Genomic DNA, 71,695 nt, shown 5'->3' on the forward strand with positions numbered 1-71,695 from the left:
TACCTATCAAACTTTTATAATATACACAATACATAATTATGCAATTTTTATTGGTCAGAAAATTAATGTTATGTACACATGCATATATTCCCATAAGTGTGCATAAAACATATATAAAACATATACATATATATCAATTACATATGTATATACTTGTGTGTGTGTATATATATATATACACACATACATATCAATGACAAAATCCTAGTAAGCTTCAAACTAAACAAGAGAAAACTATAAAATGATAACTATTTAAAAATCAAGAAAAACATGGGTATTTAATACATGCTCAGCAATATTCTAAGTTCCTCAATGGCAAAGTACATGTTTTAAATGTAGAAAGTAGATACATTAAACCGTATTACAGTTTAGGAATTACGGCACATAGTGTTTACAGTGTTAGCCTCAATACATACCAAAAACTTAAAATTTTGAAGTAAAATAATATTTGGTTTTATTATATGCGGCAGAGGCTTAATGTTCTGATTAAATTATTGAGTATGAATTTCTGTAGGATCACATTTGAAACCTTCACAGGATATGAAATTATAAAGCAGAAAACACACGACATCTGGATGTGGTGTTTCTGGGATTTCTAAACCAAATCCCAATATCTCCACTACTCTCACACATTTTAGACAAGACTCAAAATGGAAATTAGAAAATGTTTAACATAGAGTTCCTTAAAAATCACAAACGACCCCATGTCCTCAAAAGCAATAAAACAGCAAGCAGCCAGGTCCTCCAGTCCCTTGTAAGCCATGCAAAGGGCTTTGATTTTCTTTGTAACCTAGAAGAATGATCGTTGAAGGGGAAGTCCAGTCCTAGAAAATTGAAGAGCAAGGGGCAGAACATGTCTTGTCTTTCTCTAATGAAAGCAAGAGAAAGAAATCAGGGCTTCTCAGAAAAGATTTCCATTGGAGCATAGCTTCGCAAACCACACTTTAGGATCTGGCTTTCTCCTTGACCTTTGGTCATCTCATCTGTGTCATCTGCCTTATTCACTCCCACCTATTTGGATATTTGGCTACTATCTCCTGTCTCCTCACACTCTGGGGCTTTTTCTTTTACTCAATGTAGGTGATCAGGTTTAGCTTAGAGAACAGACAAGTACTCTGAATTAGAAAAAGTAATATGACTTATGCTGTGATTTTCCAATTACTACTTAGTACTGTACTCAGTGGAAAAAACCAGAACATTATAAAAGAGTCTAAAAATGTAATACCAAATACTATTTCCTCACAGAAACGTTACGATATTTAAAAACTTTTCTAAATTTGTGGGTCTTTAGCTCCACAACCCAGTGCTGCTGAATCAAAACTTCGTGGTGGTTGGCTGGGCATGGTGACTCACGCGGCTGATCACAGCACTTTGAGAGGCCAAGGTAGGCAAATAACTTAAGCACAGGAGTTTGAGGCCAGCCTGGGAAACATCGCGAGACCTAGTCTACGGGATGAGGGTGGGGAAGAGCGGGAAAGGTGGTGGTAATGGGAGGTGGTAATGCGATTATAAGGTGTGGGCAACCACATTTTGTGCCTCTAAATTTGTGGAGCTACCACTAATCTAAAATTAGGTATACAGATCAGCTGAAGAAAGAAAAAGATTTATGTCGAGATGAAACCTCCTCGTGGGGGTCTGCAGCTGCAATACCGCCAGGTGGCAGCATCCCACCTCTTTCGCCTGGCTGCAGCCCCACCAGGAGCCCGGCTCCAGCCGGGGCGCTGCAGCAGGTAGTAGACCTGGAAGGCGCAGGCGCGGGTTTCCTGCCCTCCGGGGTGTCTTCCTGCTCCCCGGACCCCAGGCAATTCAATTCGTTCATCAAGCGCCGCCGCAACCATCCAAGTTGGGGCAGCAGGTCCCACAGTTGCCAGCCAAGACCTTGGCTCCAGAACCCGTGGGCTGCTTTCCCCGGGGGAAGGACATTGTCTTCGCCAGCCACGAAGAAATCCGTCCCTGTGCACCCTGTTTCCCATTGCCACCAACTTCGTGTAAACTCTAGTCCCGAGGACACGAGAGAGACCCAGACCTGGCCCCGTGGACACGCTCGGTGCTATAGTTCCACCAGTTGGACGGGTGCACTCTACAAATCTCGGGGCCCACCGCATCAAGGAGACAGAAAGAAGCAAACAAAGGAAGGACCCTATGAAATGCACCTCCAAAGCAACCAACCAATCCAAGAAAAAAAGAAAAAAACACGTCTCAGGGCTCCGTTGGTTTTCCCGCGTGGGTGGCCCTGACCCCGTGTTCTAGCCTGGCCGAAGCACCCTCCACCTCACCCCAGCCTGCTCAAAGTGCCCTGTCTACCTGAGCAGAGCCTCCCTTTCCAAGGCTCTGTCTCTCTTGCTCTACAACTTCCTCACCCTCTCCCTTTCTCTACTTCCCCCTCCAACTCTCGCTCTTCTGTCACCTTCTGTCTCTCTCCCCCTCTACTTTTCTCTCTCTCCCCCCATTTCTATCTCTCCATCCCGGTCTCCCTAGCTCTCTTTCAAGCTGTGTCTGTGTCTTTGTCTGTATGTCCTTGTGTGTGTGTCCTTGTGTGTCCATGTGCGTGTGTCCATGTGTCCGTGTGTGTGTCTTTGTGTGTCCGTGTGTGTGTCTGTGTGTGTGTCCATGTGTGCCTGTGTGCATGCACCCGTGTGTACCTGTGTGTGTGTCGGGGTGGGTTTGCTCGTAGTAGTGTTGGGGTGTGTCTGGGTGTCCGTCAGCCCCTTTCCCGGGATCAGGTTGCCGAGGCTTTAGTGCCAGCGCGGGGCAAAGCAGGGCCTTCTTGTCCCATTGGCCGCGGGCGGGTCCTCGTCGGGACAAGCGACGATGGTGTGGGCACTGTGAGAAATAGGTCCTGCGGGGCTGGGCCGGCTGTTTGCCCCTGGGCAACCCTGACGTCTCTGGGTGTGTGGGCCAAGAGGGGGCCTTGCAGGAGGGGTGGCGAGGGATCCAAAACAATTTTTCCACGGCAAGGCGGAGGACCAGAGGGGATCCCAGGACTGTGGGCCCTGGGCCCTGACGCCTCCAAGAACACCCTTTCCTGAGCCGGCCCGATGTGTTGGAAACTCGGGAGCTCGCGAGATGGGGGAAGGCCTGGAGTGTCAGCAAAACGGAGGCCACCTGGTGGGCCTGTAGCCTGGGCAGGGGACTGAGGCATCACGGACTGATGAAGGATTCCTGTTTCCTGCAACATGGGGAGTCTCCAAAATGGCCTGTTTGGAAACGAAAGGAGAGCGAAGACGCGATGCTGCTTTTCCATGCTTCGCTGGAGGTTTCTGTGTCCCCACAGAGCTCGGGAAACAAACAGTCAACATGGTCACGCTTTTGGGGGCCAGAGACACGTGAGCAGCAGGACCCCTTGCAGAGGGCAAAGGAACGTGGAATCCGGAATCTTGGTTCACTCGGCTTGAGTGTGACTCCTGTGTGGATGGGAGTATCTGCCTTGCGCTGTGTTGCAGGCTCAGCGTGGGAATATGTCATCTGTGAACCATGTGGATGAAAAACGGACAACCATTCAAGTCTCGGCTCTGTTCTTTGGGGAATTCGCTCATTCCCTGGGAGGCGGAATTCCTCTGAATCGCTCCTGGATGAAGTAACCCAGGCTGGCGATCCAGAGGGCCGGTTAGCGCACCGCCGGCTGGCCGACGCGGCTGTGGGCTGAGCACTCAGCCTACACTGGGCACCCAACATTTTCCCGGAGTTCGAGGTCCTGCTGGTCCTGGAGGCAGAAGACCGCTTTTCTCTTTGCCTTCCTTTCTCTGTTTCTTGCTCCTTTTCTCCCTCTGCCCATCCTTCCCTCTGTTCTTCCTTCTCTCCCTCTCTCCCTCCCTGTCTCCCTCCCTCTGTTCTTCTCTCCTTACCTCTCTCCCTCCATCCATACCTCCTTTTCTCCCTCCTTCCCTCCCTCCCTTCCTCTCTTTTTCTTTCACTCCCTCCCTCTATCCCTTCCAAGGTCCTTCCTTTCATCCGTCCTTTCCTCCCTCTGTCCCTCTCTCTCACTTTGTCTCCGTTCCTTTCCCCATCTCTGCCTGGCTTCCCTCCCACCTAGAAAGGGCAGAACCACGGTTTGCACGAGATCTCTGGGTGTACATTTAGTTGCGGGGCACTCCACGTGATGCCAAGGAGGATGGCGGGGCACGGGTGGGCGAGGGAGGGTGGAGCGGGGAAATAGTTGAGTTGAGCTGCGGAAAGGAGAGCAGGCCTGGCCGCTGCCCGGGTCGGTATTTCCCAGGGTGGAGAGCTCCGCCTACACCACTGAAGAACGCGGGGGCGGGGGGGCTGTACTGTTTGGGGGGGCGGGGGAAGGGATGAGAGCCCTGCCTGGGCTCGTCCCAAACCCTAGCCGGCTGCCCACGGACCCGCGAATGCGCAGTAGACGGCCCATCTCTGAGTACCTGGGCTGGCTCTGAAATCCTTGGGATGCTCAGGAAAGAATGACAGCCCTCCTTTCTGTGGAGTCCCTCGCTGGACCTGGACTCAGGGATCCTAGACAGGTCAGCTGGAAGGGATGCCACAGGTCTCCATACCGAGCCAGAGGTTCACCGCGAAAGAGGAGCCACCGCCCTGCACCCACCACCCGGTCCCAACCCCGCGTCCTAAAGCTCCTCCAGCTGAGCCCAGTGTTGTTCCTGGCTGAGGATTTGTTCCAGAAAAGTGGGCTCTTCCAAGTCCTTCAACTCCCCCAGCAGCTCCGTTGCTAGGGAAGGTTGTGCCTTTTGCTGAAATTCTGGGGTAGACAGGAGCTCATATAACAGGGTGGATGCGAGTACAGATGAAGACTCCAGCTCCTAGAGCAGTTGGGAGGGTGCATTCATCGCTTACATCTGCTTCTGACATGCAGAGGCCTCCATGGGCGCGAGCTGCGGAGGTAGATGTGCCTCGGCTTCGCGTTCCCATGAGCCCTGGCGACCTGTGGACCCTGGCCCCAGCCCCAATATGTACTCATGTGGGACGTGTGCGGCGCAAGCACACCCTGCCCCTGTGACTCAGCCTAAGTGGCTCAAGTTGTCCCACTGAGCACGCACCCAGAAGGCCGCCGTGCTGTGGGTCCTGGTCTCCCTGCTATCTGTTTGACTCAGCCTGAGCGGCCCAAGCTGTCCCATTGAGCACGGACCCAGAAAGCCACCGTACTACAGGTCCTGGTCCTCCTGACATGTGTTCGGATGCGGAGGTCACCCAGGTGTCTGAGTGTGGGACAGAGCCACTTCTGAAGGAGCCAGGGCAGCAAATCCAAAATCCCCGTGTGCTGCGGCTGGTTGGGAGATTCCTTCTGCCTGAGAAGCCTGGCTGGGCTGCAGCAGAGGGGCGACCCTTGCTGTCTGGCTCACGAAAGCCCCCTGTTCCCCACGCCCTGGTGTGGGTGAAGGAGACCAAGGAGGGAGGGTGACACCCGCTGTGGGCCACGTTGCACAGGCCGCCTGCGTGCGGGGGTTCCCTGCCACCCTGACCTGGATGCCTGGACCTTCGATTCTGACACGAAATCTGAATCCTGGACTCCAAAAGGCAGGTCTCTCTGGCCAGTTCGGGTATGGTTTCCGCTCAAAGCCTGCTGGCAGGGTATCTTTTTCATTAAGGTTACAAAGGAGTCTCCCTCGCCATCCTCGTCCTCGGGCTTCTGCAGGGAAGGGGCTGTCAGAAAATGTCGGGAGAGACATCACGAGGGCACCTGGCTGGAATTTCACGGGCAGACACGGGCAGAGAGAGGCCAGCAGTTCCCGTGCGCCTCATTGGCCTCTGTGCTGCACGCAGGTCCAGGCAGGAGTCCGATCCCGCCAGTGGCCCTTATAAAGACCCACCAGCTTCACCCCTTCATGAATATGCATGAGCACCCAAGAGCCCTGAGTAACCCGCCCTCCAAAAGGCCCAGAAACCACAGACACAGGGCCTTGTGTGTAGGTGAAGGTGGGGCCAGATCGGCAGGGAAAGGTGGGCTTCTGGGGCTGGCTCTCTGAGTTCTCCACAATTCTACAGAAACTGGAAGTTTCTCTCTGGGCTCACACACGATTTCAGGAAGAAACCACCCTGGAAGGGTGGTGTGTGGAACTGAACCTCCATGATAGTCTTGAGTTTTCCAGGCCCTCTCCGTGAAGGCGGCAATGCCTGTGGGTGTCGCCGTTGCCGTGATAGTCTCACACACGCAGGTGTCTGGATCTCATTCATTTTTTTATTTTCATTTTTTATTTCTACCTCTTAAAGTCAATGATAAAGTCACAAGTGTAAAATGAATGCATTTAAAAACATAAAAGATACATTTCAATGACAAGAAATATGCAATGATCATGAAAATCTACTGTACACTTTGCCAAGGTCAAAGAATGAAAGACAATATGGAAAAGCCAATCTTCAAATATATCCTTAACAAAAACTCTCTCCTACATAGTAAAAGCATCATCTAAACAGCAGCTCCAACCGAGAAAACAAAAAAACAAAAAAACAAAAAAAACAGCAGGATAGATGGGACAGATAACTTTCCCCAGGTTTTCCAGATAAAAACATGTGGTCACCAGGAATTCAAGGTAACTTCAAAAGCCACATTTAATTCAAAATAAAATGAACACTTCTGACAGATGACAGCAGTATGACACTGACTTTTTTCTTTCCTAGATACAAATGATATGGGGCATTTCTTAACAGTTTAGTAATTGTCTAAGAATACCTGTAGAAATAACCCCAATTCCACCATCCCAGCCACTGGTATAAAACAAATAACCTTCCATTGATACTGTCTTTCACATAACTAAAATATCCTCACTTACTTGGAACAATTTCATGCTTACACATGATCACAAACACTTGTTTTTAGATGTTGTGGAATTATTGGAGCTGAGATTTTTTAAACAATATCTGAATCTTAGCAGAGAGCAAATAATCCTTTCACTATACATTGATTGGGCTTCCTTAACCAAATCTGAGCAACTACTATAATAATAATGCTGATGGTAATCCATGCTACTCTCAAATTTTTCCCTTTAAGAAATATATAATCCATGTAACTCTAGCAAATACATTACACTGCACACTTTCTTAACAAGGAATGGCTGTTTTCAGGCCTTATTAGTAAAACAAAGAAACAAACAATGGCAGTTACTATCTGTTTTTTATCAGTGATAAGCTACAACAAAGCTCAAATATGACAGTTTAATTGTGTGATATTAAGTATAAAATGAAAGCCATTATAGTTTTACCAAAAGAAACATAAAAAATATGGGAAGAAGTCAAATGAGCATGGCATAAGTCCCAAAGATTACACTATGATTCAGAACAGGATTTTCCAAACAAACGGTATCTACATACAATTTCTGTGAATATTTCTTGTACTAGAACGATCCAAAGCAAATGTAGGCTCAGCCCTACCTTGTCAAAGGTAAATATTCAGATAAACTAGAAGTTCCATCTGCTAAAGTGCATTGGCTGACCAGGTCTACCATGGCCCTGCTACTTACAGCCATCTAAGAAAGTGGCCTCACTCATGCTCATTCACTCGTTCTGTGGCCTATCAAGAGTCACACATAACAATGGTTTTGCTTTTTTAAAAAAACCAAATACTTCATACAGTGAACTACAGAAAAAACAATTCTAAATATACTTTTAAAATTCTAGAGAGTTAAGGTAACCTCATTTTTTACAATACTGAAAATGTAAAGGGTCCATATAAAGAGTTGTATTAAGTACATACTTCCTATTTTAATAATTCACTAGCTGTGCTCTTAAAATCTCTCTGAGAGAAGCAGATATTTTACTCATGTCTTTTGGCAAGAGATTGAAAAGCAAAAGTAGCAGGGCTGTAAAATTTCATAAAATTTGTGGGATTTTAAAAAGCTAAATTATTCAATATTTTGTATTGTTATTGCACTCATATATTGCCCAGAATATATATACAGCAACCCAGCAACAGTGATTGCAACAAAAGTAACGTAAATAGGTCTACAAAGCATTTGATTTCCTTATTAGATAAATGAAGTTTTCATAGAGGAAGTGCAAATTCAGATCAGGTTACATAAGCTTAACAATTACTCAAACGCTATATAAAACTAAATCTAACCCTCACCACTACAAATCTGTAAGGAATCACTGTCAGGAATCTACAGGACTTGGCTCATATTTACATTCGACGCACACTTAGAAATTTCATAAATGATGAGATGCAGGCCAAGGGGATTCCTCAAAGGGTTCCACCCAAAAGGAAAAGAAAGAGAGTTAAACAGAGAATTATCACTTACGTATTTGTGGGTAATCAGCTTATTCCTCAGCCTCTAGACAGTGAGGAGGATGAAAAAATGGAAGAAAATAATAAAGAAGAGGAAGAAAAAGATCACAGTGAAGTGATGAAGCCAGAGAAGCCACCTCAAAATTTACTAAGAGAAAAAAATCATGAAGCTGCCCCTCCTTGAATCTTTAAAAGCTTACTTGACATATTTTAGAGACAAATAACTTAGATCAAGAAGAAAGAATGCCTACTGATAATTCCTTTAGTCTTGAAAATGTAGCATTTGTTAGGAATTAAAAGAATTATTTATTTCATCAGAGCAAATTACAGTGGAAAAAATATCACTTGTTACTGTCAGTAACATAAATGATGTATTGAGTGAATAAAAGAATCCCTTTTATAAAATCTATTTTTCTTTAAATCTTGGAAAATTGTTGTTTCACCTCAGAGTGATTTCAAAGTGGAATGTAACAGTAGTCAAGACTTGTGTGCTATAAATCCTTTTCTGATTCCTTACGGATCTCCTTCATTTTCATGTAGAAAACGAGAGCGAAACTACAGAGAAAAGAAAGGCCCGGTGCATCACAGCCTGACGATGGATTCCTGTTTCCTGCAACATGGGGAGTCTCCACTATGGCCTGTTTCCAAACAGGAAACTGGAAAGGAGAGCGAAGACACGATGCTGCTTTTCCACGCTTCTATGGAGGTTTCTGTGTCCCCAGAGAGCTCGGGAAACGTCAACATGGTCACGCTTTCAGGGGCCAGAGACGCATGAGCAACAGGCCCCCTTGCAGAAGGCAAAGGAACGTGGAACCCGAAACCACGCTTCAGTCAGCCTGAGTGTGACTCCTGTGTGGACGGGAATATCCACCTCGCGCTCCGTTGCAGGCTTAACGTGGGGCTATCTCATCTGTGAACCATGTGGATGGAAAATGGACAATCACCCGAGTCTCGGCTCACTGCTCTCTGGGCAATTCCCTCATTCCTTGGGAGAGGAAATTCGTCTGAATCGCTCCCGGATGAAGTAACCCAGGCTGGCGATCCAGAGGGGAGGTGAGAGCCCCACAGGCCGACGCGGCTGTGGGCCGAGCACTTAGCCTGCACTCGGCACCCAACATTTTCCCGGAGTGCGAGATCCTGCTGGTCCTGGAGGCAGAAGACTGCTTTTCTCTCTGCCTTCCTCTCTCTGTTTCTTGCTCCCTCCCTCCCTCTTTCCCTCCGTCCCTCCCGCAGTTCCTCCCTCCCTCCCTCCTTCCCTCTCTCCTTCCTTCTATCCCTCCATCCTTTCCAAGCTCCCTCGGTCCATCCGTTCTTTCTTCCCTTCATCGCTCCCTCCCTCTCTGTCTCCGTTCCTCTCCCCATCTCTGCCTGAGTTCCCTCCCGCGTAGAAAGGGCAGCACCCCGGTTTGCGCGGGGTCTCGGGTCTGCATTTACCTGTCAGGCGCTCCATGGTGATGCCGAGGAAGCTGGTGGGGCAAGGGTAGGCGAGTGACAGTGTGGCGGGGAGGCAGAGTTGGCAAGACGCGGAAAGAAGAGCAGACCTGGAGCCTGCCCTGGACAGTGTTTCCCGGGTTGGAGGTCTCCGCCCACCCCACTGAAGAAAGCAGTGGGGGGCAAGAGGGAAGGGATGAGAACTCTACCTAGGCTAGTTAGAAAACCTAGGCCACTGCCTGCTAGCCCGCGCATGAGCAGTAGACAGTCCGCCTCCCGGTACCTGGACGGGCCCTGGGATCCCCGGGATGCTCAGAAACGAATGACAGCCCTCCTCTGAGTGGAGTCTCTCACGGGACCTGGAACTCAGGGATCCTAGGCAGGTCAGCTGAAAGGGAAGACAAGCCTCTCCATACCGAGTCAGAGGTTCACCGCGAAAGAGAGGCCGCTGCCCTGCCCCTACCCCGCCCCAAACCCGCGTCCTAAAGCTCTTCCAGCAGAGCCCGGTGTTCTTCCTGGCTGAGGAGTGGTTCCAGCAGAGGGAGCTCTTCCACGTCCTTCAGCTCCCCCAGTGGCGCCGGATCTAGGAAAGGTTGTGCCTTTTGCTGAAACTCTGGGGTTGACAGGAGCTCATCTAACTGGCTGGGGGTGAGTGTAGACGAGCGCCCCGGCTCCTGGAGGGGTTGGGAGGCGCCTGGATGGCTTGCATATGTGCTTGACGTGGAGGCCTCTGGGGTCGCGAGCTTCGGATGTGGAGGTGCCCTGTCTTCGGTTTCCCACGCCGCCCTGGCGACTTGGGGCTCCAGTCCCACTGCGGACTCCTGTGGGACGTGGGTGGTGCAAACACACTTTGCCCCTGTGACTCAGCTTGAGGGTACCCAAGCTGTCCCACTGAGCATCCACCCAGCAGGCTGCCGTGCTGCGGGTACTGGTCCTCCTGGCATTTGTTGGGGTGCGGAGGCCACCGAGGAGTCTGAGGGTGGGACAGTCCTACTTCTAGAGGAGCCAGGGCAGCAAACAAAATCCCCGCGTGCCGGGGCAGGTTGAGAGATTCCTTCTGCCTGAGCAGCCTGGCTGGGCTGGAGCGGGGGAATGGCCCTTGCTCCCTGGCTCATGATAGCCCCCTGTGGGAGAGCCCCAGGCGTGCAGGGCGTGTGGGGTGCGGCAAGCCCCGTTCCCCATGCCTTGGTGTGGGTGAACTCGATTGAGGAGGGAGGAGGATGACACCCGCCGGGGGTGTTAATTAGTAAGCACAGTGGCCTCAAAGAGCTCAAATGAAAGGAAGAATTGCATGTCTATCACTTGAAGTCCAGAGCTAGAAATGATTAAGCTTAGTGAAGATGTAAAATTTTCATCGCTAGAGAGACGTCCACACTTGGCTTCAAAACTTCAAAGGATGGGCTGACTGTCTTTGAGGACAACTGCAGTAGGTGACTTTAAGTTACAGCTAGTGCTCATTGACCACTCTGAAAATCTCAGGGCCTTTAGGAATTATGCAAAATCTACTCTTTCTGTGCTCTAGAAATGGAACATCACAGTCTGAGTGACAACACATCTGTTAACAGCATGGTTTACTGAATACTTTAATCCCACTATTGAGACCTACTGCTCAGAAACAACAACAACAACAACAACAACAACAACAACAAAAAGATTTCTTTAAAGGGATTGTTGCTTGGCCAGGCACAATGGCTCACACCTGTAATCCCTGCACTTTGGGAGGCGGAGGTAGGTGGATCACCTGAGGTCAGGAGTTCAAGACCAGCCTGGCGAAAACGATGAAACCTCGTCTCTAATAAAAATACAAAAAAAATTAACCAGGCATGGTGGTGGTACCTAATTTCAGCTACTTGGGAGGCTGCTGCAGAAGAACGGCTTGAACCCTGGAAGCAGAGGTTGCAGTGAGCCGAGACCATGTCACTGCCCTCCAGCCAGGACAACAACAGGGAAACTACATAAAGGCCAAAAAAAAAAAAAACAAGGAAAGAAAAGAAAAAAGGAAAAATATTGCTGCTTATTGATAATTCACCTAGCTACCCAAAGCTTAGATGGAGATGTACTTGGAAATTAATGTTATTTTCATGGCTGCTAATACAATATCTATCCTTCAGCCTGTGGATCAAGGAGTGGTTCTGACTTTCAAGTGTTTTTATTAAATAATAACTGAATTTTGTAAAGATATAGCTGTCATAGATAGTAATTTCTTTGATGAATCTGGATAAACTGAATTGAAAACCTTTTGGAAAGGTTTCGCCATTAATCCCTTCATGATATTTCAACCTCTTCCCGTGAATCACAAATATCCTTAATAGCAAATGCCATTAAGGACATTTGTGATTGATGGGAGGAGGTTGAAATATCAACATTAACTGGAGTTTGGAAGAAGTTGATTCCAGCCCTCATGGATGACTTTGAGGGCTCAGGATGTCAGTGGAGGAAGTCCTGACAGATGTGGTAGAAATCGCAAGACAACCAGAATTAGAATTAGGGCCTTTAGATGAGATTAAATTGCTGTAAACCCATGATGAAACTTGAGCAACTGGGGAGTTGCTTCTTATGGATGAGCAAAGAAAATATTTTCTTGAGATGGAATCTACTCCAGGTGGAGATGTTAAGAACATTGTTGAAATAACAACAAAGGATTTAGAATATTCCATAAACCTAGTTGATAAAGCAGCAGCAGGGTTTGAGAGGGTTTACTTAAATTTTGAAGGAAGTTCTACTGTGGATAAAATGCTATCAAACAGCATCACATGCTACAGGGAAATCTTTTGTGAAAGGAACAAACTTCATTGTTTGAAGAAATTGACACAGGCACCCAACCTTCAGCAGCCCCCACATTGATCAGTCAGCAGCCATCAACATAGAGGGAAGACCCTCACTGTAAGAGAAAAGAAAGAGAGATCAGACTGTTACGTGTCTATATAGAAAGGAAAGATGTAAGAGACTCCACTTGGAAAAAGACTTGTACTTTAAACAATTGCTTTGCTGATATGCTAATTTGTAGCTTTGCCCCAGCCACTTTGTCCCAGCCACTTTGACCCAACCTGGAGCTCACAAAAACATGTGTTTTATGAAATCAAGGTTTAAGGGATCTAGGGCTGTGCAGGATGTGCCTTGTTAACAAAATGTTTACAAGCAGTATACTTGGTAAAAGTCATCGCCATTCTCTAGTCTCAATAAACGAGGGGCACAATGCACTGCAGAAAGCCGCAGGGACCTCTGCTCTTGAAAGCGGGGTATTGTCCAAGGTTTCTCCCCATGTGATAGTCTGAAATATGGCATCATGGGATGAGAAAGACCTGACTTTCCCCAGCCTTACACCCATTAAGGGTCTGTGCTGAGGTGGATTAATAAAATATTAAAGCCTCTTGCAGTTGAGATAGAGGAAGGCCACTGTCTCCTGGCTGCCCCTGGGAACTGAATGTCTCAGTATAAAACCTGATTGTACATTTGTTCAATTCTAAGATAGGAGAAAAACCACCCTATGGTGGGAGGCAAGACATGTTTGCAGTAATGCTGCTTAGTTATTCTTTACTCCACTGAGATGTTTGGGTGGAGAGAAACATAAATCTGGCTTACGTGCACGTCCACTCATAGTACCTTCCCTTGAACTTAATTGTGACATAGATTTTTTTGCTCACATGTTTTTTGCTGACCTTCTCCTTATTATCACCCTGCTCTCCTACCACATTTCTTTTTGCTGAGATAATGAAAATAATAACCAATAAAAACTGAGGGAACTCAGAGGCCGGTGCCGGTGCAGGTCCTTGGTATGCTGAGCGCCAGTCACCTGGGCCTACTGTTGTTTCTCTACACTTTGTCTCTGTGTCTTACTTCTTTTCTCAGTCTCTCGTCCCACCTGACTAGAAAAACCCACAAGTGTGGAGGGTAGGCCACCCCTTCACTCACCAGCAAAAAGATTATGACTTGGTAAGGCTCAGATATTCATTAGTATTTTTCAGCAATGAGGTATTTTAAGTTAAGGTATGTACATAGTTTTTAGACATAATGCGATTACTAATTAAATAATTAATTAATAATTAATTATTAAATACTCATTAGACTACAACATAGTTTAGGCATAACTTTTATAAGCACTGGGAAACAAAATGTTTATGCGACTAACTTGATTGTAACATTTGCCTTATTGTGGTTGTCTAGAACCAAACCCACACTATCTCTGAGTATGCTTGTAGGTTTTTGGTTGTTCTTTGTTTTGAGATGGGGTTTCGCTCTGTCACCCAGGCCAGAGTGCAGTGGTATGATCATAGCTCACTGCAGCCTCAAACTACTGGGTCAAGTGATTGTTCTACCACAGCCTTCTGAGTAGCTGAGACTACAGGCATGCAGCACTATGTCTGGCTTTTTTTTTTTTTTTTTTTTGAGACGGAGTCTCGCTCTTTCACCCAGGCCAGAGTGCAGTGGTGCTATCTCGGCTCACTGCAAGCTCTGCCTCCCGGGTTCACGCCATCCTCCTGCCTCAGCCTCCCGAGTAGCTGGGACTACAGGCGCCCAAACCAGGCCTGGCTAATTTTTTGTATTTTTAGTAGAGACGGGGTTTCACCGTGTTAGCCAGTATGGTCTCAATCTCCTGACCTCGTGATCCACCCGCCTTGGCCTCCTAAAGTGCTGGGATGACAGGCGTGAGCCACCTCGCTCGGCCTGCCTTTTCTTTCTAATGGCACAAGCCCCATGAAGTGTGGTGCGTCTGATCTCCGATGCTTTTGAACAGTGTAGAAAGTATTGCTCTCTGAATTTAATTTTTTACTACATGTATGGTCTCGATCGATCACAAGAAGATCAATAACCCCTTCTCCTTATTCTACTTCCCTTTTTAGCAATGGAGAGCTTTGATTGGATTTTTCCTGCTTACAGACAGGAATGAGTCTGCTGTTTTCTTTTTTAAACCCGAGGGGACTGAGCCTGAGGGCCTCGAGCGCGGCCATCCTCCCCCAACCCCCAACTGGTGATTGTGGTGGTGGTGGTGGTGATTTTGTGTTCCAGCTTCTGTTCTGTTGTTGTTGTTGCTGCTGCTGCTGGTGCTGTCGTCATTGTTTTGGTATTTTACAGACTCAGAGGATGTATGTGCTTGTTTGTTAGAACGGCATACTACTGCCTCCAGTTGTAGAAGTGGACCTCCAGTGTATCCGATACCCATGTGGTGAACATTGTCTCCGACGGGCGATTTATTCATCCTTCGTCCCCCTCTTACCCTCTTCCTCCCTTTTGGAGTGTCTGCTATTTCCATCTTGATGACAGTGTGCGTACCCACTGTTTACCTCCCACTTGTAAGCAGAAGGCAGTTCACTGGGTATATACTTGCTTCCAGCTCTATCCATGTTGTGGGAAAAGACGTGAAATCGCTCTTTTTTGTGCCTGCACCATTGGAGAATTTTAACTTTCTTGGTTGTTGTTTTCCTTTTTTCTTTTCTTTTCTTTCTTTTCTTTTCTTTTCTTTTCTTTTCTTTTCTTTCTTTTCTTTTCTTTCTTCCTCCTCCTCCTCCTTCTTTTTTTCATTTTTTTTCAGCTGGGCTCTCCTACTTGTGTTGCTCAGTTGCTCGGGCTGGTCTCAAACTCCTGGCCTTGACACTTCTCCCGTCACATCCACCGTCTAGTTGTTGAAATGAGCATCTCTTGTAAAATTGAAAAAATGAAAAAAATAAAGAGAAAGACAAAAAGCACAGGGTGAACGTTTCTCTTGCCACCTCCCAGGGTGTACCTTGGACCCCATAGGAGGGAGGGAGCTTGGCTGGGTGGGTTTTCGGTGCTGAATCCTCCCGAGGGCCTCCTTCCCTCTCCCCCTTGTCCCCACTTCTCCCCCAGCCAAGTCTCCCACTGCCGCCATGGGATTTTCCGTGGGAGAGGTATGGGAAAGGACTGACGCAGCTTCCAGATCCATATCCTGCCAGACGTCTCTGGCTCAGCGTCCTCCACCAGCTGCCTGACACCTTCCAGGGAGCTCTGAGGCCGATGCTCCGCCCCCCTTCACGTCCCACCACCCTCCTCCATCTGGCCTTTGCCCAGCGACCCCAAGGGAACCGCATTGATGCTGCTTTTGAATCCTCCAGCGAAGACTTCCACTAGATGCCCTGGATGAGCCGGATGGGATGGACTGGATCATCCCGGAACGTGCTGTTCTTGGGGGTGGGTTGACCTACAGGGTGGACCGGCAGCCCCAGCATTGTAAAGGGTGCCCAGGTATGGAAATGTCACATAGGATGCCGTCCTTCCCGTCAGTCTGCCTTCAGCTTCCTCAGGCATGAAGACAACTTCCCATCAGAACCTATTTTCTTCCCTTTCTCAGCCACACAGATGAGACGCATGAGAGGGAAAAACAGCTCAATAGATACTGCTGACCTTCATTTGTGGAATCCTCAGTCATCTACAGACAGAGAGGTGACTAGACACGGATCCAAATCAAACACCATTTCCGGGTCCTCATAGTGGGATTGGTCTCTCTCTCTCTCTCTCTCTCTCTCTCTCTCTCTCTCTCTCTCTCTCTCTCTTTCTCTGTTTCTCTCTGTCTCTCTCTCCATCTCTGTGTGTCTCTCTCTTTCTCTCTGTCTCTGGCGCCACTGCACTGCAGCCTGGCACTACACACTGCACTACACTACAGCCACTGCACTACAGCCTGGGCGACAGAGTGAGACTTGGTCTCCAAATAAATAAATAAATAAATGAAAGAAAGAAAGAAAAGAAAGAAAAGAAAAGAAAAGAAAAGAAAAGAAAAGAAAAGAAAACCAGAAAAGAAAGAGAAAATGAAAGAAAAGGCACTGTACCGCTACTGGCCTAGGACCTTCCCTCTTTCTGTATGTTTCTCTCTGTCTCTCTCTGTCCATCTCTGTCTTTCTCTATCTGTCTCTTTCTCTGTCTGTCTGTCTGTCTTTTTCTTTCTCTCTGTCTCTGTCTCTCTCTCTCTGCCTGTCTCACAGTGTCTGTCTTCTAACTCTCTTTCTCTGCCTGTCTGTCTCTCTCTCTCTCCCTCCCTGTCTGTTTCTCTCTCTGTCTCTCTCTTTCTGTCTGTTTCTCTCTGTCTGTCTCTGTTTATCTCTGTCTCTGTTTTTCTCTGTCACTCTGTCTGTCTCTCTATTTCTTTTTCTGATTCTCTCTGTCTGTCTCTCTCACTGTCTCTCTCTCTCTCTCTGTGCCTATCTTCTGTCTTATTCTCTTTCTCTACCCGTCTGTCTCTCTCTCTGTCTGTCCCTCTCCCTCCCTTTCTGTCTGTCTCTCTCTCACTCTCTCTCTCTTTCTGTCTGTTTCTCTCTGTTTCTCTCTGTCTCTCCCTCCATCTCTGTCTGTCTCTCTCTTTCTCTCTGTCTCTGTCCGTCTCTCTTTGCCTGTCTCTCTCACTGTGTCTGTCTTCTGTCTTATTCTCTTCCTCTGCCTGTCTCTCTCTCTCCCTCCCTGCCTTTCTGTTTCTCTCTCTCTGTCTCTCTCTCTTTCTGTTTCTGTCTGTCTCTGTCTGTCTCTTCCTCTGTCTGTCTGTCTCTCTCTTTCTTTCTTTTTTTTTCCAGATGGAGTCTCACTGTGTCACCCAGTCTGGAGTGCAGTGGCACCATCTTGGCTCACTGCAAGCTCCATCTCCCAGGTTCACGCCATTCTCCTGCCTCAGCCTCCCGAGTAGCTGGGACTATGGGTGCCCGCCACCAAGCCCGGCTAATTTTTTGTGTTTTTAGTAGAAACGGGATTTCACCGTGTTAGCCAGGATGGTCTCGATCTCCTGACCTCGTGATCCGCCCGCCTTGGCCTCCCAAAGTGCTGGGATGACAGGAGTGAGCCACTGCACCCGGACTGTCTCTTTCTTTCTCTCTCTCTCTTTCTCTCTCTCTCTCTGTGCCTATCTTCTGTCTTACTCTCTTTCTCTGCCTGTCTGTCTGTCTCTCTCTCTGTCTGTCTCTCTCTCTCCCTGTCTGTTTCTCTCCCTCTGTCTCTCTCGCCCTCACTCTCTCTCTCTTGCTGTTTCTCTCTGTATTTCTCTCTGTCTCTTTCTCTGTCTGTCTCTCTCTTTCTTTCTCTCTTTCTCTGTCTCTCTCCCCCTCTGCCTGTTTCTCTCACTGTGTCTGTCTTCTGTCTTACTCTCCTTCTCTGCCTGTCTGTTTGTCTCTCTCTCCCCCTCTCTTTCTGTTTCTCTCTCCCTCTCTATCTCTCACTCTCTCCGTCTTGCTCTCTGTCTGTTTCTTTCTGTTTGTCTCTGTCTTTCTCTGTCTCTCTCTGTCTGTCTGTCTCTCTCCCTCCCTGTCTGTCTGTTTCTCTCTCTTTTTCTATCTCTGTCTCTCTCTCTTTCTGTTTCTCTCTGTCCATCTCTGTCTTTCTCTGTCTCTCTTTCTTTCTCTGTCTCTGTCTCTCTCTTTCTCTGCCTGTCTCTCTCACTGTGTCTGTCTTCTGTCTTACTCTCTTTCTCTGCCTGTCTGTCTGTCTCTCTCTTTCCCTCCCTTTCTCTCTCTCTCTCCATCTCTCTCTTTCTGTTTCTGTCTCTCTCTGTCTGTCTCTGTGTGTCTGTCTGTTTCTCTCTCTTTCTCTGTCTCTCTCTCTCTTTCTGTTTGTTTCTCTCTGTCTGTCTCTCTCTCTGTCTGTCTCTCTCCCTCCCTGTCTGTCTGTTTCTCTCTGTCTCTCTCTGTACATCTCTGTCTTTCTATGTCTGTCTCTTTCTCTGTCAGTCTGTCAGAGCCCCTGTGCTGGGGAGGGCCCTGACCCTTCCACGAAAGTGAGAAGCACCTGCTTAGAGAGGCCGAGAGGAATCTAGGCAGACGGGCCTTGCTAGGCTTCACCACTCAGCGTATGATTTCCGGAGGTCGAGGCCGGGTCCCCACTTGGATGGAAGGGGCATTTTCAAACTTTCTCTCTGTTACGTGTGGCGTTTCCCTGATAGGCTCCTCGACTTAAAAATACATGGTTAAGGCCGGGCGCGGTGGCTCACGTCTGTCATCCCAGCAGTTTGGGAGGCCGAGGCGGGTGGATCACCTGAGGTTGGGAGTTTGAGACCAGCCTTGCCAACACAGCAGAAACCTCATCTCTACTAAAAATACTAAATTGAGTCGGGCGTGGTGGGGCAGGCGCCTGTAATGCCAGCTACTCGGGAGGCTGCAGGAGAATCTTTTGAACCTGGGAGGCCGAGCATGCAGGGAGCCGAGATCGCGCCTCTGCACAGCCCGGGCTGAAGATTGAGTGAGACCTGTCTCTAAATAAATAAATAAATAAATAAATAAATAAATAAATACATTCTTTTCTGTGCTGACTGACACTTGCAGACATCGGTTGTCTTTGGGCATCACCAAGAGGCCACTGTTATTGAAAATCGAAGTGACACGGAGGGAGGTCTGGCCCACTTCACTGAGCCTGGGGCAACCGGTTTCTCTCTCTCCCTTCTGGAGACCCCTCCCTCTCTCCCTCGTTGCCTAGGGAACCTCCGCCCTGGCGGGGGCCCTATTTTTCTTTGATCAGCGCTTTAGTTTTCTTTGTGTTTTGGTTTCTTTCATGCGCATAGACTCTTCTACTTGGGTTTTAGGAGGGGTCAGTTTAATTTTCAAGTCCCCCCAGGCTCCCCCTACTACCCACGTCCATTTACCTTCATTTAGTGAGTCAGTTAGGTGGGTTCCCCCAAAACCTCCCAACCCCGCCTCCCAACACCCTGCTTGGAAACCTTCTGGAGCCACCCCGGTGTGCCTCCGTCTTCTCTCCCCTTCCCCCACCCCTTGCTGGCGATCTCATTCTTGCCAGACTGACATTTGCATCGGTGGGCGTCAGGCCTCACTCAGTGGCAACCGTTTTTGAAGATAGGGGTGGCACGGTCCCACTTCCCCAGAGGTAGCTTCCCCAATGGCATAGCCCTTGACCCACGTGGGCAAGCGGGCGGGTCTGCAGTTGTGGGGTTTTTCCCCCGCTTCCCTCCTAAGGCCTCCCTCCCTAGGAAAGCTTCACCCCGGCTGGGTCTCAATCACCTTTTATCATGATGTTTTAGTTTCTCCGCCCTCCGGCCAGCATAGTTTCACAATGGGAATGACGTCACAGCTCTAGTCTGGGCCTTCTTAGTATTTGCCCAAAATAGAAATGCTTTCTGAAAACTAATACTTTGCTCACTTAAGGTTTCCAGGGACAGTGCCTTGGCCCATGTTTGTTGGCTTGTTTTGTTTTGTTCATGTTTTTCCTTTTTCTTATGTATTTATTTTAGATGAAGTAGAAATCCCCAGTTTTCAGGAAGACTTATATTTTCCCCAAGACATGTTAGCTGTGGTTTGCTCCTGTTGTTAACTAACAATTTTGTGAATCTCTGAAAGTATAGTGAGAGCCGGTTGAGGTTTACTAGACTTCAGAACATCTTATGTTCTAGAAATCCATAAGTGAATGCTGCTGCTGCTCTTGCTGTTGCTGCTGCTGCTGCTCTTGTTGCTGTTGTTGTTGTTGTTTTCAAAGCACACCCCGGCCACCATTTATGGGATCAAAAGCGTTATAAAATATGTGTAATTATTTCCTGAGCATGCCTTTCCTCCTCCTCTCTCTGTCTCTCTCTTTCTCCTTCTACTCTCTCTCTCTGTCTCTCTCTCTCTGCCTATTTCTCGCTCTCTGTCTGCCTGTCTCTTTCACTGTGTCTGTCTTCTGTCTTATTCCCTTTCTCTGCCTGTCTGTCTCTCTTTCTCTCTGCCTGTCCATCTGTCTCTTTCTCTCTCTCTCTCTCTCCCTGTCTGTCTGTTTCTCTCTGTCTCTGTATCTGTCTCTCTCTCTTTCTCTTTCTCTCTGTCCATCTCTGTCTTTCTCTGTCTCTCTGTCTGTCTCTCTCTTTGTTTCTCTTTGTATCTCTGTCTCTGTGTGTCTCTCTCTCTGCTTGTCTCTCTCACTGTGTCTGTCTTCTGTCTTACTCTTTCTCTGCTGGTCTGTCTCTCTCTCTCTTTCTCTGTCTCTCTCTCTTTGTTTCTCTCTGTCTCTCTCTGTCTGTCTCTGTCTTTCTCTGTCTGTCTCTTTGTCTGTCTGTCTGTATCTCTCTTTCTCTGTCTCACTGTCTCTGTTTCTCTCTCTGCCTGTCTGTCTGTCTGTAGGTCTCTCTCTCTCTCCCTGTCTGTCTGGTTTTTTTCTCTCTCTCTTCGCCTGTCTGTTTCTCTGTCTCTGTTTCTCTGTCTTGAAAGGAGCCGGGCACATTCTTCAGCCCCGGGCTCAAAACAAACAAACACAGTACAAACACATCCCATCCTCCTATCCCACCATATATCGCCATATATCTCTCAAACTTCCTGAGCCTAGTACAAACACCACCAGGAAAGTCTCCGATAAGGAGACAGCCGTTCAAAGTTTTACTGAAAGAGCAGGAACCAAAAGAATTCCTTTGTTCCCCTGTAACTTTCAGGCTATAAAAAGCAAACACTCGCATTGTTCAGGGCCCTCTTGTATGCTGTGGAATGGAAGGACCAGGTTCGAACTTGTAGTAAAGATCCTTCCCGCTTGGCTTTGACTCTGGACTCTGGTGGTCTTCTTTAAGGAACTAACGGTCTGGGCATAACATCTGGGGGCTTGTCCGGGATTCCCCAAGCCCACCAGACCCCTAGTCAATGGATCTGCTAGGATCGATCTACTGATAGGTGAGCTGGCTCGTCTCCGTTTGTCTGTCTGTGTCTGTTCTGAATCCGAATCTGTGACTCGCGAGGTCTGAAACTGGAGCTGGCACAGTCCTGGCAGACGTGCTATAGGACGGCCAGCGGAGACTGGTAGGAGACGTCCCCTGGCTCTCATCTGATCTAAATTGCGATCTGAACTGCCCCGGTTTGGCAGGCAGCAGCTGTCTCTGATCTAGGCTGCCCCAGCGCGATCGCAGTCCAGGCAGCTAACTCTGACCCAGGCTTCCAGTGCGCACTTGCGATCTGAACTGCCCCGGTTTGGCAGGCAGCAGCTGTCTCTGATCTAGGCTGCCCCAGCGTGACCACAATCCAGGCAGCTAACTCTGACCCAGGCTTCCGGTGCGCGCTTGAGATCTGAACTGCCCTAGTTTGGTGGGCAGCAGCTGTCTCTGATCTAGGCTGCCCCAGCGTGACCGCGATCCAGGCAGCTAACTCTGACCCAGGCTTCCGGTGCGCACTTGTGATCTGAACTGCCCCGGTTTGGCAGGCAGCAGCTGTCTCTGATCTAGGCTGCCCCAGCGCGATCGCGGTCCAGGCAGCTAACTCTGACCCGGGCTTCCGGTGCGTGCTTGCGATCTGAACTGCCCCGGTTTGGCGGGCAGCAGCTGTCTCTGATCTAGGCTGCCCCAGCATGACCGCGTTCCAGGCAGCTAACTCTGACCAGGGCTGCCAAAGTGTGCCTGCGATTAGATGTCATTAATAAGTCAGATCAGATTTCCTTTACAAGGATTCAAACCCACATTCCTTTACAGGAAGAGACTACAGATTGTTACAGGATAAGTAATACCCAGAGCGCTCCTCTATCTCCCCTTACGAGTAATTTCAGGGAAGTTGGAGCAAAGGGCCATGATCTTAGTATAGAGATCAGGAAAGGAAAGCTAATTACTCTGTGTCACTCCGAGTGGCCTGCCTTTGATGTGAGGTGGCCGCCCGAAAGGACCTGCTGTCATCACTAAGGTAAAGTCCAAGATTTTCCTACCTAGGCATGCAGGCCACTTAGATCAAATCCCATATATCCTCATATGGCAGGACCTTGTTAAGAACCTGCCTCCTTAGCTGTCCTCTTTCCAATTAGCCTCTGAACCCTGTAAGGCACGGGTTGCTCGACCACTAAAATCCAAGCAACCAACTGCCCCCCCCATCCTGTTCTACCTGACAGTGGGGACCCACTGTTCACAGAACCCCCTCCGTACCCCTCCGGGCCCCAGGCCCCAGCCCCCCTGGCTGAGCTGTGGGAAGGAGCAGGCGGAAAGGAGGCGACCGGCACACACAGGCCCGCTGAAAAAGAAAGTAACTTTGAAAATCTGGCGGGGTGGACGCAAAGGCGCACTTCGCGGACTAGCCCCCCTCAGCTGCCTGACTCCACGGTGGCTTTACCCCTTCGGGAAATAGGACCCCCAGATGACACAGGAATCCCCAGGCTCCAGTACTGGCCATTTTCCACCAGTGATCTGTATAACTGGAAGACTCAGAGTGCTCGGTTTTCAGACAACCCCAAAGATTTACTGGCTTTACTGGATAGTGTCATGTTCACCCACAAGCCCACTTAGGATGATTGTCAGCAGCTCCTCCAAATCTTGTTCACCATGGAAGAGCGAGAGAGAATACAGATAGAAGCTAGAAAGCTAGTCCCGAAGGACGACAGTCAACCGACTGCCAACCCCGACCTCATAAACGCAACCTTTCCTCTGACCAGGCCGGAGTAAGACTACAACACGGCAGAAAGTAAAGGACAGCTACACCTTTATCGCCAGACTCTAATGGCAGGTCTCCGGGCAGCTGCTCTCAAGCCCACTAATTTGGCTAAAGTATATTCTATTCTGCAGAAGAAGACAGAGAGCCCAGCTACCTACTTAGAAAGATTAATAGAAGCTTTTAGACAGTACACCCCCATAGATCCAGAGGCTCCAGGAAGTCAGGCAGCTGTTGTAATGTCTTTCGTAAATCAGGCAGCCCCAGATATTAAAAGAAAACTCCAGAAATTAAAAGACTTGGAAAGAAGGCGGATTCAGGACCTCCTTCAGATAGCCCAGCAGGTTTACAATAACAGAGATACTCCAGAGGAAAAGCAATTTAAGGCCACTGAAAAAATGACCAAAGTCCTGGCAGCAGTGGTACAGAAAAAGCATCTACAGCCAGAGTACACCCAACCTAGGCGGCCCCCCCGGCATGATAATCTAAGCAAAGACCTGCAGGACCGCCCACTTCCTGACGCCGACCTCGTCTGGTTCACTGATAAGAGGCAGCTTCATGCATCAAGGCCAGAAGTACGCTGGAGTGGCAGTAACTTCAGAGGCTGAGGTAATCTGGGCGGAACCCCTGCCCCCGTGGACATCGGCCCAGAAGGCCGAACTGATAGTGCTCACCCAAGCTCTTACCTTAAAGGCAAGGAAAAAGCTGACAGTATATACAGACAGCCGATATGCTTTTGCAACGGCGCATATACATGAGACCATTTACAAGGAGCGAAGGTTACTGACGGCTGAAGGAAAAATGATAAGAAACAAGCAAGAGATCCTAGCCCTGCTAACACCCCTATGGGGGCCAGAAAAATTAGCCATTGTACATTGCCCAAGGCATCAGAAACTAACTATTCCAACTGCTCAAGGCAACTTTCTGGCAGACCAAACTGCAAGGAATGTGGCGAAGCCTCCCAGCCAACTCCTTGCACTCCAGCTCCCTGACCCGGGCCCTCAGGACTTGCCATATTTCCCTGAATATTCAGAACAAGATCTCCAGTATATTGACAAACTTCCCCTGAAACAAATCCAGAATAAGTGGTGGACTGACACTAATGACCAAACCATCCTACCAGAAAAATTAAGACAACAAGTGTTAGAACACATCCACCGAACCACCCACCTGGAGGCCCGGCGGATGAAAGACCTGATCAGACGCTCCAAGCTCAAAATCAGACACATAGCTGAGACGGCCAGCAGTATCGTGACAAGTTGCAAAGTCTGCCAGCTTAACAACGCATACCCCCAATCTCAAGCTGCAACAGGAACAAGGCTTAGAAGAACCAGGCCCAGTATCTACTGAGAAGTAGATTTTACTGAAATAAAGCCAGGAAAGTACAGGTACCGGTACTTACTTGCCTTTGTAGATACTTTTTCAAGGTGGACTGAAGCATTCCCAACCAAAAAAGAAACTGCTCAAGTCGTAGCAAAGAAAATTCTGGAAGATATCCTTCCCAGGTATGGCTTCCCCGTCCAGATAAGGTCAGATAATAGGCCCGCTTTCGTCGCTAAAGTAAGTCAAGATTTGGCTTCCATCCTTAAGGCAAATTAGAAACTACATTGCGCTTACAAGCCCCAGAGTTCAGGACAGGTAGAAAAGATGAATCGGACCTTAAAAGAGACCTTAACTAAATTGACTATAAAGACTGGCACTAATTAAGTAGTCCTTCTCCCCTATGCTCTGTTCCAGGCCCGTAATACCCCTTACAAACTAGGCGTTACCCCTTACGAAATCATGTATGGCAGACCTCCACCGCTAGTTCCTAGCTTAAAAGATGATCTGCTTAAGTCTGAAACAGAAAATGTCTCTGAATTCTTATTTTCCCTGCAAGCCTCACAGAAAATTCACCAAGAAATGTGGCCCAAGCTGAAAGAGCTATATAAGACCAGTCCCCCACCGACACCACATCCGTACCAGCCAGGAGACTAGGTCCTAGTTAAGTGACACCAACAAAAGACCCTAGAGCCCAGGTAGAAAGGACCACTCCAAGTACTCCTGACCACACCCACCGCCCTGAATGTAGAAGGCATTGCATCGTGGATCCACTACACCCACGTCAAGCCAGTGGACCCAACATCCGACCTTCTAGGGCCAATCACGGCGGTGGCTGAAGCACCGGAGACGTGGACTGTGGACAGAGCTAAGAACAACCCCTTAAAACTCACCCTGCGCCGGCAGCATAGCTCGCTGCAAACATGCAGTTAAGTAGTCTAACTCTAACATTAGTTGCCCTAGTCGCCGCTGGAGAAAACATAAAGCCAGCTCCTAATCCCTTTGTCTGGAGATTCTGGCTTTATGAAAACCAAACCCACCCTAGGCAACCTCATAAGCCCAGGAAATTAGTGGCCAGTGCAGATTGCCCCTCCTCAAGGTGCAATAGCCCAATTTTACTAAATTTTACTGATTTCCCAATAGCCAAACCAGTGGCACCAATAATATGCTTCGAGTATGATCAGACTAAATACAATTGTAAGCACTATTAGTGGCACCAAAGTGCCAGCTGCCCTTATAACTATTGTAACATCCATAAATACCAATAGTGAGGTGAAAAAGAACAGATAGATCCCAGATGGCCCTTCCATCGCAGACAAGATAAAGACCTTTCATATACATAGATAGTTAGAGACCCCTGGAACTCCCACTGAACCACGCCTCAACACAAGGCTGTATACTACTCCTCTGCCTCCATATGGCCTAGCAGTCACCTCTATCTGTGGCAAGGTCTAGTGCAGGTATGGCCCCTAGTCCATAGAAATATCCAGCAACAAGAAAACCGCCTGACACAAGATTTACGTCCTTTTTCCTGGTTAAAATTATTGCAAGAAAGATTAGAACTTGCTAACCTTACAAGACTTCACAGCCTGTCTGGCTGCTTTCTGTGTGCCACTCTAAGGCGTCCACCGCTAACAGCTGTCCCCCTGCCATAAGGATCCTCCACCTCTGCCCAAGCTAACAACCACCGAAACCTCTCATATGCCCCATCCCTAACGTGCCACTATACCTAAACCCCAGTCAAGAAAAGTTTCCCTACTGTTTCTCACGAACTAATTCCAGCCTCTGCAGCATCACTGCAATGCCCCCTAATATCACCTTAAAGGCTCTGTCAGGCATATTCTTCTGGTGTAATAGAACACTATCTAAAAACCTATCAAGCCCCTCTGTTACCAACCTACTGTGTCTTCCTGTCACCTTAGTTCCCCAGTTAACTCTACTTACTGCCGGCGAGTTCCTAAAGTATACCAGTAACTGGACTAGTGCTGTTATTCACTCAGACCCTAGACCAAGACCTGCACAAGCCATATTTCTCCCCCTCATTGCAGGAATCTCCCTCACCGCATCCTTCATGGCGGCCAGACTGGCTGGAGGAGCCCTAAGTCACACCCTCATAGAAAGTAACAAGCAGTACCAACAATTTGCCGTTGCTATGGAAGAGTCAGCTAAGTCCCTTGCCTCCCTCCAGTGGCAGCTCACGTCCCTAGCACAGGTAACCTTGCAGAACCGGAGGGCCTAAGACCTACTCACTGCTGAAAAAAGAAGTACGTGTATGTTTCTAAAAGAAGACTGTTGTTTCTACATAAATGAATCAAGGCTTGTGGAAGACCAGGTCCAACAGTTACTCAAGTTAAGCACAGAAGTAAGAACACGGCAATTTGCTTCAGCTGCAGACCAATGGTGGAACTCATCTATGTTTTCTCTGTTAGCCCCCTTCCTTAGACCCCTGCTAAGTCTACTATTTCTGCTTACCGTAGGACCTTGTGTTGTTAACAGAATTTTGCGGTTCATTAAAGAAAAGTTTGACACTGTACAACTCATAGTCCTCAGAGCCCAATACCAACCTGTAAACGCTGAAACAGAATCAGACTTATAAGACCCAAGATTGGCTCTAAAAATACCTGAAAAGAAAGGGGGGGAATGAAAGGAGCCGGGCACATTCCTCAGCCCTGGGCTCAAAACAAACAAGCCCAGTACAAACACATCCCATCCTCCCATCCCACCACATATCGCCATATATCTCTCAAACTTCCTGAGCCCAGTACAAACACCACCAGGAAAGTCTCCGATAAGGAGACAGCCGTTCAAAGTTTTACTGAAAGAGCAGGAACCAAAAGAATTCCTTTGTTCCCCTGTAACTTTCAGGCTATAAAAAGCAAACACTCGCATTGTTCAGGGCCCTCTTGTATGCTGTGGAATGGAAGGACCAGGTTCGAACTTGTAGTAAAGATCCTTGCCGCTTGGCTTTAACTCTGGACTCTGGTGGTCTTCTTTAAGGAACTAACGGTCTAGGCATAACAGTCTGTCTCTCTCTGCCTGTCTCTCTCTGTGTCTGTCTTCTGTCTTACTGTCTTTCTCTGCCTGTCTGTCTCTCTCTCTCCTTGTCTGTTTCTCTCTCTGTCTCCCTCTGTCTGTCTCTGTCTTTCTCTCTCTGTCTCTTTCTCTCTGTCTGTCTCTCTCTTTCTCTCTGTCTGTCCATCTGTCTCTGTCTCTCTCTCTCTGTGTGTGTGTGTCTGCCTTCTGTCTTACTCTCTTTCTCTGCCTGTCTGTCTGCCTGTCTGTCTGTCTCTGTCTGTCTCTCTCTCTTTCTGTCTTTGTCTCTTTCTGTTTCTCTCTGTCTCTGTCAATCTCTGTCTTTCTCTGTCTGTCTCTCTCTCTTTCTGTCTTTCTCTCTTTGTGTATCTTTGTGTCTCACTGTCTGTCTCTCTCTGTCTCTGTCTTTGTCTCTCTCTCTCTCTCTCTCTCACCCACTCTCTGGCTCTCGCTATCTCCTGCCCTCTCTTTCTTTGCAAAACAAGTTCAAGTACATCTAATCTAATCCATTACCACGGCCTGAATTCTTAACTTTAGACATCCCAGGTTTGATCTCCCTACAGAATGCTGTACAGAACTGGCGAGTTGATTTCTGGACTTGGATACCTCATAGATACTACATATTAATAAAGACCGAACCCTAAAATCTGGGGTTGTGTCTCCCTCGACTGTCTCAAAAAATCATACTTCTGTTCACCTAGGATGCTAGGAGGATTTTCTCAATGTGCGTCTGCTTGTGTTCTACATGAACTGTGACCGAGCCCTGTCCGTTCTGTCTCAAATATGTATCTGCAAACATGTCTCTCCATTTCCACAACTACCCATGGCCCCTTGTGGAATCACTGATTCTTTGAAAAAAAATCCCAGAAGTGGCTTTGACTTTTTGGCTAGGAGGCCTAAACCTGCTGAGAACTTTCCTGCCCAGGATTCTGTGTGAACAAAAGTGCCTCTGCTGGGAGCTGGGATCCTCGGGACCACGCTTGCTAGCGCTGGATGAGTCTCTGGAAAGATGCACGGGACTCCGCAAAGCTGACCTGTCCCACCGAGGTCAAATGGATACCTCTGCATTGGCCCGAGGCCTCCAACGTACATCACCATCACCAACAGTCACCGTCAGCATCCTTGTGAGCCTGCCCAAGGCCCCGACTCCGGGGAGACTCTTGGGAGCCCGGCCTTCATCGGCTAAAGTAGAAAGGGATGGAGACTTCCACCCACAAGGTCGCCACTGAACTGCGAAGATGTGGAGCGTAAGTCAGAGAGGGGACCAGGAGGGGAGACGTCCAGACAGGCGATGAGTTAACTAGGCTCTGTCCACCCCACTCACGTCCTACATCCCAGGAACCCATGCAACACTGCCGCTTTATCCCCTCCTCTGTCCACAGCTGCCCCCACCCCACCCCAGAACCCACGCACACACACTGGAGGTTACAAAACCACACGGCGTGAATAGAGCCTGACGGAGCGAGAGCTCATTTCACGAGGCAGAGTGGTGGGGTGGGGTGGGGGTTGGGGGGTCTGTAGAGAGCCCCATTCTCCCTCATGGGAGGCTACAGTATACAAATGAATATCGCTTCTTGGGCGGAGGGGCTTCCTTAGGCCGTCATGTTTGCAGGACTATCTCTCAAACCCTTCCTTGAGGCCACAAAATAGATTCCACCCCACCCCTCGACGTTTCCCTGGGTGCTGGATGTATCCTGTCAAGAGACCTGAGCCTGACAGTTTGAGGGAAACACCTTTATTGGCTTTGTGTGTTTGTTTGTTTCTGAGATGGAGTCTTGCTCTGTCCCCCACTGCTGGAGTACAGTGGCGTTATCTCAACTCACTGCAACCTCTGCCTCCTGGGTTTGAGAGATTCTCCTGCCTCAGCACCACCACGCCTGGCTCATTTTTTAATTTTTAGTACACACGGGGTTTGACCCTGTTTCATTGGTTTTCACTGGAGATTCTAGATTCGAGTCACACCTCATTGTGTGCCACATAATGACTTCTTTTTTTATTTCTTTTTTTTTAAAGCACAATATATCTGCTTTATTTGAGTGGCTTTATATATCATTATAATTGTGTTATAGATGAAGAAAACGTATTAAATACAGTGCTGATAGTGAAAGTGAAAACAAAAGAAAAGCTATCTATTTTGTAGTTAGAATAAAGTTGCTCAGTATTTAGAGTTACCTAAATACGTCAGCATTTAAACTCTTCCTAGTAAAAGCTTGCCAATCTGAATAATCCTCCTTTAAACACAATTTTTGATATGGTTAAGGTTTTTAAGAATGCGACTCCTGCGTAATAGCTGAACAGACAATACACTTTTAAAAAAGAACAACACAAGGATCAAACAGACTTGGGAAAAAAGCAAAAAAACACAAGTCTTATGAAGAACTGAGTTCTTAAAGTATTATGGAGAACATAGCTATCAGAAGAGAAGGCAGTATTGGTAAGTTGATTGTTACATTTGTCAGCAAAAGCTAGCGCTATTTTTTGGCAATCTTTCAGGCACTGCAACTACTACTGCAAAATGAGATATAATCAATTAAACAACATATTCACAAATCAAAAAATGTTTTAGCAATATAATGCTTCAGATTTAGAAGCAAATCAAGTGTTAAAACTCAACTGCTATAGTAATTAACCCCAAAGATAACCGTATCTGACAAAAAAGCTTCCACAGAGTTATGACTTCAGAATTATACTTTCTCTTGATATTTATTTATTTATTTATTTATTTATTTATTTATTTATTTAATTTTCTTCTTGAGACAACGTTTCACTCTGTCGCCCAGGCTGGAGTGCAATGGCATAATCTTGGCTCACTGCAACCTCCACTTCCCAGGTTCAAGCGATTCTCCTGCCTCAGCCTCCTGAGTAGCTGGGACTATAGGCGCCTGCCACCATGGCCAGCTAATTTTTATACTTTTAATAGAGACGGGGTTTCACCATGTTGGACAGGATGGTCTCGATCTCTTGACCTTGTGATCCACCCACCTCGGCCTCCCAAAGTGCTGGGATGAGAGGCATGAACCACCATGCCTGGCCTTCTCTTGATATTTAAACTTTTAAGTCAGTCCAGAAAAATACAATAAATGTCAACAGTAAGTATGGTGTTGAGGCAGATGTAGGACCAAATTTTTTCGTATGTTATTCAGTTGATAACAATATGAACTGGATAGTAATTTCCTATGTGTCTACTTATACACAAGTAAAAAAAGGAAAACAGAGATACTGCTAAATAAAAGGGTATACTAAGTTCTTAATAGTAACTCAATAAACTGGAACATTGTCAAAAAGCAGCAACTAGTGAATTTTTTCAGTGTTTTTTCCTATTATCCAATAAGTGAATTATGCTTTTCCTTTCCAATTTCCCAAGCACTTTTTGTCCCAATCACCATTTCTGAGTTCGAATAAAAAGTAATAAATCAAGTAACAAAACTAAACAAGCAAACAAACAAACAAAATACAACTACAGTGTCTGCAAAAGTGTGGTAGAAGACTGAAACTGTTGAGTATAAGGATCTGGTATTCTATTATCATTAGTTTACTGAAGAGTTTGTTAAAGACATACATTTCGTAAGAAAACATGTTAGTTTGAAGTTATTGACTAGTATGTACCATCCCCAAGTATTAGTAACCAAATTCATGACAATAAAGAGCTATCTAACAAGAAAAATTAGTGACTACCAGCACCACCATCAACAAGACTTTGTCTTTACACTTCATTACCACTTACCGTGCATTACAATGTCTAGGATTGACTCTGATAGCATTTCAAAAACAAGCTAATACTTTGTCCAATTCTTCAGTTAAGACAAACTCTCACCCTAATAGAGTATAGGCATAAGCATAATTTGGATCTACTTGGATAGATCTCTGGAAGAATTTAATTGCAATATCGTGTTCCCGTTGCAGACTGAAACAGTTCCCTGCAGCACACCAGGCCTCTGGCGAATTTTTGTCCACATCTGTTAAGTCTTTTGACAGAACTGAAAGAGCAACATCTTTTTGAAGATGCCAAAATGTTGTAGAGTAGATTTCCATGCCTTCGACTCTATAATTCTCAATCCTTCTAACCTCTGAGAATATTCTTTCAGCTTTCATGTACTCTGAAAGTTCAAAATAGGCCCTTCCAATTTGGCACGGTACCTAACCAGTATTGTAGTGGTGAGAAGGTAGATGGCTCAAAATATTTATAGCTTCTTTGCAGTGGTATGAACACAAAGCTAAATAACCTTTCCCCCTTTCACGAAGAAGGCTAATCAAGCCTTCTGCTGCTGTTTTTAATGATTAAAAGCCTGAATCTGAGGTGTGATTGTGGATATTTTCCCTTCTGAAATAATGGAAGAGTCCAATTTTGTAATTTCCAGGCCATCATTTATGTTAGGTTGAGTTATTCCTCCTTTATTAGTTTTACTTTTTGTTTCTCTGTTTGGGATTTTAGGTGGAAACTTCATTTTTAATTTCTTCCTATTCTCCTTGGTTGGGGAACTGTCACTAGTAAAGAGTCTTGAATTTCTTCGAGGCAGTGCATTTGGGGGAGATGTCATAGTGGGTCTCAATACCTGAGGTGTTGTACTTATTTATGGACCAGAACTTTCTGTTTGTGCAAGAATTGGAGTTACCTCTCGTCTATTTCCACTCTGTGAGAAGACAGACTTCTCTCCAGTTTGGCCAATTCTGGCAGCAGACTTTTTTGAAGGGGCTCCGGTGGATGGCACATTAATTTCAGAAGGTTTATTAGTGTAGTTTTGTAAATAGGATCCATCTCCAGGACTTGGGGTTTCTAATGGCAAAATCCCAAAACTTGGGGTTAATGGACTAAGAGCTCCTGGTCCTCCTAATAAACTTCGACCAGTTTTTGGTTTATTTTGAACCTGTTTAGATAATATGGAAGTTCCTGTTCCCAGTGGGACAGTATCAGGTGAAATTACGCTGAATCAATAGAAGACACTGGGGAATCTGTATTCAAGGAATACTTTGAATTGGAAGATTCTAAATTCAATCTGTTTAATTCAGTTGTGTCCTCGGGTGTTTCCGTAAGAATGGTCTCAGGCTGTCTGTGACATAAACTATGATTAGGTACTTGTGTTGTGCAAGAGTTGGGCAGACAGTTGCTAAAGTTCTGTAAAGACGTGAATTTAAACGTTTGGTCAGGATCTGGCTTTTCACCTATTTCACATAATGATTCAAAGGGATACCAGAGGAAAGGATTTAAACTAAGACTTTTGGTAGCATTCTGATCCTTTGGCAAGCCGATCTGTCTTGCAATATACATGTCCCAACAATGGAAGGGGAAAGCAAGCTGAATCACCAAACTCAGTAACAATATCATCATGACTTTTCTGCTTATTAAACACTCCACCAGATAAGATTTGTTCCCCTTCTGCAAGCTTGCTGAGATCAACACAACATTTTGCAAGCAGGTATTTGCATTGCGGTGTAGGACAACTGTGTCCTTTCAAGAGTCTATATGCTTTATAGGCCTTTCCTGGGCGGTAAGAACAGGTCGCCAGTAAAAACATGGCTTCTTCTGAGTGTACTTCTGCATAAAGGTGTTCTGCGAGGAAAACCCCATCTCGGTAAGCATAGTGGTTTAGTGCTTGCCATATAGCAGCCTGGACGGGTTCCTGCAGCACCGTCATCCTCGAGGCTCAGACCCACTTTCTGCAGTGCCTCAGGCACCCCCCCCACCCTGCCCACACCCCTCCCCCCCGTAGGAGCTCTGGCCCAGCCAGCCTCGGCTCATTTAAACTCACCAGTTACCAGGGGATGGGGGAGGCCGAGCCAGAATGACTTCTTTACCCTGCAGACTCTGGAAAGCCCAGCCCCTTGTGATCCATTGCAAAGTGAGAGTCACCTCATGTTTGGAAAACAGATTTGCTCCCAAGTTCAGTGGAGGTATGTGGCATGTAGGATGAAGGACTCTCTTCTTTCTGATTCGGTCTGCACAGTGGGGCCAAGGGCTGGAGCTCTCTCCGTGAGGACCGCCAACTCCCTCTACCTTGGGTTCCATCGACCCCACCCTGGGACATGGGCCTTGGCAGATTCTGGCCCTTCCTGGCCCTTAAGTCGCTGTCAGAAACCCCATCTCGTGCTCGGATGCCCCGAATGACTGCAGCTCGCGCCTCTCTGGAAACATTGGAAATCTGTCCTCTACACGTGGTCACCTGCAACCACAGGAGCTCGGGACACACAGCCGCCATCCACCTCACTGCTTTCAGGAGAGAATGCTGAGAGTCTTTTACCGACTCTCTCTTGACTTGAGTTCTTCATGGGTGTGTGGTTAAGACGTAGTGAGACCAGATGTATTAACTCAGGCCGGGTGATGGTGGCTCACGCCTGTAACCCCAACAGTTTGGGAGGCCGAGGCCATAGGATCCCTTGAGGAATCGCCTAACCCTGGGGAGGTTGAGGCTGCAGTGAGTGAGCCATAATGGTGTCACTGCACTCCAGTCTGGGTGAAAGACAGAGTGAGTCCCTGTCACAGGCAGGCAGGCAGGCAGGCAGGCAGACAGACAACAGTTGTATTATGTTCTTCTCAGGGTAGGAAGTAAAAATAACAGAATACAGGGCTTAATTTTTTTTTTTTTGGACGGAGTTTCACTCTTGTTGCCCACACTGGAGTGCAATGGCAACATCTTGGCTCACCGCAACCTCCACCTCCCGTGTTCAAGCGATTCTCCTGCCTCAGCCTCCTGAGTAGCTGGGATTACAGGCATGTGTCACCACACCCGGCTGATTTTGTATTGTTAGTAAAGATGGCATTTCTCTATGTGGGTCAGGTGGATCTCGAACTGGCCACCTCAGGTGATCTGCCCACCTCGGCCTCCCAAAGTGCTGGGATGACAGGCGTGAGCAATTGCACCCAGCCAGCTATGCTTTTTTTAAATTTTCTATTTTAATCTATTTATTATTATTATTATTTTTTGAGAGGAGTCTCGCTCTGTTGCCCAGACTGGAGTGCAGTGGCGTGATGTCGGCTCACTGCAAGCTCTGCCTCCCGGGTTCACACCATTCTCTTGTCTCAGCCTCCCAAGTAGCTGGGACTATAGGCACCCACCACCGCGCCTGGCTAATTTTTTGTATTTTGAGTAGAGACGGGGTTTCACTGTGGTAGCCAGGATGGTCTGGATCTCCTGACCCCCGTGATCTGCCTGCCTCGGCCTCCCAAAGTGCTGGGATTACAGGCGTGAGCCACCGCGACCGGCCTATTTATCTATTTATTAACTTTGAGTCCAGGTTATGAAACCAGTTAGTTTTTGTATTTTTTTAGAGACGAGGTTTCACCATGTTGCCAAGGCTTGGATCGAGGGATCCATCTTCCCTCACCTCCCAAAGTGCAGGGATGACAGGCGTGAGCGTACCACGCCCAGCTCCCCCCCTTCCCCCACCAGCTTGTCACTCAGGTGCCAGAGGCCGAGCGGTGGTGTGTGGTTCTCACCCCCAGCTCCCCCTCCTCCGTTCACCACCGCGATATCCGCGAGTGGGTCCTGAGGGAGCTCGTTGGTGTGGGGGTCGAGGCGGTTGAGTGAGACGCACCCCTCTCACGCGGGGAAGGGCGCCACCTGGTCTGGCAAGCGCAGGTCCCGTGCTCCCCTCTGGCGGGTGCGCGCAAGCCGTGTGAGTGACCGCGGTGGGCTAGGGCAGGTGACGCGTGTGCCGGCTGGCCGCCGAGGGGCTACGGTTCTGCCTCCGACAGGTTTTGTGTGGGTTTACTTGGAGGTGCTTTGCTTGGGAGGAAGGAGTTGGGTGGACGGAGGGGCACTTGGGGGATTGAACCCACGCACAGCGGCCAAGCCCCCCGCCCAGACCGCAAAGTCTCAAAGATGCCGCACGCAGATTTTTCCTGGTACCGTGGGACCCCTCCCTTCCCCAGGTGTCCCTGAGCGCCTCTGCAGGCCCGACAAGGGGCGATTGGCGGGTGGAGGGTGTGAATCACCCTCGGTGCGAAAGCCTTCTCTAGCGATCAGAAAGGTGTGCCTTTGGGGTACCAGATTCCCCTGCCTGCCGCCTCTCTCTGCGTAGTGACTCGCTTACAGAGGACCCTCCTCTGCTTCCCCCTCGACGGGGTGAGGTGGGGACAGCGAGGGTTCCCCTGGCCTCAGCGGTGGGGACGGAGGGCGGTTCGTCGCCTACTCTGTGGCCCGCACCTCCCCCTTCCGAGTCGGGGGAGGATCCCGCCTGGCCAGGCCGGCGTCCTAGCGGTTGGGAGGCTGCGCGAGGGGTGGTTGTGCCTGGCGTTCCGTCCGGCGCGTGACCCGCTCCGCTGCGAGCCAGCTCTCCAACCGCTCCCCTGAGGAGCAGCGACCGGTGCCGACCACCGCGTTTGCGTGGCAACGCATTGGGCCGCCTGGCCATGGGAAGTGTCCCAAGTGGGGGGCGTGCCGGTTTCCCGGAGCTTGACCGGGTTGGAGGATAGAAGAGAAACGAGCAACGTGGCCCTGGAGTTGGGTTTGTGGCTGAGGTCACTTCTGGGTCCGGATGGTGGGACCCGGGCTCGTGAGGCGGGTCTCGGTCGGTGCCGAGGGCCCTCCGGAGTCCTAGGCGGGGGGCCAGGGGACCTCCCTAGTGTCTGTGGCGGTGGGATCCCGTGGCAGTGTTTTCCTGGTGGCCCGGCTGTGCCTGAGGTTTCTCCCCGAGCCGCCCCTCTGCAGGCTCCTGGGTGCCCTTGCCCTCGCGGTCCCTGGCCTTGCCTGTCTGTGCCCCCATCCGCGCCCGTGGATCCTCTCTCCCCAAGCGGCTCACCGGCTTAGGCTGTGGTGGCCCCGTCTGGGACCAAACTTGGCTCCGCCTTGTGTGGCACCGCCACCGGCCACTGGTTGGCTCATTGTCCATGTCCCCGGGGGGGGCGCCTTCAGGACCAGGTTGGCGGCTCCCCGCATGGGCCTGGTGGACACCCGGACGGTTTGGGGTCGGCCTGCAGCGAACACAGGGAAGAGGGTTCCGGGCGCTGGCCGCGATGGCGGTGGCAGTGTTGGAGCCGCGGGCCCACCAAAGGCCAGTTGGCTGCTCCAGGTGCCGCGCGGGGCTGCCTTGGTGCTTGAAGGCCGCTGGCGGTGAGACCCCGGGCACCACGGTCCGCCTCTCGTTCGCTGCCCAAACGTCGGGGCCGCCCCGTGCCCGCCGCACACGAGTGGCCGCTGGTCCCTCGCAGCTGCCGCGCACCGGTCGGGCGGTCTGCCTCCTTGCATGTGGGCGCGAAGGGTCGAGAGTGGTGAGCCCATCGGGGGATGTTGTGTAGTGTGGGTGTATGAGATGTCCGGTTCGCCGCCCCACCACCCCCCTCCCACCTCCTGGAGCTGCTCCCTCCCTCCCACACGCCTGGTCACCCGCCCTGCTGCCCCATCCTCGCGACTGGGACGCCGGGCTCATCCTCGTGAGGCCCGGAGGCCGCTTTCTACCTACTTGGTTGATCCTACCAGTACCATATGCTTGTCTCAAAGATTATACCATACATGTCTAAGTACGCAGGACGGGTAGAGTGAAACTGCGAATGGCTCATTAAATCAGTTACAGTTCTTTTGGTCGCTCTCTCCTCTCCTACTTGCAAAACTGTGGTAATTCTAGAGCTAATACATGCCGAAGGGCGTTGACCCCCTTCGTGGGGAAGATGCGTGCATTTATCAGATCAAAACCAACCCGGTCAGACCTTCTTCAGCCCTGGCTGGGCGGTTGGGTGCCACCGGCTTTGGTGACTTTAGATAGCCTCGGGCTAATCGCACGCCCCCCATGGCAGCGATGACCCATTCGAACGTCTGCCCTATCAACTTTCAATGGTAGTCGCTGTGCCTACCATGGTGACCACGGGTGACAGGGAATCAGGGTTCAATTCTGCAGAGGGAGCCTGAGAAATGGCTACCACATTCAAGGAAGGCAGCAGGCATGCAAATTACCCACTCCCGACCCGAGGAGGTAGTGACAAAAAATAACAATACAGGACTCTTTCGAGGTCCTGTAATTGGAATGAGTCCACTTTAAATCCTTTAACGAGGATCCATTGGAGGGCAAGTCTAGTGCCAGCAGCCGCGGTATTTCCAGCTCCAATAGAGTATATTAAAGTTGCTGCAGTTAAAAAGCTCCTAGTTGGATCTTGGGAGCGGGCGGGAGGTCCGCCACGAGGCGAGCCACTGCCCGTCCCCGCCCCTTGCCCTTGGCGCCCCCTCGATGCTCTTAGCTGATTGTCCCGTGGCCCGAAGTGTTTACTTTGAAAAAATTAGAGTGTTCAAAGCAGGTCTGAGCCGCCTGGATACCTCAGCTAGGAATAATGGAATAGGACCGCGGTTCTATTTTGTTGGTTTTCGGAACTGAGGCCATGATTAAGAGGGACGGGCGGGGGCATTCGTATTGCGCCGCTAGAGTTGAAATTATTGGACCGGCGCAGTTCGGACCACAGTGAAAGCATTTGCCAAGAATGTTTTCAATAATCAAGAACGAAAGTTGGAGGTTCGAAGACGATCAGATACCGTCATAGTTCCGACCATAAATGATGCCAACTGGCGATGTGGCGGCGTTATTCCCATGACCTGCTGAGCAGCTTCCAAGAAACCAAAGTCTTTGGGTTTTTAGGTTCCGGGGGGAGTATGGTTGCAAAGCTGAAACTTAAAGGAATTGGTGGAAGGGACCACCAGGAGTGGAGCCTGTGGCTTAATTTGACTCAACATGGGAAGAATCACCCAGCCCAGACACGGACAGGATTGACAGATTGATAGCTCTTTCTCTGTCCCATGGGTGGTGGTGCATGGCCTTAGTTGGTGGAGTGATTTGTCTGGTTAATTCCGATAACCAAGGAGACTCTGGCATGCTAACTAGTTATGCGACCCCCGAGCGTCGGGGTCCCCCAACTTCTTAGAGGGACAAGTGGCGTTCAGCCACCCGAAATTGAGTAATAACAGGTCTGTGATGCCCTTAGATGTCCGGGGCTGCACGTGCGCTACACTGACTGGCTCAGCGTGTGCCTACCCTACGTGGCAGAGGCAGGTAACCTGTTGAACCCCATTCGTGATGGGGATGGGAGATTGCTATTCCCCATGAGGGAGGAATTTCCAGTAAGTGCTGGTCATAAGCTTGCCTGAAGTCCCTGCCCTAGGTACACACTGCCCCTCGCTACTACTGATAGGATGGTTTAGTGAGGCCCTTGGATCGGCCCTGCCGGGTCAGCCCACTGCCCTGGCAGAGCGCTGAGAAGACAGTCGAACTTGACTATCTAGAGGAAGTAAAAGTCATAACAAAGTTTTGGTAGGTGAACCTGCAGAGGGATTATTAACGGAGAAGAGCAAAGCTGCGGCGGCGCCGCAGCGTCGCCGCAGCGTCCTTCCTCCTTGGTGGACTGTGTTCCCCGTGCGGCGCGTGCGTGGGCAGAGTCGTGCCCTTTGTATGTTGCACGGCCCCGCCTGCCCCGAGAGCCGGAGAACTCGGGAAGGAGAGAGGGGGGAGAGAGAGACACGCGTGCGGGGATGAAACCGCTTGTGCCTGTCGTGGGGCGGGCTGGATGGCTTGCTGGCCTGGTAAGCAGCGGGGAGCGGCCCCCTGCTGTGGCCCCCACGTGTGTGTCAGTGGCCGGGATGGTTCTCAGCATCCCGGCGGGGTGGGGGTCTCGGTGCCCTCCCTGCCGGAGCCGTCCTCCCGCCCTGTCCCGCCATCTCGGCCCCATCCCGCCGACTCTCGTTGGGGCCGGCCGGGTTCCCATTGCTGCCGCTGCCACTATCCTCGCCTCTGCCACACCGCGCCACCAGGCCCAGCCTGGCCCGCTCGCTCTCCCCAGCCTTCCCGCTAGGGCATCTCGAGGGTAGGGGGCCGGATGCCTGTCCCCCCCTCCTCATCCGACTCCGCCGTCCAGGTACCTAGCGCGTTCTGGCGCAGAGGTTTAAGGACCCCTTGGGGGGTCGCCCGTCTGCCCATGGGTCGGGTGCGGTGGGCCGGGGGGGAGTCCGTTCGGGAGGGGCTCGCCCCTCTCTCGCCTCCCCCGCCGACTCCATCCCCTAGGCCGGCTGGGGCCGTGCCGCACTTGCGTGTCGCCGCTGATGCCGTTGGGGGCTTTACCGGCGGCCGTTGTGCCATCACGTGCGTGCCGTGCATGCGGCCTGTGCCCTGCGCTGTGGGGGCGGGAATCCCAGGGCGCCCATGGGGTACTGTCAGCGTTCGCCCCCCCGTGGTCGGCACCTCCTCCCTGTGTTGTGAAACCTTCCGACCCCTCTCTGGAGTCTGGTCCCCTTGCTGTCTGAATGGCCGGCCTGAGGTAAACCCTCTGGGGGACCTGTTGTGCCAGTAGGGCCTCCCGGTGTTGGGAGCGCCCTCGCCAAATCCACCTTGTATGACTTTTAGCGGTGGATCACTGGGCTTCTGCGTTGATGAAGAACGCAGCTAGCTGTGATAACTAATGTGAATTGCAGGACACATTGATCATCCATACTTCGAATGCACTTGTGGCCCGAGTTCCTCCCATGGCTATGCCTGTCTGAGCGTCGCTTGCCGATCAATAGTCCCTGGGGTGCCTCTGGGCTCCTCGGGGTGCACGGCTGGGGATTCCCTGGCTTGGCCTGCCGGGGCCCTCCGTCCCCTCAAGTGCAGACTGGCGACGTCCGCCCTCCTCTGCCGCCATGCCCGCCCCTTCTCCCTCCCCCCGCAGGCCCTGTGTGGTCACGCATTGGGTGGCATGGGGAAGGGGGGCTCCCAGCTGTGAGGAAGCGAGAGAGGGCGGCGCTGCCACCCGCGAAAACAGAGAGGGAAGAGAGCCGGCTGGGGCCGAGTTCCCGTGGCCACCACCGCGGTCCGGGTTCCTCCCTCCGGGGCTCCCTCGCACCTCACGCAGCTCGTGGTGCAGGGTTCGTTGGCCCTGGCAGGGTGGAAGGTCCCGTGCCGTCTTCATCACGCATCGTGGGTAGTGTGGGTTTGTTGGTGGGGGCAGGAAGGCAAGTAGGAAAGGTCTGCCGGGGAGATGGTGGGGGAGCGTGTCCCGGTTGCCGTGGTTCGCCTCCGCCCTGGTGGCTGCCTGGCAAGCCGCCCACTGCCGCTCCAGCACCCCTCCTCCCCAACACCCCTCCAAGGCACAGTCCTCCTAGCCCGCCCGCCCCTGCCTGCCCGGCGTGCATCGCGGTTGTGTCCGGGGACGGAAGCCTGCCACGTGGCGCATCTGGCAGGGCTCGTGGCCGCGGTCCTGGGGTTCGCGTGTCCCTGGCGGTGACTCGCTGGATGCTGTGGTGTTGTCCGCCATCGTGCGCCCCCCTCCAGCTCTCGGCCGCGCAGTGCCTGGGGCCCGGTCTGTAGCTTCCATGTCGGGCCAGGGCAGCAAGACTGCGTCCTCGGACCAGTCCCCCACCTCCATTTAGTACATAGGCAATCCCATGTAACTTAGCAAAGCTAGCAAGTCCCTAAACTTGGCGCAGCCACTGTAGGAGTGGCCTCCCAGTAGCATTGTTAACACCAATTGTAATTGGTAGGCAATCACTTAGTTTCACATTTCATTACCCGAGTTATACAAATGTGTAAAAAAAAAGTACAGTTTTAATAAAAGGGAATAAAGGATAATATGAGTAATATTCACAATCTCTAGTTGGAAGAGGTAGTGTTTTCTCAGAAATGATGCATTCCTGGAGCAAGGTCATTTTGTGTTTGGTTTGTTAAATATCTATTTCCATTTTGAAAAACCACTGGAAAAGCCCAGCTTCACAAGGACTCTCCATGAGAACGATCACACAAAAGAACACCCATAACACAAAATCAAAACAAGGGTGGTCCAGGTGTCACATTAAAGACTCATTACCAAGTTTTCTTAGAAGAGATAAAGAACACAAAGTTACTTTTATGTGATGGAAAACAGAGAGAAAGAGTAAATGGAACAATAAATGTTAGGCCACAACCGTGAAAACCAAGCTGTGGAAAAACATGAATGGAAATGTTTTGTTTGGTATTGATTTCCTATCCTGATATCAGAAAGTATGGGAAAGAACAAAGCACATTGTTTTGAGACAAATAGAACATAAAACAAATGAATGTTAAAGACTATTTTACAGCTCTAATAAAACTATCTGTGACTTGTTTTTTCCATTTAAAAATATGATTTTGTACAATTACATTTATATAAATTATTGAAATAAAATTGTAAAGATGGAGAACATGCTATGGGGTTGCCAAGGGGAAGGGATGGAGGAAAACGTGTCAGAGTGTCAGCAAAGATCACAAGTTGGAGCCTGGTGGTGAGGCTACAGTTCTGTATCTTGACTGTGGAAGTGGTAGTTACAGAGATCTACACCACATAAAAATGCACAGAACACACGCACATGCATACACACATACAAAAATGAATGCACACAAAACGGTTGCGATCTGAGTAAGCTTTCTGAATTGTACCTATGTCAGTTTCCAGGTTTTGATAATGCTCTATTGCTACGTGGGAAGTCACCACTGGAATTAGTGAAGAGTACCTAAGACATCCCTGTACCTTTTGCAACTTCCTGTGAATCTATAATTATTTCAAAAGAAACTTGAAAGTCACAGCAGACTTTCACTTCAAAGAGGAAAAAACTGCAGATTAATGAAATTGTTGAAGAACATCAAATACTCAATAGTCTGTATGAGAGCTGTATTTTGTCCACTCGCAGCACAGCTGTCATTTAGCCTTTTCCTGACGTGCCCTGGAGGACCTGAACTCCTCTTGTATTGCCAAGGCCAATAGTGTTTATTTGTTACTAACTTTGTACTGAACCCCCCAAAAATGAAAAGTGATTGAATAATCATTTATAATAGCAACTAGTAATTTTACTTATAGAGAGACAATAGTGGTAACGAATTTAAATATTTAGGGTATAGAATAGGATCTTCATTAGACAATACTGGCAAAATTTAGAAAGAAAAAATAAGGAATCAGAAACATAAGTAGTTCCGTATTGTGAACAAATTCTGGATCTGAGAGGAAAAAGAACAGAGATTGTATTGCGTTTCTGCTCCAAACCTGATGAATCACCTTAAGTGTGTTGTGTTTCTGTGCCAAAGCTGCTGAATCACCGTAGGCAATGCATGCCCTTTCCCTGAAACTGTTTTCTTTTCTACAAAATAAAGTGAGCTAGATCATCTCCGAGGTCCCCCAAATATTCACATTTTTGGCTCTACATGAACTTCAGTTGAATTCCTAATTTCAGTGTGGATAATACATGTGTGCTGCACCAGAAGCAGTGTGTCTAAATTCTCATGTTGGTCCTAAAAACCAATTATGAGCAGTTTGGAAATTCTGTTGTTGTAGAATCTGCAAAGGGATATTTGTGAGTGCTTTGAGGCCATGGTGAAAAAGGAAATACCTTCATATAAAAACTATAAAGAAGGTTTCTGAGAAACTGCTTTGTGATGTGTGCATTCATCTCACCAATTAAAACGTTTCATTCCTTTAATCAGTCTGGAAACTCTGTTCTTGTACAATCTGCAAAGTGGTATTTGTGAGTGCTTTGAGGCCTATGGTGAAAAAGGAAATATCTTCACATAAAAACTAGACAGAAGCTTTCTGAGAGACTTATTTGTGATGTGTGCATTCATCTCATAGAGTTGAACCATTCTTCTTCCATTTTTTTTTTGAGCTCTGGGTTTATTTATTTATTTATTTACTTTTATTATTATTATACTTTAAGTTTTAGGGTACATATGTACTGTGTGCAGGTTTGTTACATATGTATAAATGTGTCATGTTTGTGTGCTGCACCCATGAACTCATCATTTAGCATTAGATATATCTCCTAATGCTATCCCTCCCCCTCCGCCCACCCAACTACAGTCCCTGATGTGTGGTGTGTGATGTTTCGCTTCCTGTGTCCAAGTGTTCTCATTGATCAATTCCCAACTATGAGTGGGAACATGTGGTGTTTGATTTTTTGTCCTTTCAATAGTTCACTGAGAATGATGGTTTCCAGCTTCATCCATGTCCCTACAAAGGACATGAACTCATCATTTTTTATGGCTGCATAGTATTCCATGGTGTATAAGTGCCACATTTTCTTCATACAGTCTATCATTGTTGGACATTTAGGTCGGTTCCAAGTCTTTGCTATTGTGAATAGTGCCACTATAAACATATGTGTGCATGTGTCTTTAAAGCAGCATGATTTATAATCCTTTGGGTATATACCCAGTAATGGGATGGCTGGGTCAAGTGACATTTCTAGTTCTAGATCCCTGAGGAATCACCACACTGACTTCCACAATGGTTGAACTAGTTTACAGTCCCACCAACAGTGCAAAAGTGTTCCTATTTCTCACATCCTCTCCAGCACCTGTTGTTTCCTAACTTTTTAATGATCGCCATACTAACTGGTGTGAGATGATATCTCATTGTGGTTTTGATTTGCATTTCTCTGATAGCCAGTGATGATGAGCATTTTTTCATTTGTTCATTAGCTGCATAAATGTCTTCTTTTGAGAAGTGTCTGTTCATATCCTTCAACCACCTTTTGATGGGGTTGTTTGTTTTTTTTCCTGTAAATTTGTCTGAGTTCATTGTAGATTCTGGATATTAACCCTTTGTCAGATGAGTAGGTTGCAAAAATTTTCTCCCATTCTGTAGGGTGCCTGTTCACTCTGATGGTGGTTTCTTTTGCTGTGCAGAAGCTCCTTAGTTCAATTAGATCCCATTTGTCAATTGTGGCTTTGTTGCCATTGCTTTAGGTGTTTTAGACATGAAGTCCTTGCCCATGCCTATGTCCTGAATGGCACTGCCTAGGTTTTCTTCTAGGGATTTTATGGGAAGAATTCTTTTGATTAATCAGTTTGGATACTCTGTTCTTGTAGAATCTGCAAGGAGATATTTGTGAGCGCTTTGACGCCTTTGGTGAAAAAGGAAATACCTTCACATAATAAATAGACAGAAGTTCTCTGAGAAACCTCCCTGTCATGTGTGCATTCATCTCACAGAGTTGAAACAGTCTTTTTGCTGAGCAGTTTGAAAACTGTCTATTTGTAGAATCTGCAAAAGGATATTTATGAGTGCTTTGAGGCCTATGGTGAGAAAGGAAATATCTTCACATAAAAACTAGACAGAAGATTTCTGAGAAGCCTCTTTGTGATGTGTGCATTTATCTCACAGAGTTGAACCATTCTTTTGATTGAGCAGTTTGTAAACAGACTTTTTGTAGAATCTGCAAAGGGATATTTGTCAGCTCTATGAGGCCTATGGTGAAAAAGGAAATATCTTCAAAAAAAGTATAAAGAATTTTTCTGAGAAGCTGTTTTGTAAGATGTGCACTCATCTCAGAGAGATAAAAGTTTCTATTCTTTGATGAGTCTGGAAACTCTGTTGTTGTAAAATCTGCAAAGGGATATTTGTGAGTGGCTTTAGTCCTATGGTGAAAAAGGAAATAGCTTCACATAAAAACTAGACAGAAGATTTCAGAGAAACTTCTTTGTGATATGTGCATTCATCTCACAGAGTTGAACCATTATTCTGATTGAAAAGTTTGGAAACAGTCTTTTCAGAGTATCTGCAAAGGGATATTTTGAGCACTTTGATAGGGATGGTGAAAAGGGAAATCTCTTCACATAAAAACTGGACAGAATCTTTCTGAGAAACTTCTTTGTGATGTGTGAATTCATCTCACAGTGTTGAACCTTTCTTTGGATTGAGCAGTTTGGAAACAATCCTTTTGTAGTATCTGCAAAGGTATATTTCTGAGCCCATTGAGACCTATGGTGAAATATGAAATATCTTCCCATAAAAACTAGACAGAATGTTTCTAAGAAACTTATTTGTGATGTGTGCTTCCATCTCACAGAGTTGAACCTTTCTTTTGATTGGGCAATTTGGAAACACTCTTTTTATAGAATCTGCAAATGGATATTTGGAGCACTTTGAGGCCTATGGTAAAAAAGGAAATATCATCATGTAAAAATTAGACGGAAGCATTCTGAGAAACTTCTTTGTGACGTTTGCATCCATTTCACACAGTTGAACATTTCTTTGGTTGAAGATTTGGAAACAGTCTTTTTGTAAAATCTACAAAGGGAAAATTGTGAACCCTTTGAGGCCTATGGTGAAGTAGGAAATATCTTCACATAAAAACTACACAGAAACATTCTGAGAAACTTTTTTGTGATGGGTGCATTCATCTCACAGAGTTGAAGCTTTCTTTTGCTAGAGCAGTTTGGAAACAGTCCTATTGTAGAATCCCCAAAGGGATATTTCCAAACCCATTGAGGCCTTTGGTGATATAGGAAATACCTTCACATGAAAGCTAGACAGAAGCATTCTGAGAAACTTCTTTTCAATGAGTGCTTTCATCTCAAAGAGTTGAACGTTTCTTTTGACTGAGCAGTTTGGAAACACTCTTTTGCAGAATCTGCAAATGGATAATTGGAGTGTTTTGAGGCCTATGGTGAAAAAGGAAATATCTTCACATAACAACTAAACAGAAGCTTTCTGAGAAACTACTTTGTTATGCATGCATTCATCTCACAGAGTTGAAACTTTCTTTTGATTGAGCCGTTTGTAAACAGTCTTTCTGTATAATCTGCAAATGGATATTTGGAGCACTTTGAGGCCTATAGTGAAAGAGGAAATATCTTCACAAAAAAACTAGAAAGAAACATTCTGAGAAACTTCTTTTTGATATATGCTTTCATCTCACAGAGTCAAACCTTTCTTTTCATTGAGCAGTTTGGAAACAGACTTTTTATAGAATCTGGAAATGCATATTCGGAGTGCTTTGAGGCCTATGGTGGAAAAGGAAATATCTTCAGATAAACACTAAACAGAAGCTTTCTGAGAAACTTCGTGATGCATGCATTCATATCACAGAACTGAAACTTTCTTTTGATTTAGCAGTTTGTAAACAGTCTTTTGGTAGAATCTGCAAATGGATACTTTGAGTGCTTTGAGGCCTGTGGTGAAAAAGGAAATATCTTCACAAAAAAACTAGAAAGGTACATTCTGAGAAATTTCCTTGTGATGTGTGCTTTCAATTCACAGAGTTGAAACTTTATTTTCATTGAGCCATTTGGAAACAGTTTTTTTGTGGAATCTGCAAAAAATATTTTTAAGCCCTTTATGGCCCACGGTGAGACAGGAAATATCCTCACAAAAAAACTAGACAGAAGCTTTCTGAGAAACTTCTTTGTGATGTGTGCTTTCAACTCACAGAGTTGTACCTTTCTTTTGATTGAGCAGTTTGGAAACAGTCTTTTTGTGGAATCAGCAAATGGATGTTTGGAGCACTTTGAGGCCTATGGTGAAAAAGGAAATACCTTCACATAAAAAATAGACAGAAGCATTGTGAGAAACATCTCTGTGATGTGTGCATTCATCTCATAGAGTTGAACCTTTCTTTGAGCAGCTTGGAAACAGTCTTTTTGTGGAATCAGTAAATGGATGTTTGGAGTGCTTTGAAGCCCATGGTGAAAAAGGAAATACCTTCACATAAAAAATAGAAGCATTGTGAGAAACATCTCTGTGATGTGTGCATTCATCTCATAGTGTTGAACCTTTGTTTGATTGAGCAGTTTGGAAACAGTCCTTTTGTAGAATCTGCAAAGGGATATTTCTGAGCCCATTGAGGCCTAGGGTGAAAAAGAAATGTCTTCACATTAAAACTAGACAGAAGCATTCTGATAAACTTTTTTGTGATGTGTCCATTCATCTCACAGAGTTAAAACTTTCTTTGGATTGAGCAGTTTGGAAACAGTCTTTTTGTAGAATCTGCAAAAAATATTTTTGAGCCCTATATGGCCCAAGGTGAAATAGGAAATATGTTCACAAAAAAACTAGACAGAAGCATTCTGAGAAACTTCCTTGTGACGTGTGCTTCCGTGTCACAGAGTTGAACCTTTCTTTTGATTGAGCTGTTTGGAAAAACTCTTTTTGTAGAATCTGCAAATGGCTATTTGGAGTGCTTTGAGGCCTATGGTCAAAAAAGAAATACCTTCACATCAAAACTAGACAGATGCATTCTGCAGAACTTCTTTGTGATGTGTGCATTCATCTCACAGAGTTGAATCTTTCTTTGTATCCAGCAGTTTTCTAAACAGTCCTTTTGTAGAATCTGCAAAGGGATATTTCTGAGCCCATTGAGGCCTATGGTGAAAAAGGAAATATCTTCAAATAAAAACAAAACAGAAGCTTTCTGAGAAGCTTCTTTGTGATGTGTGCATTCATCTCACAGAGTTGAATCTTTCTTTTGATTGAGCAGTTTGGAAACGTCTTTTTGTAAAATCTGCAAAAGGATATTTCTGAGCCATTTGAGGTCGATGGTGAAAAAGAAATATCTTCACATAAAAACTAGACAGAAGCATTTTGAGAAACTTGTTTCTGATATGCACATTCACCTCACAGGGTTGAACCTTTCTTTTGTTTGAGCAGTTTGTAAACAGTCTTTGTTTTTGAATAAGCAAACGGATATTTGTGAGCCCTTTACAGGTGCTCCTTTATGGTGCAATAGGAAATAACTTCACATAAAAATAAGACAGAATCTTGCTGAGAAAACGCTTTGTGACTTGTGCTTTCATCTCACAGAGATGAACTTTTCTTTTGATTGAGCAGTTTGGAAACGGTCTTTTTGTAGAATCTGCAAATGGATATTTGCAGCGCTTTTAGGCCTATGGTGAAAAAGGAATTATCTTCACAAAAACAATAAAAAGAAGCTTTCTGAGAAACCTCTTTGTGATGTGTGGATTCATATCACAGAGCTGATCCTTTCTTTTGATTGAGCAGATTGGAAACCATCTTTTTGTACAATCTGCAAAGGGATATTTCTGAGCCGTTTGATGCCTATGGGGAAAAAGAATTATCTTCACATAAAAACTAGACAGAATCATTCTGAGAAATTTCCTTGTGATGTGTGCCTTCATCTCACAGAGTTGAACCTTACTTTTCTTGGAGCAGTTTGGAAAAAGTCTTTTTGTAGTATCTGCAGAGGGATATTTGTGAACAGTTAAAGGCCTATGGTGAAAAATAAAATATCTTCACATAAAAACTATACAGAAGCATTCTGAGAAACTTATTTTTTATGTGTGCATTCATCTCACAGAGATTAATCTTTCTTTTCATTGAGCAGTCTGGAAACAGTCTTTTTACACAATGTGCAAAGGGATATTTCTGAGCCCATTGAGGCCTAGAGTGAAAAAGAAATATCTTCACATTAAAAACTGGACAGATGCATTCTGAGAAACTTCTTTGTGATGTGTCCATTCATCTCACAGAGCTGAACCTTTCTTTGGATTGAGCAGTTTGGAAAAAGTCTTTTTGTAGTATTTGCAAAAAGTGTTTGTGAGCCCTTTACGGCCTATGGTGAAAAAGGAAATATCTTCACATAAAAACTAGACAGAAGCATTCTGAGAAACTTCTTTTTTATGTGTGCATTCACCTCACAGAGTTGAAACTTTCTTTTCATTGAGCAGTTCGGAAACAGTCTTTTTGTAGAATCTGCAAAGGGATATTTGTGATTCCATTGAGGCCTGTGGTGAAATAGGAAATATCCTCAAATAAAAACTAGACAGAAGCTTTCTGAGAAACTTCTTTTTGATGTGTGCTTTCATCTCACAGAGTTGAACCTTTCTTTTGATTGAGCAGTTTGGAAACAGTCTTTTTGTGGAATCTGCAAATGGATGTTTGGAGTGTTTTGAGGCCTATGGTGAAAAAGGAAATATCTTCACATAAAAACTAGACGAAAGCATTCTGAGAAACTTCTTTGTGACGTGTGCATTCATCTCATGTTGTTGAGGCTATCTTTTGATTTAGTAGGTTGGAAACAGTCCTTTGTTGTATCTGCAAAGGGATATTTGTGGGCAGTTTGAGGCCTATGGTGAAAAAGGAAATACCTTCACACAAAAACTAGACAGAAGCATTCTGGGAAACTTCTCTGTGATGTGTGCATTCAACTCACAGAGATGAACCTTTCTTTAGATTGAGCAATTTGGAAACAGTCCTTTTTTAGAATCTGCAAAGGGATATTTCTGAGCCCATCGAGGCCTAGGGTGAAAAAGAAATATCTTCACATAAAAACTGAACAGATGCATTCTGAGAAACTTCTTTGTGATGTGTCCATTCACCTAACAGAGTTGAACCTTTCTTTGGATTGAGCAGTTTGGAAAAAGTCTTTTTGTAGTATTTGCAAAAAATATTTGTGAGCCCTTTACGGCCTATGGTGAAAAAGGAAATATCTTCACATAAAAACTAGACAGAAGCTTTCTGAGAAACTACTTTGTGATGTGTGCTTTCATCTCACAGAGGTGAACCTATCTTTTGAATGAGCAGTTTGGAAACACTCTTTTTGTAGAGTCTGTAAATTGATATTTGGAACACTTTGAGGCCTATGGTGAAAAAGGAAATATCTTCAAATGAAAACCAGACAGAAACATTCTGAGAAACTTCTTTGTGATGTGTGTATTCATCTCACAGAGATGAACATTCCTTTGGATGCAGCAGTTTGGAAACAGTCTTTTTGTAGTATCTGCAGAGGAATATTCATGAGTTGATTAAGGCCTATGGTTAAAAAGAATATATCTTCACATAAAAAGCCGACAGATCCATTGTGAGAAACTTGTTTATGATGTGTGCATTCATCTCACAGAGCTGAAACTTTCTTTAGATTGAGCAGTTTTCTAAACAGTCCTTTCATAGAATCTGCAAAGGGATATTTCTGAGCCCATTGAGGCCTATGGTGAAAAAGGAAATATCTTCACATGAAAGCTAAACAGAAGCTTTCTGAGAAACTTCTTTGTAATGTGTGCATTCATCACACAGAGTTGAACCTCTCTTTTGATTGAGCAGTTTGGAAGCAGTCTTTTTGTAGAATATGCAAAAGGATATTTGTGAGCCCTTTCAGGCCTATGGTGAAATAGGGAATATCTTCACAAAAAAAACTAAACAGAAGCTTTCTGAGAAACTTCTTTCTGATGTATGCTTTCCTCTCACAGAGTTGAACTTTTCTTTTGATTGAGCAGTTTGGAAACAGTCTTTTTGTAGAATCTGAAGATGGATATTTGCAGTATTTTAGGCCTATGGTGAACAGGAAATATCTTCACATAAAAACTAGACAGAAGCATTCTGAGAAACTTCTTTGTGATGTCTGCATTCACATCACAGAGTTGAAACTTTCCTTGGATTGAGAAGTTTGGAAAGAGTCCTTCTGTAGAATCTGCAAAGGGATATTTGTGAGCCCATTGGGGCCTATGGTGAAATAGGAAATGTCTTTACATAAAAACTAGACCGAAGCTTTCTGAAAAACTACTTTGTGCTGTGTGTGTTCACCTCACAGAGTTGAACCTCTCTTTTGATTGAGCAGTTTGGAAACACTCTTTTCGTAGAACTTGCAAACGGATATTTGGAGTGCTTTGAGGCCTATGGTGAAAAAGGAAATATCTGCATATAAAAACTAGACAGAAACTTTCCGAGAAACTTCTTTGTGATGCATGCTTTCATCTCACAGATTTGGACCTTGCTTTTCATTGAGCAGTTTGGCAACAATTCATTTTGTGGAATCTGCAAAGGGATATTTGTGAGTGGTTTGAGGCCTATGGTGAAAAAGGAAATACCTTCACATAAAAACTAGACAGAAGCATGCTGAGAAACTTCTCTGTGATGTGTGCATTCAACTCACACAGGTGAACCTTTCTTTAGATTGAGCAGTTTGGAAACAGTCCATTTTTAGAATCTGCAAAGGGATATTTCTGAGCCCATCAAGGCCGAGAGTGAAAAAGAAATATCTTCACATAAAAACTGGACAGATGCATTCTGAGAAACTTCTTTGTGATGTATCCATTCACCTAACAGAGTTGAACCTTTCTTTGGATTGAGCAGTTTGGAAAAAGTCTTTTTGTAGAATTTGCAAAAAATATTTGTGAGCCCTTTATTGCTTATGGTGAAGTAGGAATTTTCTTCACATATAAACTAGACAGAAGCATTCTGAGAAACTTCTTTGTGATGTATGCATTCATCTCACAGAGTTGAAACTTTCTTTGGATTGAGCAGTTTGGAAGCAGTCCTTCTGTAGAATCTGCAAAGGGATATTTCTGAGTCCATTGAGTACTATGGTGAAATGTGAAATATCTTCACATAAAAACTAGACAGAAGCTTTCTAAGAAACTTGTTTGTGATGTGTGCTTTCATCTCACCGAATTGAAACTTTCTTTTGATTGAGAACTTTGGAAACACTCTTTTTCTAGAATCTGCAAATGGATATTTGGAGTGCTTTGAGACCCATGGTGGAAAACGAAATATCTTCACATAAAAACTAAACAGAAGCTTTCTGAGAAACTTCCTTGTGATGTGTGCATTCATCTCACAGAGTTGAACCTTTCTTTTGATTGAGCAGGTTGGAAAGAGGCTTATTGTACAATCTGCAAAGGGATAATTCTGATCCACTTGAGGCCTATGGTGAAAGAGAAATATCTTCATGTAAAAACTAGACAGAGTCAGTCTGAGAATTTCTTTGTGATGTGTCCATTCGTCTCACAGAGTTGAACCTTTCTTTTGATTAAGCAGTTTGGAAACAGTCTTTTTGTAGAACCTTCAGAGGGATATTTGTGAGCCCTTTATGGCATCAGGTGAAATAAGAAATATCTTCACATACAAACTAGAGAGAAGCTATCTGAGTAACTTTTTTGTGATGTGTGCTTTCATCTCAGAGAGCTAAAAATTTATTTTGATTGATCAGTTGGGAAACAGTCTTTTTGTAGAATCTGCAAATGGATATTTGGATTGCTTTGAGGCCTATGTTGAGAAAGGAAATATCTTCACATAAAAACAAGACAGAAGATTTATGAGAAACTTCTTTGTTATGTGTGCACTCAACTCACATGTTGAAATTTTCTTTTGATTGAGCAGTTTGGAAACAGTCTTTTTGTACAATCTACAAAGGGATACTTTTGAATGGTTTGATGCCTATGGTGAAAAAGAAATATCTTCACATAAAAACTAGACAGAAGCATTATGAGAAAGTAATTTATTATGTGTGCATTCATCTCACAGAGCTGAACCTTTCTTTTCATGGAGCAGTTTGAAAACTGTGTTTTTGTACAGTCTGCAAAGGGATATTTTTGAGACCTTTGAGGCCTATGGTGATATAGGAAATATCTTCACAAAAAAAGTAGACAGAAGCATTATGAGAAACTTCTTTGTGATGTGTGCTTTCTTCTCACAGTTTTGAATCTTTCTTTTAATTGAACAGTTTGGAAACTCTTTTTTTGTAGATTCCGCAAAAGGATATTTGGAGCACTTTGAGGCCTATGGTGAAAAAGGAAATAGCTTCACTTAAAAACTAAACAGAAGCTTTCTGAAAAACTTCTTTGTGATGTGGATATTCATGTCACGGATTTGAAACTTTGTTTTCATTGAGCAGTTTGGAAACCATCTTTTTGTACAATCTGCAAAGGGATATTTCTGGGCAGTTTGAGGCCTAAGGTGAAAAACAAATATCTTAACATAAAAACTAGACAGAGGCGTTCTGAGAAACTTCTTTTTCATGTGTGCATTCTTCTCCCAGAGTTAAACCATTCTTTTCTTTTTTTTATTATTATTATAGTTTAAGTTTTAGGGTACAAGTGCACAATGTGCAGGTTACTTACATATGTATACATGTGCCATGCTGGTGCGCTGCACCCACTAATTCGTCATCTAGCATTAGGTATAACTCCCAATGCTATCCCTCCCCCTCCCCCCACCCCACAACAGGCCCCAGAGTGTGATGTTCCCCTTCCTGTTGTCCATGTGTTCTCATTGTTCAATTCCACCTATGAGTGAGAATATGCTGTGTTTGGTTTTTTGTTCTTGTGATAGTTTACTGAGAATGATGATTTCCAATTTCATCCATGTCCCTACAAAGGACATGCACTCATCATTTTTTATGGCTGCATAGTACTCCATGGTGTATATGTGCCATATTTTCTTAATCCAGTCTATCATTGTTGGACATTTGGGTTGGTTCCAAGTCTTTGCTATTGTGAATAATGCTGCAATAAACGTACATGTACATGTGCCTTTATAGCAGCATGATTTATAGTCCTTTGGGTATATACCTAGTAATGGGATGGCTGGGTCAAATGGTGTTTCTAGTTCTAGATCCCTGAGGAATCGCTACACTGACTTCCACAATGGTTGAACTAGTTTACAGTCCCACCAACAGTGTAAAAGTGTTCCTATTTCTCCACATCTTCTCCAGCACCTGTTGTTTCCTGACTTTTTAATGATTGCCATTCTAACTGGTGTGAGATGGTATCTCATTGTGTTTTTGATTTGCATTTCTCTGATGGCCAGTGATGGTGAGCATTTTTTCATGTGTTTTTTGGCTGCATAAATGTCTTCTTTTGAGAAGTGTCTGTTCATGTCCTTTGCCCACTTTTTGATGGGGTTATTTGTTTTTTTGTTGTAAATTTGTTTGAGTTCATTGTAGATTGTGGATATTAGCCCTTTGTCAGATGAATAGGCTGCAAAAATTTTCTCCCATGTTGTAGGCTGCCTGTTCACTCTGATGGTAGTTTCTTTTGCTGTGCAGAAGCTCTTTAGTTTAATTAGATCCCATTTGTCAATTTTGGCTTTTGTTGCCATTGCTTTTGGTGTTTTAGACATGAAGTCCTTGCCCATGCCTATGTCCTGAATGGTAATGCCTAGGTTTTCTTCTAGGGTTTTTATGGTTTTAGGTCTAATGTTTAAGTCTTTAATCCATCTTGAATTAATTTTTGTATAAGGTGTAAGGAAGGGATCCAGTTTCAGCTTTCTACATATGGCTAGCCAGTTTTCCCAGCACCATTTGTTAAATAGGATATCCTTTCCCCATTGCTTGTTTTTCTCAGGTTTGTCAAAGATCAGATAGTTGTAGATATGTGGCATTATTTCTGAGGGCTCTGTTCTGTTCCATTGATCTATATCTCTGTTTTGGTACCAGTATCATGCTGTTTTGGTTACTGTAGCCTTGTAGTATAGTTTGAAGTCAGGTAGCATGATGCCTCCAGCTTTGTTCTTTTGGCTTAGGATTGACTTGGCAATGTGGGCTCTTTTTTGGTTCCATATAAACTTTAAAGTAGTTTTTTACAATTATGTGAAGAAAGTCATTGGTAGCTTGATGGGGATGGCATTGAATCTGTAAATTACCTTGGGCAGTATGGCCATTTTCACAATATTGATTCTTCTTACCCATGAGCATGGAATGTTCTTCCATTTGTTTGTATCCTCTTTTATTTCCTTGAGCAGTGGTTTGTAGTTCTCCTTGAAGAGGTCCTTCACATCCCTTGTAAGTTGGATTCTTAGGTATTTTATTCTCTTTGAAGCAATTGTGAATGGGAGGTCAGTATGATTTGGCTCTGTGTTTGTCTGTTGTTGGTGTATAAGAATGCTTGTGATTTTTGTACATTGATTTTGTATCCTGAGACTTTGCTGAAGTTGCTTATCAGCTTAAGGAGATTTTGGGCTGAGACAATGGGGTTTTCTAGATATACAATCATGTTGTCTGCAAACAGGGACAATTTGACTTCCTCTTTTCCTAATTGAATACCCTTTAATTACTTCTCCTGCCTAATTGCCCTGGCCAGAACTTCCAACCCTATGTTGAATAGGAGTGGTGAGAGATGGCATCCCTGTCTTGTGACAGTTTTCAAAGGGAATGCTTCCAGTTTTTGCCCATTCAGTATGATATTGGCTGTGGGTTTGTCATAGATAGCTCTTATTATTTTGGAATACTTCCCATCAATACCTAATTTATTGAGAGTTTTTAGCATGAAGGGTTGTTGAATTTTCTCAAGGTCTTTTCTACATCCATTGAGATAATCATGTGGTTTTTGTCTTTGGTTTTGTTTATATGCTGGATTACATTTATTGATTTGCGTATATTGAACCAGCCTTGCATCCCAGGGATGAAGCCCACTTGATCATGGTGGATAAGCTTTTTGATGTGCCGCTGGATTCGGTTTGCCAGTGTTTTACCGAGGATTTTTGCATCAATGTTCATCAAGGATATTGGTCTCAAATTCTCTTTTTTGGTTGGGGACAGAATATTTCTGAGAAACTACTTTGTGGTCTGTGCGTTCATGTCACAGAGTTGAAACTTTCTTTTCATTGAGCAGTTTGAAAACACTCTTTTTGTAGAATATGTAAGTGGACACTTGGAGTGCTTTGCGGCCCATGGTAGAAAAGGAAATATCTTGACATAAAATATAGAGAGAAGCAATCTGAGGAACTCCTTTGTGATGTGTGCTTTCATCTCCCAGAGTTAAACCTTTCTTTTGATTGAGCAGTTTTGAAACTCTCTTTTTGTGGAATCTGCAACTGGGCATTTCGAGTGCCTTGAGGCCTGTGGTGGAAAAGGAAATATCTTCACATGAAAACTAGAAAGAAGAATCCTGAGAAACTTCTTTGTGATGTGTGGGTTCATCTCACAGAGGTGAACCTTTCTTTTGATTGAGCAGTTTGGAAACACTCTTTTCGTAGAATCTGCAAGTGGACATATGCAGCACTTTGTGGCCTACGGTAGAAAAGGAAATATCTTCACATAAAATCTAGGCAGAAGCAATCTGAGAAACTTCTTTGTGATGTGCACATTCATCTCACACAATTAAACTTTCTTTTCATTGAGCAGTTTTGAAAGTTTCTTTGTGTATAATCTGCAAGTAGACATTTGGGGCGCTTTGAGGCCTACTGTGGAAAACAAAATATCTTAACATAAAAACTAGAAGGAAGAATTCTGGGAAACTTCTTTGTGATGTGTGCATTCATCTCACGGAGTTAAAACTTTCTTTTGATTGAGCTGTTTTGAAAATCTATTTTTGTAGAATCTGCAAGTCGACATTTGGAGCGCTTTGACGCCTATGGTGAAAAAGGAAAAATCTTCACATAAAAACTAGATAGAAGCATTCTGAGAAACTTCTTTCATATGGGTGCATTCATCTACGTGAGTTGAACCTTTCTTTTGAAGGACCAGTTTAGAAATACTCTTTTTGTAGAATCTGCAAATGGACATTTCGAGTGCCTTGAGGCTTATGGTGGAAAAGGAAATATCTTCACATAAAAACTAGACAGAAGAATTCTGAGAAAACTCTTTGTGATGTGTTCATCTCACAGAGTTGAAACTTTCTTTCAATTGAGCAGTTTTAAAACACTCTTTTTGTAGATTCTGCAAGTGGACTTTTGTAGCGCTTTACGGCTAATGTTAGAAAAGGAAATATCTTCCCATAAAATCTAGACAGAAACAATCTGAGAAACTTCTTTGTGATGTGTGCATTCATTTGAGCGAGTTAAACCTTTCTTTTGATTGAGCAGTTTTGAAACTCTCTTTTTGTAGAATTTACAAGTGGACATTTGGAGTGCTTTGAGGCCAATGGCAGAGAAGGAAATATCTTCACATAAAAAGTAGGCAGAAAAATTCTGAGAAACTTCTATGTGATGTATCCGTTCATCTCTCAGAATTCAACATTTCTTTTGATTGAACAGTTTGGAAACATTATTTTTGTAGAATATGCAAGTGGACATTTGGAGCCCTTTGTGGCCTATGGCAGAAAAGGAAATATCTTCACATAAAATGTAGACAGAAGCCATCTGAGAAACTTCTTTGTGATGTGTGTATTCATCTCACAGAGTTAAAAATTTCCTTTGATTGTGATGCTTTGAAACTCTCTTTTTGTAGAATCTGCATGTGGACAAATGGAGCCCCTTGAGGCCTATGGTGGAAAAAGGAACACCTTCACATAAAAACCAGACAGAAGCATTCTGAGAAACTTATTTATGATGTTTTCTTTCAGCTCCCTGAGTTGAACCTTTCTTTTGAAGGAGCAGTTTTGAAATTTGGTTTTCTGGAATCTGCAAGTGGACATTTCGAGCACCTTGAGGCCTATGGTGGAAAAGGAAATATATTCACATAAAATCTAGACAGAAACAATCTGAGAAACTTCTTTGTGATGTGTGCATTCATCTCAAAGAGTTAAACCTTTATTTTGATTGGGCTGTTTTGAAACTCTCTTTTTGTAGAATCTGCAAGTGGACATTTGGAGCGCTTTGAGGCCTATGGCAGAAAAGGAAATATCTTCACATAAAAACTAGACAGAAGGATTCTGAGAAACTTCTTTGTGATGCGTTCATTCATCTCATAGAGTTGAACCTTTCTTTTGATTGAGCAGTTTGGAAACACTCTTTTTGTAGGATCTGCAAGTGGACATTTTGTGCGCTTTGCGGCCTATGGTAAAAAAGGAAATATCGTCACATAAAATCTAGACAGAAGCAATCAGAGAAAGAACTTTGTGATGTGTGCATTCATCTCAAGAGTTAACCCTTTCTTTTGAATGAGCAGTTTTGAAACTCTGTTTTTGTAGAATATGTAAGTGGACATTTGAAGCACTTTGAGGCCTGTGGTGGAAACGGAAATATCTTCACATAAAAATTAGATGGAAGCGTTCTGAGAAACATTTTTGTGATGGGTGCATTCATCTCCCAGAGTTGAAACTTTCCTTTGATTTACCGGTTCAGAAATACTCTTTGCAGAATCTGCAACTGGGCATTTCGAGCGCTTTGAGGCCTATTATAGAAAATGAAATATCTTCACATAAAAACTAGACAGAATAATTCTGAGTAACTTCTTTGTGGTGTGTGCGTTCATCCAACAGAGTCGAATCCTTCTTTTGATTGAGCAGTTTGGGAACACTCTTTTAGTAGAATTTGCAAGTGGACATGTGAAGCGCTTTGTAGCTTATGGTAGAAAAGGAAATATGTTCACATAAAATCTAGACAGAAGCAATCTGAGAAACTTCTTTGTGATGTGTGCATTCATCTCACAGAGTTAAACATTTCTTTTCATTGTACAGTTTTAAAACTCTCTTTTTGTGGAATCTGCAAGTGGACTTTTGGAGCACTTTAAGGCCTATGATGGAAAAGGAAATATCTCCACATAAAAACTAGACAGAAGAAGTCTGAGAAATTTCTCTGTGAAGCGTGAGTTCATATCACAGAGTTTAAACTTTCGATTGCGCAGTTTGGAAAAACACTTCATGTAGAATCTGCAGGTGGTCATTTTGTGCGCATTGGGAACTATGGTAGAAAAGGAAATATCTTCACATAAAATCTAGATGGAAGCAATCAGAGAAACATCTTTTTGATGTGTGCATTCATCTCACAGAGCTAAACCTTCTTTTTATAGAGCAGTTTTGAAACTCTGTCTCTGTAGGTTCTGCAAGTGGACATTTGAGGCGCTTTGCCACCAGTGGTAGAAAAGTAAATATCTTCACAGAAAATCTAGACAGAAGCAGTCTGAGAAACTTCTTTGTGATGTGTGAGTTCATCTCACAGAGTTAAACCTTCCTTTTGATTGAGCATTTTTGAAGCTTTCTTTTTGTAGAATCTGCAAGTGGACATTTGGAGCCCTTTGATGTCTATGGTGAAAAAGGAAATATCTTCACATAAAAACTAGACAGAAGCATTCTCAGAAACTTCTTTGTGATGTTTGCATTCAACTCACAGAGTTGAATATTCCTTTTCAAAGAGCAGTTTTGAAACACTCTTTTTGTTGAATCTGCAAGTGGATATGTGGAGATCTCTGAGGCCTTCGGTGGAAACAGGAATATTTTCACATGAAGACTAGACAGAAGCATTCTCAGAAACTTCTTTGTGATGTGTGCATTCAACTCACAGAGTTGAACCTACCTTTTGATAGAGCAGCTTTGAAACACTCTTTTTGTAGAATCTGCAAGTGGATATTTGGAGCACTTTGAGGTCTGTGTTGGAAAAGGAAATATCTTCACATAAAAACTAGACAGAAGCATTCCCAGAAACTTTTCCATGACATGTGCATTAAACTCACAGAGTTCAACATTTATTTTGATAGTGCAGTTTTGAAACACTCTATTTGAAGAATCTGCAAGTAGACATTTTGAGCTCTTTGATGCCTATGGTGAAAAAGGAAATATCTTCACATAAAAACTAGACAGAAGCATACTCAGAAACTTCTTTGTGATATTTGCATTCAACTCACAGAGTTGAACATTCCCTTACATAGAGCAGTTTTGAAACTGTCTTTTTGAAGAATCTGCAAATGTATACGTGGAGCTCTTTGAGGCCTTCAGTAGAAACGGGAAATTCTTCACATAAAAACAAGACAGAAGCATTCTCAGAAACTTCTTTGTGATGTGGTGCATTCAACTCACAGAGATGAACCTTTCTTTTGTTAGAGCAGTTTTGAAACACTCTATTTGTACAATGTGCAAGTGAACAATTGGAGTACTTTGAGGTCTGTGGTGGAAAAGGAAATATCTTCATATTAAAACTAGACAGAAGCATTCTCAGAAACTTCTTTGTGATGTGTGAATTCAATTCAGAGAGTTAAACCTTCCTTTTGATAGAGCAGTTTTGAAACACTCTTTTTGTAGAATCTGCAACTGGATATATGGAGCCCTTTGAGGCCTATAGTAGAAAAGGAAATGTCTTCATATAAAGAGTAGACAGAAGCATTCCCAGAAATTTCTTTGTGATGTGTGCATTCAAGTCACAGAGTTGGACCATCCTCTTCATAGAGCAGTTTTCAAACAGTCTTTTTGTAGAATCTTCAAGTAGATATTTGGAGCGTTTGGAGGCCTTTGGTGGAAAAGGAAATATCTTCACATAAAGAGTAGAAAGAAGCATTCTCAGAAACTTCTTTATTATGTGTCCATTAAACTCAGAGTGTTCAACCTTCCTTTTGATAGAGCAGTTTTGAAACACTGTTTTTGTAGAATCTGCAAGTGGACATTTAGAGCACTTTGAGGTATATGGTAGAAAAGGAAATATCTTCATATAAAAACTAGACAGAAGCATTCTCAGAAACTCATTTATTATGCATGCATTCAACTCAGAGAGTTGAAACTTTCTTTTGATAGAGCAGTTTTGAAACGCTCTTTTGGTAGAATCTGCAAGTGGATAATTGGAGTGCTTTGAGGCCTATGCTGGAAACGGGAATATCTTCACATAAAAACTAGATAGAAGCATACTCAGAAACTTCTTTGTGATGTTTGCATTCAACTCAGAGAGTTGAACTTTTCTTTTGATGGAGCAGTTTTGAGATACTCTTTTTGTAGAATCTGCAAGTGGATATTTGGAGCGATTTGAGGCCTACGGTAGAAAAGGAAATGTCTTCATATAAAAACTAGACAGAAGGATTCTCAGAAACTGCTTTGGGATGTTTGAATTTAACTCACAGAGTTGAAACTTTCTTTTGATAGAGCAGTTTTTAAACACTCTTTTTGTAGAATCTGCAAGTGGATATGTGGAACTCTTTGAGACCTATGTTAGAAACCGGAATACCTTCACATAAAAACGAGACAGAAGCATTCTCAGAAACTTCTTTGTGATGTATCCATTCAACTCAGAGAGTTGAACCTTACTTTTGATAGAGTAGTTTTTAAACACTCTTTTTGTAGAATCTGCAAGTGGATATGTGGAACTCTTTGAGACCTATGTTAGAAACCGGAATACCTTCACATAAAAACGAGACAGAAGCATTCTCAGAAACTTCTTTGTGATGTATCCATTCAACTCAGAGAGTTGAACCTTACTTTTGATAGAGTAGTTTTTAAACACTCTTTTTGTAGAATCTGCAAGTGGATATTTGGAGTGCTTTTAGGTCTGAGGTAGAAAAAAATATCTTCATATAAAATCTAGACAAAAGCATTCTCAGAAACTTCTTTGTGATATGTGCACTCAACTCACAGTGTTGAACATTCCTTTTGATAGAGTAGTTTTGAAACACTCTTTTTGTAGAATCTGCAAGTGGACATTTGGAGCGCTTTGAGGCCTGTGGTGGAAAAGGAAAAATCTTCACATAAAAACTAGACAGAAGCATTCTCAGAATCTTCTTTGTGATGTGTGAGTTCAACTCACACAGTGGAATCTTCCCTTTGATAGAGAAGTTTTGAAACACTCTTTTTGTAGTATCTGCAGGTGGACATTTGGAAAGCTTTGAGGCCTGTGGTGGAGAAGGAAATATCTTCACATAAAAATTAGCCAGAAGCATTCTCAAAAACTTGTTAGTGATGTTTGCATTCAACTCACAGAGTTGAACATTCCTTTTGATAGAGCATTTTAAAAACACTCTTTTTGTTGAATCTGCAAGTGGATATTTGGTATGCTTTGAGGTCTTCAGTGGAAATAGGAATATCTTCATATAAAAACTAGACAGAAGCATTCTCAGAAACTTCTTTGTGATGTGTGCGTTCAACTCACAGAGCTGAACCTTCCTTTTGATAGAGCAGATTGGGAACACTCTTTTTGTAGAATCTGAAAGTGGATATTTGGAGTGCTTTGAGGCCTCTGGTGGAAACGGAAATATCTTCACATAAAAGGTAGACAGAAGCATTCTCAGACACTTCTTAGTGATGTGTGAATTCAAGTCACAGAGTTGAACCATCCTTTTCGTAGAGCAGTTTTGAAACAGTATTTTGGAGAATCTGCAAGTGGATATTTGGAACGTTTTGAGGCCTATGGTGGAAAAGGAAATATCTTCACATAAAAAGTAGACGGAAGCACTCTCAGAAACTTCTTTGTGATGTGTGCATTCAACTAACAGAGCTGAACCTTACTTTTGATAGAGCAGTTTTGAAACACTCTTTTTCTAGTATCCACAAGCGGTTATGTGGAGCTCTTTGAGTCCTACAATGGAAAAGGGAATACCTTCACGTAAAAACGAGACAGAAACATTCTCAGAAACTTCTTTGGGATGAGTCCATTCAACTCAGAGAGTTGAACATTCCTTTTGATAGAGCAATTTTGAAACCCTCTTTTTGTAGAATCTGCAAGTAAATATTTGGACTGATTTGCGGCCGTTGGTGGAAATTGGAATATCTTCTCATAAAAACTAGACAGAAGCATTCTCAGAAACTTCTTTGTGATGTGTGCATTCAACTCACAGAGTTGAACCTTCCTTTTGATAGAGCAGTTGTGAAACACTCTTTTTGTACAATTTGAAAGTGGACATTTGGGGAGTTTTGAGGCCGGTGGTAGAAAAGGAAGTATCTTCACATAAAAACTAGACAGAAGCATTCTCAGAAACCTGTTTGTGACATGTGCATTCAACTCACAGATTTGAATCTTTCTTTTGATAGAGCAGTTTCAAAACACTCTTTTCGTAGAATCTGCTAGTGGATATTTGGAGAGCTTTGAGGCCTATGGTGGAAACGGATATATCTTCAAAAAAAAACTAGACAAAATCTTTCTCAGAAACTTCTTTGTGATGTGTGTATTCAACTCAGAGAGTTTAACCTTTCTTTTGATAGAGCAGTTTTGAAACACTTTTCTGTAGAATCTGCAAGTGGATATTTGAAGTGCTTTGAGGCCTATTGTAGAAAAGGAAATGTCTTCATTTAAAAACTAGACAGAAGCATTCTCAAAAACTGCTTCGTGATGTTTAAATTCAAATCCCAGAGTTGCATATTGCTTTTGATAGAGCGGCTTTGAAACACTCTTTTTCTAGCATCTGCAAGTGGATATTTGGACCGCTTGAGGCCTTCGGTCGAAACGGGGATATCTTCACCTAAAAACTAGGCTGAAGCATTCTCAGAAGCGTCTTTGTGATGTGTGCAATTAAGTGACAGAGTTGAACCTTCCTTTTGATGGAGCAGACTGGAAACACTCTTTTTGTAGAATATGCAAGTGGATATTTGGAGCGTTTTGAGGCCTATGATGGAAAAGGAAATATCTTCTTATAAAAAGTAGACAGAAGCATTCTCAGAAACCGCTTTGTGATGTGTGCATTCAACTAACAGAGTTGAAACTTTCTTTTGATAGAGCAGTTTTGAAACTTTCTATTTGTACATCCTGCGAGTGGATATGTGGAGCTCGTAGAGGCCTATGGTGGAAACGGGAATATCTTCACATAAAAACTAGACAGAAGCATTCTCAGATACTTCTTTGTGATGTGTACATTCAACTCAGAGAGTTGAACCTTTTTTTTTTTGATAGAGCAGTTTTGAAACACTCTTTTTGAAGAATCTGCAAGAGGATATTTAGAATTGCTTTGAGGTCTATGGTAGAAAAGGAAATATCTTCACATAAAAACTAGACAGAAGCGTTCCCAGAAACTACTCTCTGATGTGTGCATTCAACTCAGAGAGTTGAACCTTTCTTTTGATAGACCAGTTGTCCAACACTCTTTTTGTAGAATCTGAAAGTGGACATTTGTAGCCCTTTGATGCCTATGGTGAAAGAGGAAGTATCTTCATATAAAAACTAGACAGAAGCATTCTCAGAAACTTCTTTGTGATGTTTATATTCAACTCACGGAGTTGAACATTCCTTTTCAAAGTGCAGTTTTGAAAAACACTTTTTGTAGAATCTGCAAGTGGATATTTGGACTGCGCTGAAGCCTTCGGTGGAATCGAGATTATCTTCACATAAAAACTCGACAGAAGGATTCTCAGAAACTTCTTTGTGATGTGTGCATGCAACTCACCGAGTTGAACATTCCTTTCGATAGCACAGCTTTTTAACACTCTTTTTGTAGAATCTGCAAGTGGACATTTGGAGCGCTTTGAGATCTGCGTTGGAAAACGCAATATCTTCACATAAAAACTAGACAGAAGCATTCTCAGAAACTTCCTGGTGACGAGTGCATTCAACTCACAGAGTTGAACCTTTCTTTTGATAGAACAGTTTTGGAACACTCTTTTTGTAGAATCTGCAAGTGGACATTTGGAGCGCTTTGATGGCTATGGTGATAACGGAAATATCTTCACATAAAAACTAGACAGAAGCATTCTCAGAAACTTCTTTGTAATGTTTGCATTCAGCTCACGGAGTTGAACATTCTTTTTCATAGAGCAGTTTTGAAACACTCTTTTTTTTTGAATCTGCATGTGGATATGTGCAGCTCTTTGAGGCCTTCGCTGGAAATGGGAATATCTTCACATAAAAACTAGACAGAAGCATTCTCCGAAACGTCTTTGTGATGTGTGCATTCACGTCACAGAGTTGAAAATTCCATTTGATAGAGCAGCTTTGAAACACTCTTTTTCTGGGATCTGCAAGTAGATATTTGGACCGCTCTGAGGACTTTGGTGGAAACGGGTATATCTTCACCTAGAAACTAGACAGAAGCATTCACAGAAACTACTTTGTGACGTGTGCATTCAAGTCCCAGAGTTGAACCATCCTTTTCATAGAGCAGCTTTGAAAAAGTCATTTTGTAGAATGTGCAAGTAGATATTTGGAGCATTTTGAAGCCTGTGATGGAAAAGGAAATATCTTCACATAAAAAGTAGACAGAAGCATTCTCGGAAACTTTTTTGTGATCTCTGCATTCAGCTAACAGAGATGATCCTTTCTTTTAATAGAGCAGTTTTGAAACACTCTTTTTGTAGTATCTGCAAGTGCGTATGTGGAGCTCTTTGAGGCGTACGGTGGAAACGGGAATATCTTCACATAAAAACTAGACAGAAGCATTCTCAGAAATTTCTTCGTGATGTGTCCATTCATCTGAGAGAGTTGAATCTTCCTTTTGATACAGCAGTTTTGAAACACTCTTTTTGTAAAATCTGAAAGTGGATATTTGGAGAGCATTGAGTTCTATGGTAGAAAAGAAAAGATCTTCACATAAAAACTAGACAGAAGCATTCTGAGAAACTACTTTCTGATGTGTGCATTCAACTCAGAGAGTTGAGCCTTTCTTTTGATAGAGCAGTTTTGAAACACACTTTTTGTAGAATCCGCAGGTGGACATTTGGAGCGCTTTGATGCCTGTGGTGAAAAACGAAATATCTTCATATAAAAGCTAGACAGAAGCATTCTCAGAAACTTCTTGGTGATGTTTGCATTAAACTCACAGAGTTGAACATTTTTTTTCATAGAGCAGTTTCGAAACACTCTTTTTGTAGAATCTATAAGTGGATATTTGGATCGCGCAGAGGCCTTCAGTGGAAACGGGATTATCTTCACATAAAAACAAGACAAAAGCATTATCAGAAACTTCTTTCTGATGTTGCATTCATCTCACACAGTTGAACATTCTTTTTGATAGAGCAGTTTTGAAACACTCTTTTCGTATAATCTGAAAGTGGACATTTGGAGCGCTTTGAGGCCTGTGGTGGAAACGGAAATATCTTCACATAAAAGCCAGACAGAAGCATTCTCAGAAACTTCTTTGTGATGTGTGCATTCAACTCACAGAGCTGAACATACCTTTTCATAGAGCAGTTTTGAAACACTCTTTTTGTAGAATCTGCAAGTGATTATTTGGAGCTCTTTGAGGCCTATGGTGGAAAAGGAAATATCCTCACCTAAAAACTAGACAGAAGCATTCTCAGAAACTTCTTTGTGTTGTGTGCATTCAACTCACAGACTTGCACCTTTCCTTTGATTGAGAAGTTTTGAAACACTCTTTTTCTAGAATCTGCAGGTGGATATTTGGAGCGCTTTGAGGCCTATGGTGGAAAAGGAAATATCTTCGCATAAAAATTAGACAGAAGCATTCTCAGAAACTTCTTTGTGATGTGTGCATTCATTTGGCAGAGTTGAACTTCTCTTTTGATAGAGCAGTTTTGAAACACTTTTTTGTAGAATATGAAAGTGGATATTTAGAGCACTTTGTGGCCTATGGTGGAAAAGGAAATGTCCTCACATAAAAAGTAGACAGAAGCATTCTCAGAAACTTCTTTGTTTTGTGTGCATTCAACTAACAGAGTTGAAACTTTCCTTTGATTGAGCAGTTTTGAAGCACTCTTTTTGTATTATCTGCAAGTGGATATTTGCAGCACTTAGAGGCTTATAGTGGAAAAGGAAATATCTTCACATAAAAGCTAGAGCAGAAGCATTCTCAGGAAATTCTTTGTGATATGCGCATTCAACTCGCAGAGGTGAACCTTTCTTTTGATAGAGCAGTTTTGAAACAGTCTTTTTGTAGAATCTGCAAATGGATATTTGGAGCACTTTGAGGTCTATGGTGGGAAAGGAAATATTTTCATATAAAAACTAGACAGAAGCATTCTCAGAAACTTGTTTGTGTTGTGTGAATTCGACACACAGAGTTGAACCTTTCCTTTGACTGAGCAGTTTTGAAACAGTCTTTTTGTAGTATCTAACAAGTGAATATTTGGAGCACTTTGAGGCCTATGGTGTAAAAGGAAATATCTTCACCTAAAAACTAGACAGAAGCATTCTCAGAAACTCCTTTTGATTAGTGCATTCTACTCACAGTGTTGAACTTTTCTTTTGAAAGACGAGTTTTGAAACACTCTTTTTGTAGAAACTGCAAGTGAATATTTTTAGCGTTTTGAGGCCTATGGTGGAAAAGGAAATATCCTCCCATAAAAACTAGACAGAAGTATTGTCAGAAACCTCTTTGTGATATGTGCATTCAACTCACAGTGTTGAACATTTTTTTTATAGAGCAGTTTTGAAACACTCTTTTTCTAGAATCTGAACTTGGATATTTGGAGCGTTTTGAGGCCTATGGTGGAAAAGGAAATATTTTCACATAAAAACCAGACAGCAGCATTCTCAGAAACTTCTTTGTGATGTGTGCATTCAACTCACAGAGTTGAAATTTTCTGTTGATAGAGGAGTTTTGAAACACTCTTCTTCTTTTTTTAATTTTTATTTATTTATTATTATTATACTTTAAGTTTTAGGGTACATGCGCACAATATGCAGGTTAGTTACATATGTATACCTGTGCCATGCTGGTGCACTGCACCCACTAACTCGTCATCTAGCATTAGGTATATCTCCCAATGCTATCGCTCCCCCTCCCCCCCATCCCACAACAGGCCCCAGGGTGTGATGTTCCCCTTCCTGTGTTCATGTGTTCTCATTGTTCAATTCCCACCTATGAGTGAGAATATGCGGTGTTTCATTTTTTGTTCTTGCGATAGTTTACTGAGAATGATGATTTCAAATTTCATCCATGTCCCTACAAAGGACATGAACTCATCATTTTTTATGGCTGCATAGTATTCCATGGTGTATATGTGCCACATTTTCTTAATCCAGTCTATCATTGTTGACATTTGGGTTGGTTCCAAGTCTTTGCTATTGTGAATAATGCCGCCAAAAACATACATGTGCATGTGTCTTTATAGCAGCATGATTTATAGTCCTTTGGGTATATACCCAGTAATGGGATGGTTGGGTCAAATTGTATTTCTAGTTCTGGATCCCTGAGGAATTGCCACACTGACTTCCACAATGGTTGAACTAGTTTACAGTCCCACCAACAGTGTGAAAGTGTTCCTATTTCTCCACATCCTCTCCAGCACCTGTTGTTTCCTGACTTTTTAATGATTGCCATTCTAACTGTTGTGAGATGGTGTCTCACTGTGGTTTTGATTTGCATTTCTCTGATGGCCAGTGATGGTGAGCATTTTTTTCATGTGTTTTTTGGCTGCATAAATGTCTTCTTTTGAAAACTGTCTGTTCATGTCCTTCACCCACTTTTTGATGGGGTTGTTTGTTTTTTTCTTCTAAATTTGTTTGAGTTCATTGTAGATTCTTGATATTAGCCCTTTGCCAGATGAGTAGGTTGTGAAATTTTCTCCCATTTTGTAGGTTGCCTGTTCACTCTGATGGTAGTTTCTTTTGCTGTGCAGAAGCTCTTTAGTTTAATTAGATCCCATTTGTCAATTTTGGCTTTTGTTGCCATTGCTTTTGGTGTTTTAGACATGAAGTACTTGCCCGTGCCTATGTCCTGAATGGTAATGCCTAGGTTTTCTTCTAGGGTTTTTATGGTTTTAGGTCTAACATTTAAGTCTTTAATCCATCTTGAATTAATTTTTGTATAAGGTGTAAGGAAGGGATCCAATTTCAGCTTTCTACATATGGCTAGCCAGTTTTCCCAGCACTATTTATTAAATAGGGAATCCTTTCCCCATTGCTTGTTTTTCTCAGGTTTGTCAAAGATCAGATAGTTGTAGATATGTGGCATTATTTCTGAGGGCTCTGTTCTGTTCCATTGATCTATATCTCTGTTTTGGTACCAGTATCATGCTGTTTTGGTTACTGTAGCCTTGTAGTATAGTTTGAAGTCAGGTAGCATGATGCCTCCAGCTTTGTTCTTTTGGCTTAGGATTGGCTTGGTGATGCTGGCTCTTTTTTGGTTCCATATGAACTTTAAAGTAGTTTTTTACAATTCTGTGAAAAAAGTCATTGGTACCTTGATGGGGATGGCATTGAGTCTGAAAATTACCTTGGGCAGTATGGCCATTTTCACAATATTGATTCTTCCTACCCATAAGCATGGAATGTTCTTCCATTTGTTTGTATCCTCTTTTATTTCATTGAGCAGTGGTTTGTAGTTCTCCTTGAAGAGGTCCTTCACATCCCTTGTAAGTTGGATTCCTAGGTATTTTATTCTCTTTGAAGCAATTGTGAATGGGAGGTCAGTCATGATTTGGCTCTCTGTTTGTCTGTTGTTGGTGTATAAGAATGCTTGTGATTTTTGTACATTGGTTTTGTATCCTGAGACTTTGATGAAGTTGCTTATCAGCTTAAGGAGATTTTGGGCTGAGAAAATGGGGTTTTCTAGATATACAATCATGTCGTCTGAAAACAGGGACAATTTGACTTCCTCTTTTCCTAATTGAATACTATTTATTTCTTTCTCCTGCCTAATTGCGTTGGCCAGAACTTCCAACACTATGTTGAATAGGAGTGGTGAGAGATGCATCCCTGTCTTGTGCCAGTTTTCAAAGGGAATGCTTCGACTTTTTGGCCATTCAGTATGATATTGGCTGTGAGTTTGTCATAGATAGCTCTTATTATTTTGAAATACATCCCATCAATACCTAATTTATTGAGAGTTTTTAGCATGAAGTGTTGTTGAATTTTGTCGAAGGCTTTTCTGCATCTATTGAGATAATCATGTGGTTTTTGTCTTTGGTTCTGTTTATATGCTGGATTACATTTATTGATTTGCATATGTTGAACCAGCCTTGCATCCCAGGGATGAAGCCCACTTGATCATGGTGGATAAGCTTTTTGATGTGCTGCTGGATTCGGTTTTTCAGTGTTTTATTGAGGATTTTTGCATCAGTGTTCATCAAGGTTATTGGTCTAAAATTCTCTTTTTTGGTTGTGTCTCTGCCCGGCTTTGGTATCAGGATGATTCTGGCCTCATAAGATGAGTTATGGCGGATTCCCTCTTTTTCTATTGATTGCAATAGTTTCAGAAGGAATGGTACCAGTTCCTCCTTGTACCTCTGGTAGAATTCAGCTGTGAATCCATCCTGTCCTGGACTCTTTTTCATTGATAAGCTATTGATTATTGCCACAATTTCAGATCTTGTTATTGGTCTATTCAGAGATTCAAATTCTTTTTGGTTTAATCTTGGGAGAGTGTATGTGTCGAGGAATTTATCCATTCCTTCCAGATTTTCTAGTTTATTTGCGTAGAGGTGTTTGGAGTATTCTCTGATGGTAGTTTGTATTTCTGTGGGATCAGTGGTGATAACCCCTTTATCATTTTTTATTGCATCTATTTGATTCTTCTCTCTTTTTTTCTTTATTAGTCTTGCCAGTGGTTTATCAATTTTGTTGATCCTTTCAAAAAACCAACTCCTGGATTCATTGATTTTTTGAAGGGATTTTTGTGTCTCTATTTCCTTCAGTTCTGCTCTGATTTTAGTTATTTCTTGCCTTCTGCTAGCTTTTGAATGTGTTTGCTCTGGCTTTTCTAGTTCTTTTAGTTGTGATGTTAGGGTATCAATTTTGGATCTTTCCTGCTTTCTCTTGTGGGCATTTAGTGCTATAAATTTCCCTCTACACACTGCTTTGAATGCATCCCATAGATTCATGTATGTTGTGTCTTTGTTCTCGTTGGTTTCAAAGAACATCTTTATTTCTGCCTTCATGTCGTTATGTACCCAGTAGTCATTCAGGAGCAGGTTGTTCAGTTTCCATGTAGTTGAGCGGTTTTGAGTGAGATTCTTAATCCTGAGTTCTAGTTTGATTGCACTGTGGTCTGAGAGATAGTTTGTTATAATTTCTGTTCTTTTACATTTGCTGAGGAGAGCTTTACTTCCAAGTATGTGGTCAATTTTGGAATAGGTGTGGTGTGGTGCTGAAAAAAATGTATATTCTGTTGATTTGGGGAGGAGAGTTCTGTAGATGTCTATTAGGTCCCCTTGGTGTAGAGCTGAGTTCAATTCCTGGGTATCCTTCTTGACTTTCTGTCTCATTGATCTGCCTAATGTTGACAGTGGGGTGTTAAAGTCTCCCATTATTAATGTGTGGGAGTTTAAGTCTCTTTGTAGGTCACTCAGGACCTGCTTTATGAATCTGGGTGCTCCTGTATTGGGTGCATATATATTTAGGATAGTTAGCTCTTCTTGTTGAATTGATCACCTGACCATTATGTAATGGCCTTTTTGTCTCTTTTGATCTTGGTTGGGTTAAAGTCTGTTGTATCAGAGACTAGGATTGCAACCCCTTCCTTATTTTGTTTTTCATTTGCTTGGTAGATCTTCCCCCATCCTTTTATTTTGAGCCTATGTGTGTCTCTGCACGTGAGATGGGTTTCCTGAATTCAACACACTGATGGGTCTTGACTCTTTATCCAATTTGCCAGTCTGTGTCTTTTAATTGGAGCATTTAGTCCATTTACATTTAAAGTTAATATTGTTATGTGTGAATTTGAACCTGTTATTATGATGTTAGCTGGTATTTTGCTCGTTAGCCAATGCAGTTTCTTCCTAGTCTCGATGGTCTTTACATTTTGGCATGATTTTGCAGCGGCTGGTACCAGCTGTTCCTTTCCATGTTTAGTACTTCCTTCAGGAGCTCTTTTAGGGCAGGCCTGGTGGTGACAAAATCTCTCAGCATTTGCTTGTCTGAAAAGAATTTTATTTCTCCTTCACATATAAACAAGACAGAAGCATTCTCAGAAACTTCTTTGTGATGTTTGCATTAAACTCACAGAGTTGAATATAACTTTTCATAAAGCAGTATTGAAAAATTCTTTTCATAGAATCTGCAAGTGGACATTTGGACTGCTTTGAGGCCTCCATTGGAAACTGGAATATCTTCTCATAAAAACTGGACACAAGCATCCTCAGAAACTTCTCTGTGATGTGTTCATTGAACTCATAGAGTTAAACATACCTTTTCATAGAGCAGTTTTGAAACTCTCTTTTCGTAGAATCTGCAAGTGGGTGTTTGGGCTGCTTTGAGGCCTTTGTTGGAAATGGGAACATCTTCACATAAAAACTAGATGGAAGCATTCTCAGAAACGTCTTTGTGATGTGTGCATTTAACTCACAGAGTGGAACCTTTCTTTTTTTTGATAGAGCAGTTTTGAAATCCTCTTTTTGTAGAATCTGCAAGTGGACTTTTGGAAAGCTTTGAAGTCTATAGTGGAAAAGGAAATATCTTCACATAAAAACTAGACAGAAGCATTCTCAGAAACATCTTTGTGATGATTGCATTCAACTCACAGAGTTGAACATACATTTTCATAGAGCAGTTTTAAAACACTCTTTTCTTAGAATCTGCAAGTGGATATTTGTACCACTTTGAGGACTTCATTGGAAACGGGAAGAT

At 44.2% G+C, this 71,695-nt stretch overlaps 1 protein-coding gene and 1 non-coding gene across 2 annotated transcripts; one reads left to right on the plus strand and one right to left on the minus strand.

Annotated features, from left to right (window-relative positions):
• Positions 1–32,224: 32,224 nt before the first annotated feature.
• Positions 32,225–32,942, minus strand: LOC129526253 (cell division cycle protein 27 homolog). The gene has a single exon (XM_055359941.2). It carries the CDS (start codon positions 32,904–32,906, stop codon positions 32,481–32,483), a length of 426 nt encoding a protein of 141 aa, XP_055215916.1. The 5' UTR covers positions 32,907–32,942; the 3' UTR covers positions 32,225–32,480.
• Positions 32,943–39,576: 6,634 nt separating this feature from the next.
• Positions 39,577–39,728, plus strand: LOC115931793 (5.8S ribosomal RNA). Its single transcript, XR_004068244.1, has one exon. It is a non-coding gene; the product is annotated as a 5.8S ribosomal RNA (ribosomal RNA).
• Positions 39,729–71,695: the final 31,967 nt, after the last annotated feature.

Source organism: Gorilla gorilla, chromosome 14 (assembly GCF_029281585.2).
Source record: "Gorilla gorilla gorilla isolate KB3781 chromosome 14, NHGRI_mGorGor1-v2.1_pri, whole genome shotgun sequence".
In the NCBI taxonomy this organism is placed as follows: domain Eukaryota; kingdom Metazoa; phylum Chordata; class Mammalia; order Primates; family Hominidae; genus Gorilla; species Gorilla gorilla.

Excerpts from the sequence above, each read along its gene's own strand:
- LOC129526253 (XM_055359941.2), bottom strand. The coding sequence starts at position 32,906 with ATGACGGTGCTGCAGGAACCCGTCCAGGCTGCTATATGGCAAGCACTA.